General features: G+C 38.3%; 2 protein-coding genes and 1 long non-coding RNA gene across 6 annotated transcripts; 2 read left to right on the forward strand and 1 right to left on the reverse strand.

Annotated features, from left to right (window-relative positions):
- Positions 1–5,868: 5,868 nt before the first annotated feature.
- Positions 5,869–24,031, forward strand: LOC109416170 (uncharacterized). 2 transcript variants are annotated; one of them, XM_062852724.1, is made up of 5 exons: positions 5,869–6,210; positions 6,270–6,359; positions 22,456–22,662; positions 22,742–22,928; positions 22,987–24,031. In XM_062852724.1, the coding sequence occupies exons 1-5, from the start codon at positions 6,102–6,104 to the stop codon at positions 22,997–22,999; spliced, it is 606 nt and encodes a 201-aa protein (XP_062708708.1). In that variant the 5' UTR covers positions 5,869–6,101; the 3' UTR covers positions 23,000–24,031. The 2 variants fall into 2 exon arrangements, with proteins under 2 accessions (XP_062708708.1, XP_062708707.1); XM_062852723.1 differs by having other exon boundaries at positions 5,888–6,210; positions 22,456–22,674.
- Positions 22,210–54,083, reverse strand: LOC109416176 (uncharacterized). 3 transcript variants are annotated; one of them, XR_009997893.1, is made up of 5 exons: positions 53,601–54,083; positions 53,330–53,496; positions 41,070–41,222; positions 40,607–40,862; positions 22,210–22,547 (listed from the first exon to the last, which is right to left on the reverse strand). It is a non-coding gene; the product is annotated as an uncharacterized LOC109416176 (long non-coding RNA). The 3 variants fall into 3 exon arrangements; XR_009997891.1 differs by having other exon boundaries at positions 41,070–41,225; positions 53,601–54,082; XR_009997892.1 differs by lacking the exon at positions 22,210–22,547 and adding an exon at positions 40,502–40,530 and having other exon boundaries at positions 41,070–41,225; positions 53,601–54,082.
- LOC109407406 (uncharacterized) lies at positions 28,296–29,547 on the forward strand. Its single transcript, XM_019680424.3, has 5 exons — positions 28,296–28,715; positions 28,770–28,859; positions 28,955–29,170; positions 29,240–29,315; positions 29,379–29,547. Exons 1-5 carry the CDS (start codon positions 28,607–28,609, stop codon positions 29,386–29,388), a joined length of 501 nt encoding a protein of 166 aa, XP_019535969.3. The 5' UTR covers positions 28,296–28,606; the 3' UTR covers positions 29,389–29,547.
- Positions 54,084–60,948: the final 6,865 nt, after the last annotated feature.

Raw genomic sequence — 60,948 nt, forward strand, 5'->3', positions numbered from 1 at the left:
CTCCTCCAGATATTTCTTTAAAATTTCTTGCTGTGATTCCTTTAGGAATTTCCAGTAATGTTTCAAGCAAAATTCCTAAAGAGAGAAATCTGGAAAAATCATTGGAAATATCAATAGAAATCCTTGGAGAAATCACACAATGGATTTGTATATGATAACGTGGACATACTTCTGGAGCAATCTCATCAAGAATTTCAGCATTTTAGCAGGAATTCCTTGAGACGTTAGATTTCTTCATTTTCCCAAAAGCTCCTCTTGACATTTTCGGCGGATTTCTCCAAGAGTTCCTTCAGGAATTCCTCTAGAAAATCTTCTAGGATACCTACCGTGATTTCTGCATTGATCTATTGTGTGTTGTTCTCAAAGTTCTGTGTCAAAGTTATGCTGAATCGGATACAGGAGAAAATAGACGCGGCTCTCCGGCGGCAGCAAGAGGGTTCCGTTCCGGAAGATCTTGTGTTAACTATTTTGTCACGCTCCGTGTTATACTGGAGCAGGTTAACGAATTCCAAAAGTCCCTCTTTTTGGTGTTCATTGAGTACAAAAAAGCTTTCGATCGGAATTCTGTGCATACTAGACCAACGACGCTCTAACATGCAGAATAAGCTCGACGGCCAGACCGAACGCTCCTCTACGGCGGCTCCACCATCACCGTCAGCAAGACCAAATCGTTGGCTATCAACACGGATCAAGACACGGACTGCTTTTCCGAATCTACGAAATATATGGAGATCCAATCAGATCAGTCAACGCATCAAAACTCGAATTTTCAATTCCAACTAGAATCTATGTTGTTGTATGCCAGCGAAACGTGGTACGTGTCAGCAGAGACCATACAAAAGCTACAGATTTTCATCAACCGATGTCTGCAGTTTATAATTCGGGCCTGGTGGCCTCACAACTGGATTCCGAGTACCGAGCTCCATCGACGATGTCATTTGAAACCGATATCAACAGAAACTCGAGAACGTAAATGGAGGAAGTCGACAGACCCAGGGGCCCGTGGCGACGAAGCTTCAACAAAGAAATCAAACAAGGCGAACCTGACCTGGGTCCAGGTCAAGGCTGAAGCCAGCAGCAGCCCAGGATGGAGATCTTTTATGTTGGCCCTATGTACCCCCAGAGGTGCTCAGGATACATGAGTGAGTGAGTGATTCCTGCAGAAGTTCCTTCTGTGATTGCTACAGGGATGTTTAAAAGGCACCTCCAAAAATTCATCATGGAGATTACTCAAGAATGCGTGCTGAGTTCCGCCAAGATTACTTCATATGATTCCTACAGGAATTTCTTTCAAAATTATCAAATAATTTCTTCACAAACTCACCCAGGGTTTATTTGCCGAATTCCTCTAGTGATTTTTCTCTGAATTCCTCTTAGTATTCTGGAAATCCTCTTCAAATTTCTTTGAGAATTCCTGTTGGTCCTGAAATGGTACTGTGGTTTTTCCGAGCTTTCGTGGTGGGAATTCTACAAGAAGTGTTGCTGGAATTCTTCGAGCAATTCCTGATAAGGAGTGTATCGTAAAGTAGTTGAAAATGTTTAAAATAGCCTCAAAAATAGTTTAATACAACTTTTAAGTAATTTTATTTTTGGAGATACTGTATAAATCCTTGAAAAAAGAAATGACTTGTATGATTTTCTAAAAATGTTCTTTTAACTGGGTTTTTAACCTAGATTACTGAACGCATGTTTTTAAATTTTTGCACAGCTTCTAAAAAATTGAAATTGCGAAAAAAGTTCGATAATGTTCGAAAATTGTTAACTTTTTTGTGCAAATATAATAAGCTAAAGAATCCTCATGATATAGGCAAATTATTTTTTACAAGAAAAATCTCCACTGCATTTAAGCGCAATTCTTAAAAATGAAAAAAGGCCATTTTTGAGGAACCCCCTTTTTCTATGCTCCTCAAAATCATGTTTACGCAAATAAAAAATACATAAAACGAAATATTCGCATTTTTTTAAATAGGGTATGTTTTTTTAATTTATGGACGAGTAAGTTAGGGCAAAAAAAATAATTTCATAACCTTTTAAGATATTAAAAGCAGAACTTCAATGTTTGACCAAAAAATAGACGTTTTTTGGAGTGGACCATTTTGTAGATATAGGAGATTTTTCTTTCGAAAATATGAATTTTGAAAGTCGGTGTTGAATGATATGTTATGTGTACATAACTGTTAACAAGCATCAATATTTTCCAGATTTTTTATCGTACAAATTTTACTCGCTACAGATTTTTGAAATGTTGAAAAATCTTAACAAAATTGCATTTTGTGAAGATTTTTATTTTGTGAGGTGTATTCATTTAACCATATTTTCAACAATACTAAACATTTTCCAATTTTTTCCAAGGTATTCTAAACTTAACTATATTGTGAAGATTTCATAGAAGAACCGAAATGAAAAGACCAACCCAGCTTCGAGATAGAGCATTCTGAACATTTTCAACTACTTTCCGATACACTCCTTAGAAATAAGAGCAAAAAACTGCAGAAATACCATCTAGAAGTGCTTGAGAATTCTCAGCAAGAATACATGGAGAAATCCTGGTAGAAGAGCATGAATGAATCCGTGCAGGAAATTCTAAGGTTATTCCGAGATAAATTATTGGAGGAATCCTTGGGAAAACCCCTAAATGGATGACCGAAGCAATTTGCGGAGGAATCCTAGGAGAAATCTATGGAAAAATTCCAGAAATTTCCAGGAGAACCCATCAGACATTTCTAGAGGAATTCCAAGAGGATTTCTCAAAAGATTTGGGAAGCCTGCTGGGGTGTCTCTGAAAACTCTTCCTGGGATTACTCAAGGGAATCTTTAGTAATTCTTCCAGAAATTTCTGCTATGAATCCTTCAGAGAATTTATGAAAGATAACTCTAGGAATTTCTTATTGTATTCCAGTCATTACTGCTGAGTTTGCTTCAGGAACTCCTACTGATTTTTTTTTCGATTTCTTGAGAAATTTCATGCATTCTCAGCATCTCCAATTATTACTGTTGAGAATCTTCCAATAATTCCTGGATGATTTCCGGCAGGTGGGAAACTCAGAAAAAATCCTGAAAGATTCAAGTCTGAAATTTTTAGACGAATCCCAGCAGCAGTCCAGTAGCAATCCCAGCAGTAGCTCCAAAAATAATCTGAGGAGGATTCCTAGTAGGAGTACTTTGTTTCTAAAGAAATCCATACTGGTATCGCTGGAGGAATCCCAGCAAGAATTTTTAGTGAAAATGCCCGAAGTGTTTTTGGAAGTATCCTTGCAAAAATTGCAGGAGCAATCTAAAGAATACATTATAAAGGAATCATTGGAACTACAGTCGGAATTTATGAAGGAATTTCGAGAGCAATTTCTGAAAGTATAGATACTGATAGTATAAATATCACTGGAAGAACTATTGCAGGATTTATTAGAAAAATCCGTGGAGGATTTCATGAACAAATACTTGGAGAAACCACTTGATAAATCACAGGAAGAATTCCTGGAGGAACTTCAAGTGGACTCCCTGGAAGAATCCTTGATGGTATCAGCAATCCCAGTATCAATTCCTAGAGGAACCCAACAGGCATTCCGGAGACAATCCAAGAGAAATTTATGAAAACATTATCTTGAAGTTCTTCAACAAATGCCTGTTGGGATTATTTTAAATATTCTTGTTGAGATTGCTTCAAAGGTGTCTGCAATAGTTCCTTTACATATCCTTGCAAGGATTCCTCCAGAGATTTATCTAAGGGGTCTTATATAAAATCCTCTTGCTATGTATCCAGAGATTTCTTCAAGAATTCCTTCAGGACTATGTCTTAGAATAGCAACAGATATTACTACTAGGACTTCTCCAGAAATTACTGCTGGGGTTTCTCAAGCATTTTCAGCTGAAAGAACTCCAGGATTCTCTGCAGCGAGAGATACCTGCGTAATCCCAGCAAAAGTTCCTGATGATTTCTACCAGAAATTTATAAATAAATCCCAGCAATATTCCTGAAGTAATACCAGTAAGAATTTCTAAAATAATAACAAGGTGATTTCCAATAGGAATTACTGGGAACATTCTAAGAACATTTTTGTAGTAATCCTCGTAGAAACCCTTGAAGGAATCACATCAGTATGTTTCGAAGGAATCTCAGCTGTAAATACTAGCTTTGGCATGCTTCTCACTCTCCTAAATAAGCACAAGACAGAGACAGATGGAAGAGGGGGCTTAGCCCTCTCCTTCATCCCGCTTTTCTTAGTATTTATCAAAAAGAATTAATGAAAAAAAAGAAAAGGCTGCCTACACTAGTGGTTGTTATTGCAAGGGGAATTCCTTCAATTAATTCTGGAGGAGACCTATTATCATTCCAGGTATTTCTATAATATTCGTTCCATGATTCCACCAGGGATTTCTCCAAGGACTCATTAAAAAAATCTATTTACGTTTCTTGAGATGCAGGCTTTGTTCCACCTGGACCGTTATTCCAATGATAAAAAAGCCGAAGGAGGTGTATTTCATAACAAAGAACAATTTTGTAGAACACACGAAAATTACCAAAAATCCACAAAAAAAAAAATATAACGAAAAAGCTATTTTGAGGGGTCGTTCACAAAAAACGACACATATCTCTTATAGTTAAGCAAATATGGTAATAGTTTGTTCGGCAAACTTTCCAACAATACATTTTTCTACAACTTTGCAGAAGACACCAACACTCTATCTTCATTTTGGAAAAAAGTGAATTTCTGCCGCACTTTTAGGTGGATTAATCACAAAAGTGAAAATCCCAAAATAAAGAGTTCAGTATACATAACAAAATCTTCTAAGACACTATGCCGCTAAAGTCAATACATAGAGCTGCAAAAAATGGGTTATGGTTGTGTACCCCAGTATATAATATGTGGCAGGTTCCTCCGGAGATTATGTCCGGTGGCCACATCCGGTAGTTCCTAAACGGCCAAAAACTGTGTGGAAACAATGTTTGGTTGCAGAGATATAAGTTTTAGTGAAAATAGAGTCAGTTTTATAGCAAATCATAATGGAAAACATTCTGTGTACCGAAAAACAGCCCTTTTTATACGAATCTGACCCAGTGACCCACCGGAATAACTCCGGCCATAGGGACCATTCCGACGTTCTCTGTCCACTTTTACAAACTAGACATATGAACGAGTGTACTATCAAAAAATTATTCAAATCCGTTGTGTATTCGCTGATCGGCGACATTTTTAGTTCATATGCGCTGACTCAGGCCGATACGGGTTAAATCAAAATGGTAATTGGTGCTCGTTTTGGTATTTCATACTTCCAGTATCAGGGAATTATAAGAAAAAAAAAAAAAAGAACCAATTGGTCACGTTGCTTCTCTCACTCAGATATGCGATCAATTAGAAATCGATTTACAAAGTAATTTCAAATCAATGTGAGTGAAGCATCTAAGCACGTACCCCGGTGCAATGGACGCATACCTGGACTGGAAGTAAGAATTTGCATATTTCGCATTTGAAATCAGTTTGTCGGATTTTGGCGCCTTTTTAATGGGCCATGTGCGCCGAGATTGGGTAGGTGTGTCGCATAACGTGATGAGTTATCTATTTCTACCGCAGCGGAAATCGTTCTACAATTAGATAAAAATAGTTCATTCCGTGTTAACCAGTTCGTGTACAAAGCGTATGAATGAGTCGTTGTGCGTGCTATGCAGGGCAATTTGTTGGCGGGTAAAACATATTAGGAATTTATTTTGATTTTGATTTTTGTTCGTACTAGAGTACTTTGGCTGATTGGAGAGTTACTGTTTTTGTTGAATCATAATTTTAACTCTGGGTCTTCATAAAAAAAAAGAGCAAGTGAATGTAGCTTGAATATTTAAAAATAAAGACGTGTAAGATATGAAACTATTACGACGATTTATAACGGATACCGTGATATCGATGATACAAATATCACACTTCAGTGTCTTGTTTGGAACGGATGGAAAATAAACAAAATACATCACCGCAGTATCATCGCTTAGCTAAACATTCGGCGATCGATGCTAAAAAAATGAAATTTTTACAAACCTCAATCAGTACGCATCTTCATCTCATCGAGGGAGCTGCTTGTTTGTGCCGCTAGTTGGATCAGGAAGTGAAAACATAATGCTTCTAAACTGGTTTTGCCTTTTGGCGGTCGGTAATTTCCATTTTTCGAATGTTTTTGCTGTGCCTGCCCAAAAGTTTTCACCCGGTATTCCCATAACACCGACGCGTAAGTGCTTCGAAACTGTGAGGCAAGAGCATTTGAATTTATGTGTGTTTCTTTTTCAGAAAACCAAAATCCTGGTGAAGTCAATGGAGTCCTTGAAGCTGGTGGTCCTGGCCCTGTCAAAGTGTCGGCTCCAACATACACACAACCGGGTATGTTAGAATGGTATACTTCAAATGCTAAAACTTAAACTTCGGATACTATAGGGGTAGCCGGGGTAATTTTGCCAATGGAGCAATATGTATGAGCATCTCATGAAAAACACATAAAATCTAGTCATTTCTGCAAATTCCTCTTGCTGCTCTAATAATGGCATGGTATTGAATCTATTGAGTTGTTAGAACGAAGAAGTGCAAGTTCACATTAAATAAGAAAAATAGTTATCTAAAACATTGGCTAAATTACCCCGACGAGCGCAGACCAAAAACACACCACATAAGGCTCCTCTCGTTTACCTTAGATATCAAATGGGATGAATTCTTCGTTATAAATCGAGTGCTCAAATTACCCCGCCAGTTCAAGATGGACCCAAAAACACAGCCTTTCCAAAAATCTTTCTGTGACATGTAAACACAAGTAAACTAAATTATTCAGATGTCTTCTTCTTCTTCTTAATGGCTCTTCGTTCCCACTGGAACTTGGCCTGCCTCTCTTCAACTTAGTGTTCTTTGAGCATTTGTGAGGCAAGGACAATGATACACTATGCCCAGGGAGTCGACAAAATTTTCTTTACTGGATTGGCGATCCATAACCTTAACCACGAGGCTAACTGGAGACCCCTAAAATATTCATATGTATATAGTTTAATTTTATCAAAATCATTATGGTCATACGATGTGCGGAAGTTTCTACCTTGTTTTCTGCATCTTCTGTTGACTTTTCCGCAGAGTGGCCAAATTACCCCGATTTACCTTACGAGTTTAAGGGCCCAGATACAAAGGGGTGTAGGTGAGGGTATGGTTGAATTTGAGTAACACATCAATTTTTTTCCAGGCTTCAAAATTTTTAAAACTTCTTCAGGATTGTGTTTACGTTGGTTATAAAAAATACAGTTAAGCTTATTTAATTCTTTGCTTTTCTAACCTTTTTATTTGCGTCTCTGTTAGCGTTCTTTTTATATTCATATTGAAATGATGAAAAAGTTAGTAGCTAAATATGCTTTTCTGTTTAAATTTTCTAAATCAAAACCTATAGCTGAGACGGCCCACTATTTACACCTTGTCTTCAAAAACATTTAAGGTGGTGATTTTCTGAAAGTTCTCGCTAAAAAAGTAAGGAAAATGCATTTGGTTACTCAAATTAATGGACTCCCCGTTTGTTAGAGCCACAACAGTTTTTGCCGACCCCTAGATTTTGGTAAAATTATGGATCATTTAAACCGTTATATACTTGAAAATTTCTCCAAAAACCACCTCAAAACGAATTGTTGTTGAAACGAAAAAAGATAGAGCTACTATTTACAATAATAAAAAGTTGGGTCGGTTAATTGATTTGTATACCAAAACATTTTTTTCACCATGATGGCAACCACCAATTTTCAAATTTTTTGCATCAATTGAAAACTGAGACATTTATACATAATATATCAAAAAATGAGAGATGTATTTTACTTCTTTCAAAAGTTATATGCTATAAACCATGCCACTATTGCGCACAGGGCCCGGTGCTGGCCGTTTACATAAATGCAGTGTTATTTCGCAGTGTTTACGAACACGAATTTAAAATCTGAACTCACTAAAGGAAAGCTGAATGTTTAAGCATTTCAAAACACTAAAAAAGTTATAAAAGCAATGCCCGAATCATAGGGACAGTCAAAAACAGAAACGATCCTCCGATTTGCTCAAATTTTGCGGCAGGTGCCTTTGTGTATACATGCAGGCGTAATCTCGGATGCTGTTCCATGTCGTTGCCGGTGGGGCTCTCGCTGGGCTTCAAGTACTCGTCCGGGTCCTACCGATATTGTAACGGATCGGTCTTCAGTCTTTGCCGGAATTACTCATGGACTCACGGGCGTCGTAGGGCGCTTCACGAGGTTTTAAACTAAAAAACGGCGGGGTTCTGGGACGGGGGAATGAATTACTTTTCAGGCCTATACCGAAGAGTGATAGTGATATTACCTGATGTCCTCTTCGCCTCCTTTCCAATTCTTCAAACTCCTTTTATAACTTCTCACTGCTTTTATTGTCTCCACTTCACAAACTTTGGGTAATTGTCGACTGTCTTAATTGACGAACTCTATGCAAGTGAGTCTGTATGGAGTGAACAAGCTTGGAGGTTCACGACCTCGTACCTCGGTCATTGCCCCCACATCCCATGTTGTGATCTATTAATGGCCCCATTACGCCACCCCTCATGGCCGCCCAAGATTGGTAACCATCCATCTGGCGGTGGGTTTTGGAACTGAGGTGGGTGGATGATGGTTATCTTCTCGCAGGGTGGTGAAGCCTGAACTTGACTAAGCCTATCCAGGCCCGGATTAAGGATTGTGGGGGCCCGGGGCCCGAGCGGATGTGGAGGCCCCTCGGAGAGATGAACAAAAATGTTTTTCTTCATTTTCGAACAGTACATGAGTAATATGAAAAATAAAGCTAATGTTAGCAACCAAAAAAAGTTTTTGTGGGGGCCCCTAAAATGTGGGGGGCCCGGGGCCCGGGCCCCCCCTTAGACCCGGCCCTGCCTATTGCTGTCGGGAGTTTAGCTGGGAAAAACCTACATTCATAACGAATACTACCTGCTATATTTAAACATTCACGGTTCACACAAAATAACACAAGCTTCTCGGTAGTACTCACAACACTAATTATACAACATTTACAAACCTAAGCCTCCAATAAACAGCCACCATCTTGGATTTGAAGTCACCATCCGTGATTTTAGACCACCATCTTGGATATTCTGGTCGCCATTTTTAGACTCCGGAAATCTTCCTCATACCAATATTGCATAGTTTTAAAGTCTAAAACTCCATTAATAAGACGCTATCTTGGATTTTAAACCACCATCTTTGATGTTCTGCTCGTCTTTCTGAACTCCAGTCATCTTCTCCATACCAAACATACCCATATTGCATGATTTTGGAGCCTAAAACTCTATTAAACAGTCACTTCTTGAATCGTGAGCTGCCATCTTGACCACTATCTTTGATGTTTTGGTCGTCATCTTCCCATACCGAATATACCCACATCGCATGGTTAAATCCAAAATTCAATTAAACAGCCGCCACCTTGAATTTTCAGCTGCCATCTTGGATTTTAGACCACCATCTTGAAAATTCTGGCCGCCATTTTTGGACTCCAGATATCTTCCCCATACCACATATATCCTATTGAATTGTTTTGAAGCCTAAAACTCTATTAAACAGCCACCATAATGAATTTTAGACCGCCATCTTAAATATTCTGGTCGCCTTTTTTGGAGTCCGAACATCTTCCCCACATCAACTATAGCCATATTGCATGGTTTTAGAACCTAAAACTTTATTCAACAGCTGCCTTCTTGAATTTTGAGCCGCCATCTTTGAATATTGGACCGTCATCTTGAATGTTTAGTCGACATCGTGGAATTTCTTGTCTGCTGTATTGATTTCCGCACAATATTCGTCAACCATGCTAAAAAGGATGCAAAAATCGTCGAAGTTTTATGTGTCGCAGTCGCATGATAGGGCTTGGCTCAGTTTTATATACGGTCAGTTCTACCGGTGCTGGTCCGGAACACTTAAATTGTCATATGTATCTCCGGAACGCCTGAACTGATCCGAACCATTTTCAGTAGCACACAATGAGGCAAAACTCCGGTTCGATTCGTGCTAAAATCCGAAAAATCGGCCAATGGGAAGTGCCTGAACCTTACCGTACCAGATCCTCGAAAACTCGTAATCAAAATACTGGCATTTCGTCAATTTTCATCCGAGTTTTTTGAAGTCGCCCTCAATCGATCATAAATTGGTGCAAGTTTATTACACTCAAGTGGCCATGTAATATCCAGAGCCATTTCGGAGATATTCCGGATTGTACTGGGGTCAGGAGGTAGAGGAGGGATCTGTTTTGCCAAATTCCTAAAAGTGATTTTTTCGTGTGTTATTGTGTTTGAGAGGCCCCCGCGGAACTTGTTCCAGGTGTTCCGGAGCGGCCATATCAGTTGATACTTACTTCAGTCATATTTTTCTGCCCCATATTCTTTCGAAGTCATGAAGATTGATACGTCGCACGGCTTAACAGAAATGCTTCCGATGACACCCCCGTGGAAATTGTGCTAAATGTTTCGAGGTGGCCATATTAGTTGATACAGACTTCATTCTATCGTTTCTGACTCAGTCATTCGAAGTCATGAAGATTGATATGTTTACGTTGAAAACCAGAACTGTCCCCAATGAGGCCCCACGGAACCAGTCACGGAGATCCGGATGGGTCAACTTATTTAAGCACGATTATCGCACTTGTGTTTCACTGTTGCCTCAAAAAAATCGCAGAAAATCGAGCGCTTTTGAGTAGTTTTCAGGGGTTTGGGCCTTCTCAGGTGCGTTACACGGGGTCCAAAGGGCTTTCAGTGGAATCTTGGAGGTATTTCAGGAAGTTTCAGAGGATTTTTAAAGACTCCATCACAATTTTTTTTTTTTTGAAACACCTTTTAATTTTAAGGTGTTCTTTAAACCCCACGACCCTGACCTAAAATGCCTCGAAACGCCACTGATACCTTAGTAATCCCATGGTCCTCTGCACGAATTTAATCTTGCCTGTTTACTCTCACAGAAAATTTGACGTCTGAGAGGTGCCGGCACCGCTCAAGCGTCAAATTTTCGGTGAGAGTAAGCATGCCAACATGAATTCGTGCAGTGAACCATTGAAACGCCCTTGAAATTATCATATGATCCACTGCACGAATTTATTCTAGCCTGCTTACTCTCATGTGAAATTTGACGTTTGAGCAGTGTCGGCACCTCTCGACAAATTTTCTGTGAATAAGCAGGCCAGAATACATTCGTGCAGTGAACCATTCAACTTGAATTACCACTGAAACCACTTTAGACGTTTTTAATAGGGTCCAAAAACCCCCTGAAACGCACCTGAAATCCTCTTAAATAGCCCCTGAAATAAGAGCAAACGCTTCTTAAAACTCTTAGAACTAAAGGGGGTTGAATGTTCATGAAACACTCTGAAAATCTCATAAATTACTCTGGAATGACTCTAAAATACCTAAAAACGCCACCTCAAACCCCTTGCGATGCCCTTTAATGGCTCTTGAGATCCCTTGAAATGTCTTTAAAGCCCCTAGAAATCCATGAAATCCCCTTAATACTATTGAAATATCCGTGAAACACCCGTGAATCTCATTTAAACGCCAACAGATCTTGGCAGAACGCCCATAAAATGCTTCCCAAATCCCCTGTCACAACCCCTTAAAACGCCCCTGAAGCCACTTGGAACCCCCTTTTCTGGGCTCTCTGGGAACATTCTGGAAACCCCCTTAATCCCACCTCAAATATCTAGGAGGACCTGTTCTTCTTTATGCCTAGTTTAATTTATACACATTTTTAGTTTATGCACATTTTTAATTTATGCAGCTCCAGCCATGTGCTGCAATCAAAACTTCATCACAAAACCAAGTTTTTAAAAAATAATCAATTTCTTCAACCGGTCATGTTTTATGCTGTTCCTGTATGGATTAGTGGATAAGGTATTGCAATACAGGTCGGACTCGATTATGCGGAGTCGGGTGCTGAAGCTTGCCATACATATACGGTATGTGTACCAACAGTAATCTCACAACTCCAGAGGATTCAAAATACATTCTAAATAATTTTGAAAATTGAGATGTCCACGAATATTTTTGCAATCTTTCATCAAAAGTCGTTGATGTCTTCTAATCTTACGATAAGCTTATTATATATTATGGATTCATTCGGAAATCAAAAAACTTTTTTTGAGAAAAATATTTTTGCTACTTTCGGAGTTTCGGGTTGTTTACAACATGCCTCGGAAGTGACGTGCATTGAACACGCACAGCGCAGTACATCCGGTATTGAAAAAAAAACTGTCGCTAGTCGAAAAGTGTCGCTATTTAAGGGCGAACAGTCGAGGAAATATCCGCCATTTCTCTGTTGCTACTAAGATTACCATCAGATTCTACTTCATATTTTGCAACAAATACCTATCATTGTGTATGCTCACTTGCAGTGCATATGCTGGTTGGTTTTCTGCATCTTCAGTGATTACAGTGATTACACAAGTTTACAAAATAAAACGAAAGTCGTGAACTTCTGTCAACGACCAAAATTTTTGAAGCACAATTTAGTGCTGATTTCGAAACCGACCTTCAAAAAATTTTAAGTAGAACAGTTTTTGAGTTTTAGCTCAATATCGAGTTTTGCAGCTTTTCAAAATATGTAATTTACTAAAATTAAAATATATTGCGTTTCGTTCAACCAATTTGGAATCTTTTTCCATAAATTAAAAGCTGAATACAATACCATTCGATCATCTGAATACAGGTTTTGCATCAGATTGATGAAATTCAAGATATTGGCTTGTTTAAGGGACAATCTCCTTAAATTTTAGCAAAATTCCCAAAAAATTTAGAAGAAATGTATTTTTTTCAATAAGAAAAAAACAACTTAAAAATTCTTTCTCGACGTTTATTTGACATATCATATTTAGGCGAGTTACAGTAAAAATTTCAGCTCAATCGGAGCATTGATTACGGAGAATGAAATGTTTGAAGTGAGCGACTTTGCTTAAAAATAGAACAAAAATAGATTTCAAATCATCAACCTTGTATGGAAAGTCGAAAAAAATTCCGCTCTACTGTATTTTTTTTTCTTTTGCGTTTTCGAACTCAGGGCATGATTCTACACCAAAAATGATCATCAGCTTACCGAGTTCAAAAATGCTGTAAACTAGTGTTACCAGATTACCGAGATTACCATCTTCAAAATCGCGAGGCAAATATTAGAAAGAGAGGCAAGACAGGAAAAATAACACGGCATCCAGTTTCACCTTAAAACGTCGCTATTCGGTTCGGTGCTGGCGCCATAATCGCTAAGCTAGTATGACACACTTTGACCAATGTCATTTATTTGACCACTTTTGACAGTTAAATTTTGACCAAGGTATACCGGGCAAACTATAATATTTGCCACTCTCGAAAAACGAGTAGGGACAAACAGAGCCAAACAAGGGCGTAGCCAGCTTTTCGGTCGGAGTGCGATGGAGGGGTGGGGAGGGCAAACACCCTTAACAAGTTTATACCTGCTTGCTTTTATAACTAAACGCAACACGTTGAAATTGAATTTGATATTCTGATAAAAAAAATAAACTATTTGACTATTCAGCAGTCACGCTGGAAAAAATCCCAGAAGTAATTCCTGGAAGAATTTCTGGAGGAATTCCCGGAAAAATCCCTAGAGGATTCTCTGGAGAAATTCGCGGAGGAATCACTGGAGGAATGTCTGAATTAATGCCTGAAGGACAGTGAAGAGAATTGTCAGACAAAAGAGGCACAAAACAAGCAACAAAGAAGGCGCGCCGATTACTCTTTATCCCTACTGGTAACATATAATGACATAATGCCGAATTGTTTTGTTGCAGACAAAACGGAAGCTGAATTTGTTGCGTACTTTTCAACTCGTGAATAATCAATTATTACTAACCCCAAGTCAAAACTGTTTGATGATAGAGCTTCACCAGAGTTGCAGTGTTTACGGACTCGAAGTTACCGTTCGAAAATCGCAATGCAAGGCTTAAAAATCTCTAAACTCGTGGTGTACGATGTTAATCCTATTATTTTCAAGTTGGGACAAACTTATGTCGCATTGGGTGGATTGTCGCAACAAATACAGGTTGCGACATTGTCATCATTGTTGCGCGATTGTTGAATTTTGATTCACTGTCCAGGATTAATCCCTGGAGGGGGTGGAAGCTCAGGTAAAATATTATCTCCTGGGCGCTCATTAAAAACACCACCCCCGGCGAAGACTGGCGCTCGAGCCTAGCTATTTAGCACTGTAGTTGGAGGAAATGCCAATGCAGAACCCGTAGCTTCCGGGAAGGTAAGCCCAGCTCCCTGGGTTAGTGGGTTGGTGTCAGGCCCTGCGAGCCAGCCGTAAAAAAGACTAGCACCGGAAAATCAACAAGAGAAGAATGCGAACCGATACCAATGGCGACGACCACAGCGACGAAAAGGGACTTGCGATTGGAAGCTCGGTACGTGGAACTGCAGATCTCTCAACTTCATCGGGAGCACCCGCATACTCGCCGATATACTGAAGGACCGCGGGTTCGGAATCGTAGCGCTGCAGGAGGTGTGTTGGACAGGATCTGTGGTGCGAACGTTTAGAGGTAATCATACCATCTACCAGAGTTGCGGCAACACACGTGAGCTGGGAACAGCTTTTATAGTGATGGGCGACATGCAGAGGCGCGTGATCGGTTGGTGGCCGATCGACGAAAGAATGTGCAGGTTGAGGATCAAGGGCCGATTCTTCAACATTAGCATAATAAACGTGCACAGCCCTCACTCCGGAAGCACTGATGATGACAAAGACGCATTTTACGCGCAGCTCGAACGCGAGTACGACCGCTGCCCAAACCACGACGTCAAGATCATCATAGGGAATCTAAACGCTCAGGTAGGCCAGGAGGAGGAATTCAGACCGACGATTGGAAAGTTCAGCGCCCACCAGCTGACGAACGAAAATGGCCTACGCCTCATCGATTTCGCCGCCTCCAAGAACATGGCCATTCGTAGCACCTTCTTCCAGCACAGCCTCCCGTATCGTTACACCTGGAGATCACCACAACAAACGGAATCGCAAATCGACCACGTTCTGATTGATGGACGGCACTTCTCCGACATTATCGACGTCAGGACCTATCGTGGCGCTAATATCGACTCCGATCACTACCTGGTGATGGTTAAACTGCGCCCAAAACTCTCCGTTATTAGCAACGTACATTACCGGCGGCCGCCCCGGTACGATCTAGAGCGACTGAAGCAACCGGATGTCGCCACCGCATACGCGCAGAATCTCGAGGCAGCGTTGCCGGACGAGGGTGTGCTCGATGTGGCCCCTCTAGAGGACTGCTGGAGTACAGTGAGAGCAGCCATCAACAACGCAGCCGAGAGCACAATCGGGTACGTAGAACGGAGTCGACGAAACGATTGGTTCGACGAGGAGTGCAGAGCGGTTCTGGAGGAGAAGGATGCAGCGCGGGCGGTAATGCTGCAGCATGGAACCCGACAGAATGTGGAGCGATACAGACAGAAGCGGAAGCAGCAGACCCGTCTCTTCCGGGAGAAAAAGCGCCGCCTGGAAGAAGCGGAGTGCGAGGAAATGGAACTGCTGTGCCGTTCACAGGAAACACGCAAGTTCTACCAGAAGCTCAACGCATCCCGCAAAGGCTACGTGCCGCAAGCCGAAATATGCAGGGATAAGGAAGGGAGCCTCCTGACGGACAAACGTGAGGTGATCGAAAGGTGGAAGCAGCACTTCGACGAGCACCTGAATGGCGAAGAGAATGTAGGCACGGAGGACCAAGGCAGCGGAGGAAATGACTATGTTGGTGCAGCAGAGGACGGGAACGAACCAACTCCCACGCTGAAGGAAGTTAAGGATGCCATCCACCAGCTCAAAAACAACAAAGCGGCTGGTAAGGACGGTATCGCAGCAGAACTCATCAAGATGGGCCCGGAAAAGTTGGCCACCTGTCTGCACCAGTTAGTAGTCAAGATCTGGGAAACCGAACAGCTACCGGAGGAGTGGAAGGAAGGGATAATCTGTCCCATCCACAAGAAAGGCGACAAGTTAATGTGTGAGAACTTCCGAGCGATCACCGTTTTGAATGCCGCCTACAAAGTGCTATCCCAGATCATCTTCCGTCGTCTTTCACCTAAAGTAAATGAGTTCGTGGGAAGTTACCAAGCCGGTTTCATCAACGGCCGGTCGACAACGGACCAGATCTTCACCGTACGGCAAATCCTCCAGAAATGCCGTGAATACCAGGTCCCAACGCACCACCTGTTCATCGACTTCAAAGCGGCATACGACAGTATCGACCGCACAGAGCTATGGAAAATTATGGACGAGAACAGCTTTCCCGGGAAGCTGACTAGACTGATAAGAGCAACGATGGACGGTGTGCAGAACAGCGTAAGGATTTCGGGTGAGCTATCCAGTTCATTTGAATCTCGACGGGGACTACGACAAGGTGATGGACTTTCCTGCCTACTATTCAACATCGCCCTGGAAGGTGTTATGTGACGAGCCGGGCTCAACAGCCGGGGTACGATCTTCACGAAATCCAGCCAATTTGTCTGTTTTGCGGATGACATGGATATTATTGCCAGAACATTTGGAACGGTGGCAGAACTGTACACCCGCCTGAAACGTGAAGCAGCAAAGGTCGGACTGGTGGTGAATGCGGCTAAGACAAAGTACATGCTGGTAGGTGGGACTGAGCGAGACAGGACAAGCCTTGGCAGCAATGTTACGATAGACGGGGATACTTTCGAGGTGGTAGAAGAATTCGTCTACCTCGGTTCCTTGCTAACGGCTGACAATAACGTGAGCCGTGAAATACGAAGGCGCATCATCAGTGGAAGTCGTGCCTACTATGGGCTCCAGAAGAAACTGCGGTCAAAAAAGATTCACCCCCGCACCAAATGTACCATGTACAAGACGTTACCCAAGTAACAAAATTAATTTTATAATGCTTCTGAAGTATTCTTCAACACCTGTTCTTTAAAACCATGCATAAACCAAATTGCTCTGCAAAACGACATCAACTCAACCATAAACCCGCCATAAGACCAAAGAGGCCCATCCTAAGATGCACTTGGAGAGTTGTTTTTAAATTTCTCTTAAAACTTGTTGTACTTCCCAAGTTGTCCTCAAGGCGAATTGCTCTCTCCTTGTAGAATTCTTCAAGTGCAGCATAAAACGATAATAAATTTGTCAGTGTTGTTGCTGATGCAGCTTTTATGTCGACAGAAAAGTTTGATGAATTAAATTGAAATTAAAAACACAATGAAAATGACACATTATTGTAATAGGGATTAATTTATTATTGGAAATATTTCCGTGGTGTAACAAAAATGCCAAATGCCAAGCAAAATTCATCGTATATATGTTGGAAGATACTTCCAAAAATTGCAACGGGCTTCCATTATAACGCACTAATAAAAATTTAAAAAAAATATTATTCCTGGTCATGCGAACATTGCTCATGAGTTTTCTCAACATGGCTTCCATTGAAATCTAGGCCGGTGGTCGGACCATTATCGATGGTTTTAATCAACATCACCATAAGATCGTCTTAAATTTCTTTCAACTCATGCCAGAGCTAAAAGCATAACTCAAGAATACTAGTATTTATAACGTTCTCAATGCAGCCTGGTTGGCCTCCATCAAGAACGTCTTAAATTTATTTCATCTTATGCAAGGGTAAGAAGTGTTACTCAAGAGTACTCAGGTTTATAACGTTCTTGATGTAGGTTTATGCAAACTTCGCCGAGAACGTCATAAATTATGTACGCCAAATTGTAAACAAACAATAAATTATCGCACCGCGGTGGATTTTGTGAATCTCGTCCGATGAATTTAATTATCAGCCCGGTACTATTACCAACCAGGCAGACCTTTTTTGATAACCGGCCTTGATGCGGTGCAGTGCATCATTCCTCCGATCAGCATTTCCAACAGGTAAGTAGTTGTTGATTTTAAAGATCGATGATTGGAACCCCGATGACACGGGAATCGACGTCCTGGATGACCATACCCACCTCATTTCGGATGCTGCAACCGGAGGAACTTGACACTGCACCGCGTCGTGGTTGGGTTTCCGGGTAGGTGTTCTTGATTGGCAGCAATAATGGAACGATGAGAATCAAAATCTGATGCTTGAGTTTTTTCTTGTATTTTTCATGTACAAAACTGTTCTCATGCGAGAACAGTTGCTCTTGATCAAGAACGGATGATTGAAGATAACTACAAGAACCTTATAAAACTGAAAATAAGTTCAACAGGTCTTGTTGTGTTTATGGTTTTATGAACTGAACCTCAAGTATTCTTGGAGGTGTTTTTAAAACCACATATTGACCAAGAATAGTTGTGCTCAGCTGATACTCCGATAAGATCAACTAGAATATGCAATGTTCCGATAAAACTATCATAAAAACAAATAAAACCAAATAGAATTAAGATTGTTACTTGGGTAATAATACCGGTGGTTCTCTACGGACACGAGACATGGACGATGCTCGAGGAGGACCTGCAAGCACTCGGAGTTTTCGAGCGACGGGTGCTAAGGACGATCTTCGGCGGTGTGCAGGAGAACGGTGTGTGGCGGAGAAGAATGAACCACGAGCTCGCTGCACTTTACGGCGAACCCAGCATCCAGAAGGTGGCCAAAGCCGGAAGGATACGGTGGGCAGGGCATGTTGCAAGAATGCCGGACAACAACCCTGCAAAGCTGGTGTTTGCAACTGATCCGGTTGGCACAAGAAGGCGTGGAGCGCAGAGAGCACGATGGGCGGACCAGGTGGAGCGTGATCTGGCGAGTGTTGGGCGTGACCGAGGATGGAGAGCTGCAGCTGCAAATCGAGTATTATGGCGGCAAATTGTTGATTCAGTATTATCATGAATTTGATGTGAACTAAATAAATGAATGAATGAATGATTAATCCCTGGAGGAATCCAAGGAAGAATTCCTGGAGAATCCCCTGGCAGAATTACCGGAAAATTCCCTGGAAGAATTCCTTCTTGAATCCTTGGAGAAATTTCTGAAGGAAACCGCAGTGGAATTCCAGGAAGAATTCCTGGAGGAATTCCTAGAAGAATCACTGGATGAATTGCTAGAGAAATCCCTAGAAGCATTCTGGGAGGAAGCACTGGAAATAATTCTGAAGAAATCTCTTGGGGAGCTCCTGGAGGAAGCTCCTGGAGGAAACATCCTGGAACTTCTGGAAAAATTCCTGGAGAAATGCCTGTACGAGTTTGGAGCCTGTAGGGGATTTCCTGGAGGTATTCCTGGATAAAATCCTTAAGTAATTCTTGGAGAAATCCGTAAACGAATTATTGGATGATTCCCTGGAGAAATTCCTGGAAGAACTCCTGAGCAGTGTTGGTAAAAACTCAAATTCTCAAATCTCATTGTCGAGTTGTTTCACGCGCGATTCTTGACTCGCCAAACTCATAGCCGAAAAAATCATGCAAGAGTTGACTCGTTATTTCACTCATTGCTTTATTTCTTGGTGTTCTTATTATTTACATCGAAATTTTTAGATTATATGATAGAAAAACGGCAAATCTAGCGTTAAAAAACATTGAATGCCATTCAAATTGATTTGGATTCGTATTACAAGCAAACGAGATTTCGGCGCTTGACTCGTGAGAGCGAGATTTTGCATGAAATTCTCGCGCGTGAGAAAATGATTCAGAATCGCGCGCGAGTTTGCTCACGCAGGAGCGGTTCATGAGTGCGCATTGAGTGTGATTTTACCAACACTGCTCCTGAGAGAATCCCTGGATGGATTCGTAGAATAATCCCAAAAGAAATTTCGAGAGGTATCCCTGAAGATATTTCTGAAAAAATCCCTTGAGGAATTCCTTGGGGAATTCCTATAAAAAATTATGGAGCTATACTTGGAGGATTTCCTAGAAGAACTCCTGGAGAAATTTATGGAATATTTCTCTTACGAATTCCTGGAAGTATTCTTGGAAGAATTACTGGAGGATTTTCAAAAGGAATTCCTGGAGAAATTCCTGGAGGAATTCCTAGAACATTACCTGGAAGAATTCTTGGAGGAATGGCTGGATGAAAGGTTGGAGAAATCTCTAGAGGAATTCTGGGAGGAATTCCTAGAGAACTCCCTGGTCTCCAGGAGGAATTCCTGGGTAAATTCCTAAAGCAATCCCTGAAGAAGGATTTCCGTGAGGAATCTCTGGAGAATCCTGGATGCATTTCTGGAGGCATTCTCTAGGATTTCCTGGAGGAATTCTTGACGGAGCAATCAATCCTGGATAAATTCCTAGAGGCATGCCTGGAGGTATTGTGGAAGGAATGCCTTGAGGAATCCTAGGAGAAGTTTCTGAAGAAATTCGTGGATGTATTTTGACAGGCATCCCTGGATGTACTCCTGCAGAAATCCCTAGAAGAATTCTGGCAAGAATTCTTAGAGAAATTGTTAAAGAAAACCCTGGAGAAACCCCTGAAGGAATCTTTGGAAGAATTCATGGAGCAATTTCTGGAAGAATTCCTGGAGAAATGCCTGTAGGAGTTCCCGGAGAAATGCCTAGAGGCAAAAAATTTTAAGAGGAATCCATAGAGATATTTCTGAAGAAAATGGAAACTGGAGGAATCCTTGGAGGATCCCGAAGAGGAATCCCTTGAGCAATTTCTGGAGAAATCTCTGGAAGAGTTCCCACAGGCATTCCTGGAAGAACTCTTGGTAGATTTTTTGGAGCAATTCCTGGTGAAATTCCTGGAGAAATTGTTGAAAGAATTCCTCGAAGAATGCCTGGAGGAATTCCTGCGGAAATTCCCGGAGGAATTTTTGGAGGAATTCCTGGAGGATTCCTTGGAGCAATTCCTGGAGGAATCCTCAGAAGAAATTTCAGAAAGAAGTATCGAAGAGGTCGCAAAAGAAATTCTTGAAAAAATCCTGAATAAATCTTAAAAGAGTTCATGAAGGAACTTCTGGCAATTCCTGTAGCAATTCCTAAAGGAATCCCGGAAGCAATCCCAAGAGGAATTCGTAAGGAAATCTAAACAATTCCTGAAGAATTTCCCAGATCAATTCCTGAAGAAGTTCCTGAAAGAATTCCAGTAGGAATTCTTGAAGGAATCCCAAAAAGATTTACTGGAGGAATCCACTGAAGAAATTTGAAAAGATATCTAAGGTCTGTTGCTATTAGCATGACGCTTGTTCGCTAGCAGCATATGTTTCTAGAAAGTCCTTCTCTTTCTTTACCGGAACCGGTTCCGGCATGTCCAGAAAATTGGGCACGTTGCTTTTGAATATTATGAATAAAAATTACAACATTAAGCCATTCAACCACGCTTTTTGTTTGATAAAATCCTTTTATTAGATTCAAGTGTTTCTTAGAGATTTTTGGAGAGATTTCTTGTGGTTTTCGAGAAAAAGTTTTATAATTACAGATAAAATCCTAAATTATTTAAATAGTTTACTTCTTGAGAGATTTTTTTGGAACTTTGAATTATTGATAATCTCAAATTGACTTAAGGCGAAACTGGAAGCATTTCCTCACTTTTTGGTTTTTGATTTTTCATTAAATAACGAAGCAATATTTTCAAAATCGGTTTTCGTGCACATGTAGAGTATGGATCAGGGTATCTTCTGAATTTTTTACGCGGTACAAAATGTTTTTCGTTTTTGCAGAAACCATTTTTGAATAAAATTTCACTAAAAAATGGTTTCACCAAAAACGAAAAACATTTTTTACCACGTAAAAAAATCAGAAGATACCCTGATCCATACTCTACATGTGCACGAAAACCGATTTGAGAAATATTGCTTCGTTATTTAATAAAAAATCAAAAACCAAAAAAATGAAGAAATGCTTCCAGTTTCGCCTTAAGTTAAAAAAACGGGTGGCCACTGGATACGCCCATGGAGCCAAACAACTTGCCAAAATGTACACCTTGGTCAAAATTTAACTGTCAAAAGTGGTCAAATACTTAACATTGATAAAAAAGTGCCATGCAAGCTTTAGTTTAGCTTAGGCTAGAAGGAGGGTAAAATATTTTCGAAAAGGAAATTCAAAGCAGATGATGACAAGGAAAGCCAAAATTTCTATGCAATTCAGCATTATTATTATTATTTTTATTATTATTATATATATATATCTTTTTGGTTTATTCTCTTTGACATGACGTTTATCGAAACCGCGGATTGTTTAGGGTGTGTCATCATATTCTATAAGCAACTTAAAATCTGTCCATTTAAAAAAAAAGTAGAGAAAATTATAAAAAATATAAACTTCTTTACTAAGCTAGGGTATGTGTGCCATCAGTAATCTCATGCTCCCATTTTCATCCTATTCGAAAACAAGCGATTACGGCACCGATTGACTCCGTTCTTTTTGTTTTCATGGGTGCTCACTTCTAACAAAAAATACAAAAATAAGAAACAAAACAAATAGCGCTTCAATCCTTTGTTTTTCATCGGATGAAAATGGGAGCCACATGCTTAATAAGGGAACCAATACCCTATGTAATATTCAATTGTTCACAGCTGCTCCCTCAACGGTGGTGATCCGTACCCGGCCAACGCCTACTTCTGTGATAGTTCAGCCGTCTCATCAGCAGCAGCAATCACCCGTCTACCTGGAATCAAATAAGCCGTTTTATTCTTCTCCTCAGTACGCTGGTCAACAGCCTACGGCCTATGTGTACCCCGATGGAACATATGCACCAGTACCACCACAACCAATACAAACAGGTACACGTTTTGGTAAGTTTGAAGTAACACACAACACTTATGATGATTAACACAGCAACTACCTACTATCGTCCTCAAGGTAACGCGTATCTGGGTTCGGGTCCTCTGAGCGCTTTGCTTGGTGATGCTACAAGATGGGACAGTTCCCGTCCGTCGGCTTGGGGAAGTGCGATTCGTCCCAGTAATGCTGGGCAGGCTTTAGGAGCACTTGGAGCGCTGGGGACCGCTGGCCTCTTAGGAGCCGGGGCATTAGGGGCAGGGGCATTGTAAGACTTGATATGCTAGTAATTTATGGATGGTTTATTGCATTTTTGCTTATTTCAGGTTACTTGGCTAGTCGATAATCTATACCGTTTAATTCCTGAAAGAATAAGGTTCGCCATCTGCCACGCATTGATGTCTCGCAAAATTGGAGCGACCTGAGGTGCTTTGAAAACAAACTAATCCATACTTTATTGTTATGATGCGTGCTCAATTACATATAGTATTACAAAAATAATTCTAAATAGTATAATATAATCCAAGTAGCGCTTAAACTTAAGAAGTCATAATAGAAACAGTTTCCCTATACAGGTATGTTCCGTTTTTGTCACTATCCGATTTCGTCAACATATCATTCCGTTTTTGTCAACACTCAAACTTTGATCAATTTTTATCCTCGAATACTAGTTATTTCTAATTTAACATTAATTCTGAGGTAATGCATCTATAAATGAATTAGAATAAACTACCCACGATGGCATAAAATACGTATGAGCCCCTGTAGCGTATGCGTTTTTCGTTTCGCTCAGCTGTAAGTAGTGCATAACTCAACCGTTCTTGCAGGCATAATTCTACTTCGTTTTATCACCTTAGAAACACGTAACCAATGCTTTTATCCATATGTAAAACAAATTGCTAACCATGATAAATCAATGTAGGGATATTCAAGCAAAGAAACCCATCAAAGGTCGGACAATCCGGGACTTCAAAAAAAAATATCATCCTTGATAATCGAACCGTTTCTTTTATTTCATGGGTTTATTGAGTTAGGACACTAACATTGATATTGCTTCCGGGGATTTCTCCAGGAAGTCCATCTGAATATTCCTACAGGAGCTTCCTTCCGGAGATTCTTACGGGGTATTTATGCGAGATTCCATCTTTCGATTACTTCTAAAATGCAAACTTGGATTCCTCCAGTTACTCCTGCTAGGGATTCCACCTTGTATGTCATCTGTGGATTCCTCTTGATTTCTTAATGGATTCCTTCTGGAAGTTTCTCTAGGAAATATTCCAGAGGTTCCTTTAGAGAGTTTAGTCTGTTAAGAATTGGTTCCTTTAGGGAACAGAAGCTTAGTTTGAGATACAAGAATTCGATTCAGGGATTTTACCACACAGATCGAAAAAAGAGTGTAAAATTCTGTGACATATGATGCACATGATTGAAGCGTGAGATATCACAGAAGTTTACATGACATATCATGTAAAAGTCATAAAATATCATGTAAGCTTCCATTATATGTCATGTAATTCAGCATGACTCTGTGTGTTTACATGACATATAACACAAATATACATGATATATCATGTAAACCATCATAACATTAAGTGACTGAACTAAAGTTTACATGACGTGTAAATGTCATTATTTTTATCTGTGCAGGAACTTTTGAAGGATTTTTAGAAGAACTTCTGAAGCTACCCCATCAATCCTTAAGGTTTCCCACGAGAAATCCTTGGAGGATTTTTGCAAGAACTTCTGCAGAATTTCCACAAGGACCTCCCTGAAAATTTTCAGGAGGAATTTCTGGAGGATTTCCAGAAAGTTTCTGCAATGAACTTCTGGATAATTGGCAGAAAAAACTCCTGGAGGATGCCCAGAAGAAGAATCAGAAGCAGTAAGAATCACAGAAAGATTTCCTTCAGAAATACCAAAAGACTCTCTTTAAAGAATCCAAGAATAAACACCTAGTGAAAACCCCCGAAAAACTTTTGGTGGAATCTCAGAAGGAAGTTCTGGAGGAACTCCAGGGGAAAGTCCTGGAGAAGTATCAGAAAGAGTTTCTGGAAGGAGAGTCGGAACTCCTATAGAAGTTGCAGAAGAAAGTCTCAAAAGCAATTCTTGAATTTCAAGAAAATGTCTTGGTCAAAATCCTGAATGATTTAAATATCTCAATGAACTCCGATTCCTGGTGAAATTCCTAAAACAATCCTCGGAGAAACTTCAGGAAAATTGGAAAAAGGCATCTGATCCGAGAAGGTACTGCTGGAAAAATCCTAGGGCTCGGAAACTCTTTCTTAGATAAATCTCTTCGAATTCCAAAAGATAACCAAGCAGTGCGAGATAACATAGAGGAATTCCAGAAGGAACTTCTTGGGGAATCCTAAGTTCTGGGGAAGTTCCAAGTGATTGCATAGACAAATTCCTTAAAATTTCCTAAAAGTATCCCTGGGCCCCTATAGCCACAGCTGTAAGGGCGTGGGTATACAGCATAACCATACTGAAGGGGACGGGTTCAATTCCCAGTCGGCCCATGAACTTTTCGTAAAGGAAATTCCCTTGGCCATCTTGGGCATATAGTACCTTCATGCCTGCCACACGTTATATACAGGGGATAGGCAAAATGATCGGGACAGGCAAAATTTTCCTTTTTCAAAAAATGGTCAAACAGCTGTAACTTTTTGAAAAGTGCATCGAAAAATCTAAAATTTTAACAGTAAGTTGATTAACTAGTTGTGTATCACTGGTCCAATTTTGGAAAAAACGAGCTGTTCTACATGAAATTAGAAAGAATCTAGAAAAAGCCAAAATTATCCGATAGGCAACTTTGAACTGTTATATATCCAGATTCAATGAACCGAGCGCAATGAAATTTTGAGCGTTTATGACTCATATAATGAGCTTTAAAAAAGGCTCAACTAAACTTGAATTTATTAACAAGAAAAAAAGTTACAGCGATTTCATTTATTTTATGATTTTTTAGTAAATTGGTCTAACTTTGATATAATTTCCATTACTTTTCAAATTTATTTCCAGTTATTGTGTTTCTTCCTTTCAAAATATATTGATATTAAAGTCAATTCGACAGAATTCAAATAAACTATAATTACCAACTCGAATTTTGAAGCGATGTTGAGTTTTTTGATTATTTGGTGTTATATCAGAAAAATAATCTTAACGCTATAATTTTATTCCGTGTGAACAATTTTAGGTTATGTCAAAAGTTTTTTAAAGCTTATCATATAAGTCTTAAATGCTCAAAATTTCATTGCATTTGGTTCATTGAATCCGGAGATATAACAGTTCAAAGTTAGCTATCGGATAATTTTGACTTTTCAACGAATATTTCTTATTTTATGTAGAATAGCCTGATCTTCACCAAAATTGGACCATTGATATACAACTAGTTGATCAACTTACAGTAAAATTTTTAGATTTTTTGATGCACTTTTCAAAAAGTTACAGCTGTTTGACCATTTTTTGAAAAGTGACAATTTTGCCTGTCCCGATCATTTTGTCTATCTCCTGTACATACCAAATAATGCAGGGTTCTCCAGTTAGCCTAGTGGTTAAGGCGGACTAGACGGTAAGGTTGGATCGCCAATCCGGAGACGTCGGGTTCGATTCTGTTCCGGTCAGGAGATTTTTTTCGACTGGGCATAGTGTATCGTTGTGCTTGCCTCACAATTCATGTAATGACAGACAAAGAAAGCCCTTCAATTAATAACTTTGGAAATGTTCAAAGAACACTCAGTTGAAGAGAGGCAGGCTAAGTGCCAGTGGAGACGTAGAAACATAAAGAAAAAGAACTACAAAATCATTGGCAGAGGAAGCTCTCAGTTAATAACTGTGAATGTGCTCATAGAACACTAAGCTTAAGGGCAGGCTTTGTCTCAGTTGGGAAGTTACGCCAAGAAGAAGAATAAACACAGTAGAAGTTTCCATACGAATCACTGAACGAATACTTAGAGAAATCTTAAACGATACCCGTAGAGGAATGCCATCCGGAAGGAATAGAGCATATCTTTTTTGTTAGAATATTGAAATCAATTTTCGGGTGATCGATCATTTAAAGAACTGTGTCATTCTTAAAAGCGTCAATCCGGGTACTGGAACCTTAATAGGCGTCATTCTTGCGCTCAAAAAATACACAGATATATGAATTTTAGTTTCTAAAATTCCCAAAAATGTGATAACAATTGCGGAGTCACATCAACGTCAGTCAAAATACTGTATGATGCAAAATTGTGCAAAGAAGATGTGCTATTAGGCGTCAAAGAACTGTTAAATTTTATAATAAATTGCATTATTTAACTTTATGGATGTTTTCAATTTAAAAACTTGCATTTCATATTAAAATGTTGCAAAATATTTTGTCGAAGAAAATTATTCCGTTTTTATCAACTGAAAATCGCAGACCGTGTTGACAAAAACGGAACATACCTGTACACTGAATCCCATTTTTACGTGAACGATTGGTCCCCGTAAAAATATCATCCCAACTTTTTTTATTGGATCATCTTTAAATTTTAGCTAGATGTCAGAATACTATGGAAGATCTCTGATTGAATAAAATGCGGTCATGAGAGAAGAAATTTTATATACATTGTAAAGACATACTAGGCAAATTTGTCTGAAGAAATGCAATTCGATGTTTTTTTTGTATTAACGAGATTTTTAGCCCTAGGCTAGTTTCATCTCGGGACCCACGCTATACTTCCCCTTCCGAAGGAAGAACACACCAGGTCCGCTCCACACGCAATTCGATGTTAATTGCGAGCAAGTAAGCAACTAGTACAAATGACACGATTTTGCACATCTAGACTCGTTTTATTACAAAAATTGTTCGCTCTCAAACAACTAAACACAAGACTAAACATATTTTTGTACATAACTTTGTTTGTTTATAGTCGTGTGTAAATTTCAGAAATTTAGGGTGGGTCTGTATGAGTGAAAATATGAAACCAAAAACTCCCTAAATATGATGGTCCAATCAAGTATTTGCAGAGCAGAGAATTGTCGGATTAAATACACAAAAGAAACGACAAAGAAGGTGCGGATTTTATCATTTAACTCAACTTGCTAAGACAATGACATGATCTCGAAAATTTGTGTATGTGGCAAAACAGAAACTAAACTCGTTTCGATGTAATGTTTACCGACTCGGATTTACCCCTCGAAAATCGCAGTTTGATCATTTAAAAGTCAACGATCTCACCAATGTCGAGTTTTCAAGATAAGCAGAACCATCTGTCGTTCTAGCATGATTTCATCGCATCGATGAATATCCTCTCCTCTTCTTGGCGTAACGTCCTCACTGGGACAAAGCCTGCTTCTCAGCTTAGTGTTCAATGAGCACTTCCACAGTTTTTAACTGAGAGCTTCCTCTGCCAATGACCATTTTGCATGTGTATATCGTGTGGCAGGCACGAAGATACTTTATGCCCAAGGAAGTCAAGGAAATTTCCTTTACGAAAAGATCCTGGACCGACCGGGAATCGAACCCGTCACCCTCAGCATGGTCATGCTGAATACCCGTGCGTTTACCGCCTCGGCTATATGGGCCCTTTCGATGAATATCTATCCACAGACAAACAGAAGTAACACTTGCATAAGTTATCGACTTAAATAATACATAGTTGTGATAATATTTACGCCCAAAGCCAAAAAAATAGTTCAGCCAACGTCAAAGTATGTGGTGATAGTTATAATGTGTGTATAAATAATAATATATGTATGCAAGCCCATTACTGCGGTGTCCGTTATTATACTTTTGAATATTATAAACGACCGCTGAAAACAAGAAAGATGGAAAAAAATCATACATTTATCAGATCATTTTGTGTGTGATTTGGCACTCAAGCCTAGAAAATTCATATCAGCTCAAATCAGTACGCATCTTCACCTCATCGAGGGAGCTTCTTTTCTGTTCTAGTCTCCTGACCAGGAAGTGTTTCCAAAATGCTTCTAAACTGGTTTTGTCTTTTGGTGCTCGTCAATTTCCATAATTCCGATGGTTTAGCATTGCCCGCGCAAAAATTTTCACCGGGTATTCCGATAACACCCACAGGTAAATATTTGAAATGTAATTCGAAGAACTTGATTAACATGTGCATTTTTCCAGTAAATCAAACTCCTGGCGGTGTCAGAGGAGTTTTAGAAGATAGTTCAACTGGTTCCATCAAAGAATCAGCACCGACTAACATACATTCCGGTATGTATCTCTAGGATATCACATTTTAATGTTCTACTATTGAAACGCACTGGTAAAAAAAATAATAATAACGTTAACTAACATTTTGTTAACAGCTGCTCCCTCGACGACAGTGATCCATACCCAACCGAATATCAATTCTGTGATAGTTCATCATTCTCATCAAGGGCATCCACTATTTCCTGAGTCGAATAATCCATTTTATTCGTCTCATCAGTACGGAGGTCTTTACCCTCACAGGGTGCATGTGCATCCCGATGGGGTAATCGTACCAGGACCACCTCATCCATTGCACCCAGCTGTACGTCATGGTATGTTCAAATTAGATACGGAATTTACATTTGTTAATTGTGTGTTTTTTTTTTACTTTCACGATGCAGCTGCAGTGTGTGCTTGTCTACGTTCAAATATATACGGAAATAGATTTCGCCCCAATAATGTTGGGCCAGGACCATTGTAAGACTTAATTTCTTTCACAGTAATGTAAGTTGATTTGTATTAAAAATTGATAAATTTCAGGTTCTTCTAGAAATTGAAAACATTGGCGACCCAAAACAATAAGGCTCGTTGTTTGCGCATTGAAGTCTATTTACCAAAATTGAAGAACTACAAACGATAATTATTGATTTTTATGATGTGCCCATAATAAGTTATAGTTCCAAGAATGTACATAGTTTTGACAGAAATAAAAAAAAAAAACTAGGAAAAGCATGTTGAATACTGTTCCATTTAATTATTATTTCGAATCCTATTACAGACACGTATTTCAACTTCAAATGTTAGGTCGTTTTAAGACGTAACAAAATTAATTTTATAATGCTTATGAAGTATTCTTCAACACCTGTTCTTTAAAACCATGCATAAACCAAATTGCTCTGCAAAATTACATATATTCTTTATGGTTGAATACGCCATATAATCAAAGTGGTCCATCCTAAGATTCTCTTGAAGAGTTGATTTTAAGATTCTCTTAAAACTTGTTCTTCTTCCCCAGATGTCCTCTAGGCGAATCACTCTGTCCTTGTAGAACTCTTCAAGTGCACGACAAAACGATAATAAATTTGTCAATTGTTGTTGCTGCTGTAGCTTTCATGTTGACAGAAAAGTATCGCGAATAAACACAATGAAAATTATACATTATTATAATCGGAATAAATTCATAACATAAATAGGGTAGAAGCTTCAGTTTTGGCCAGCCCGGAGTTTTGGCCAAAGTGCGGTACCGTAAACTGGGGTGTAGTTGATCAGTGGGGTGAACCTGATCACTCAATTACCCGCGGATATTGACTTTCAAGGAAGCAACAATTACCCAGTTAACATTTTGGGCTACATAAATTGAGCTATGCATCATCATATAAGAACATATTCAATCGTATAAAGTGCACGAAACTGCTATTTACGTACCAAAGTGGAGGCCATATAGATACTTCCGACGACTATTTTTGATTTTTCATGACTAATAATACGATGTCAAAAACTGTCGACAAAAAACGATTAGAACGACTTTCACTGATAAGTATTACGATGCTACAAACCCATGAAATAAAAAAGGCAGACATCCAGCCTCGAACATAGAACCTCAAGCTCAACAGTCAGAGACCATACCACTGTGTCAGCTTACCATTCTTAAAGGGAGTGTAAATTGTGTCTAACATAAACCCAAGCATCTGAGCTTGTTGCTCACATTAATGTTTTCTTTAAATTCTGTTAGGGAATCGCGCTACTTGGGCGGTGGCTTCTATATTCGTCTGTTTTCCACTATAACTCAGTCAATCTTGAACCAATTGACACAATTCTTGGAATGCGGTGAGATAGGTATAGTATCTACCCGTGTACAAAATTTCAAGTCAATCGGTTCGAAATTGACCGAGTTACAGTGGAAAACAGACGAAAATAACAGACGAAGAAAACCACCGCCCAAGTAGCGCGATACCCTATGAAGACTGGGTGACAATTCTCTCTAAGTCGATGCGATTCTATACGATGTTTCTCTGATTTGATGCATCATACCGTGACTTGTCAGTTTATACAATTTGAAACGATTTTGAATTGCACCAAATAAAGCTAGTCTTGTTTACATTGTTCGTAACGCTGGCACGTCGTCGTCGCGAAAAAACAGTAAATTCAATTTACGGTCTCGCGGATTAACCAGGTATTTTCCCAGTGAAAAACAGATGTTTGCCAAGTGATTCTCTCGACAGACCTTTATCTGTGAAAAACCGGTGCACCGCGGTGGATACGGTAGGATAAGTGAAAAAAAACATACCGCGTTCACCGAGGAGTGTGTTGTTTCAAGCAAACGTCCGGAATATGCATGATGCATACAGAAGTAGGAGAAATCTGGACACTTAAAGGTCCAACTTGAAGATCAGGACATCAGGAGCTAGAGAGAGTGTAGCCTTAGCATAGATACGGAAGCAACTGACCGAACATGGCAAGTTTGAGATCATACATTGCCGGGTGAGATTTGGGTTGCCAGTGGGTGTGTAAAATGAACGCGGTGGGGGCGACCATTTCAGTGCACTATGAACGGTTTCGTACTTTGCAGGTGAAGAAACCGAGCGAGACTATTAGTAAAATAAATGTAGCAGATAGTTGGTGGACTTCAGTATTTCAGCGAAGATTACAAAATGTAAGTACGTCCAATGCATTGAAATATACACTCTTGATGGTGCGATGGTGACAGGCAAGTTCCGGATGGCAGGGGTGTGTAATGTGTATCTGTTGTGTGTGTAAATATCTTGTACCAGAATGTGCCGAAAATTAAGCAATTAGTGTTTGAGTTTGTAGAATAATTGTGCATTCATGAAAGTAGGAAGAATTTCGGACAAAATGCACTTCATAAGCAGTGGCACTTGCTTTGTGCTTATTGCAATAGTGCTGATCGCCACAATACGACGTTTGGTCGAAAATTTTCACCAAGTCATTGCGATTTCGATTGATACTCTTTTACCCAATACAGTGGTACAAATTCGTTTAAACGCACATACTTCTCAAACCACTCTCTTTATGTTGCTGCATGTTAAAATTTATGATAATAACGCCCTAAGAATCATTAGTAATAGTATTTGTAGAAATGCATATTGATATCTAAAATTGTGAAATAATTGACCAATAACAATTTTTGAAAAAACGTAGAAAGTGCGTTTAAACGAATTTTCCTCCAGAAATTTTATGATTATTACCTGATAAAGGTAAAACAAATACAAAAGAATTCTTGGTTACCCATGCAGATAGTACATTAGGTGAGTGTCTACCAAAACATTTACCAATAAAACACAGATCACCTTCAAGTAGAGTTTACCGTACAAAAATCAAGTGCGTTTAAACGAATTTGTACCACTGTATATGATGTGTCATTTCATAACACTCATAGTGAGTTTAAATCACGTTTTTATAGCTTTTTCCATTTTCAACGAAGATTGTCGTAAACTAATCGCAATTATGATTGATATATCTTTATAAAGAAAGTGGACATCTGTTTACCAATAGTTTAGAGTTAAAACTAAACAAAAAAATGTGAATTTTTGCTCAGTGTGTAAAAACATTGTTCACTTTTGCAGCACACTCAAAGAAAACGGAAAAGTAAGAAATTTCGAGCGATAGGTCGTATTAGCTTTGCGACTAGCAGATTAATTCTGCACAAATGGTGTTCCAAAAAGTTGTCGTTTCGAGAATTGGCTTACTAATACACTTCCGGGACCGCAATTTTTTAACGCTAAGCAGGGGACAGATGTGCCGGATGATGTAGGGTACATCAGAACTGAAAAATTTGGGAAAAAGTTTTTAGTGTGGCAAGCCAATTGTTCATGTGGCTAAAGAATTCTTCCTATTTCACAACAGGAACAGTCAACGGTGAAAATAACAGAAAGGAATGCATCAAAAAACGACTTCTACTTATCTACCGAAAACATACGGATCCTCTTTTGTTTTAGGCGTATCTGGCATCCGCTTATTACGCTTCTTCTACACTAGAGATGCTCAAGACGGAAAAAGTCGATTTTGTCGAAAAATGGCAAAATCCACAAAACTTCTCTAAACAGCGTCCTGTGGAAAGATACTGGACAATAATTAAGCGGCATCTTAAGAAAGATGGAAGAGAAGCAAGCTCTGTTGATTGGTTCAAAAAAATTTGGCTTGCGGCACAACGAAAAGTTACGGAGAAAGTTGTGCAGAATCTAATGGGAGATATCAAGAGGAAAGTCCGAGCGTTCTTCCGAAAAGCGAAGTAAATGTTCAAACTCACGTGAATTTGGCCACATGTATGTTGATTGTCATTTATAAAAAATAAACTTATGAATTTGTTCGAAAATACATATTTTCTATTGAAAAACAGGTGTCCACTATCTTTAATGAATAGTCCTTAGTGTCTTGTCGTAAGAAATCAGGATTATAACGCAGAGTACGCAGAACTGAATATATTTTTCCATATTGTTTTGAAATAAAACTATCCCATGATAGATTGCTTTCTAGGGTTACTACTAAACTTACTACAGTATTAAAATACATAATCGGAACGTTATTCAAAACTATCCCGGGTCTGTCATGATTAAAATTCTGGAGAGTAATATAACACGCTTGGGTTTTACGTGCATTGAGCATCAACGAGTTTTCGGTGGCCCATGAAGAAATCAAAGATAAACAATCATTTATTAAAGTTGCAGCATTTTTCATTAGACAAATTAGAAACATCCACATATATTTGTACGTCGTTTGCAAATAAATGAATCTGGCATCCATTGAGTCTTAAAGGCAAATCATTTATATAAATAGAAAACAGTAGTGGTCCAAGTACAGATCCTTGAAGAACTCCTGATACTATTGGAAGAAAGTCAGAGAAACTACCATTTATGAAAACAGTTTGCGTCCTTTCTGAAAGATATGAGCGAATGAGGTGAACAGCATCTTAACTAAAGCCAAAATAATGATCTAATTTTTTGCATAATTTATTGTTAGAGATAGCATCAAACTGAACGAAACAAAAAAAATATAATCAAAAAATACTACACAAATAAGCAAAATGTTATACATCATTTAACCTGTAACAAAAGGACCTCGTCGTATCACACACATTTTTCCATAAGTTTATTAATTCACAGCTTGCTCTCAGTATGAAGCTTGCATTAAACATTCCATACAAGAAATTATTTGATGTAAAATTCAGATGAATGCGATAGAAATTTGCATGTCATTTTTTTCCGTTGGGTATAATTTTCAGAAATTTTGCTGTGCACGGTTAAAAAAATGTTACATATATAACCTGTAACAAAAGGACCCCGTCATTTCGCAAACATTTTCTCATCTGTTTTTAAATTTACAGGTTGCTCTTAGTATGAAGCTTGCGTTCAACATTCCGAACAAGAAATAGTATAATGTAAAATTCAGTGAGATGGGATAGAATTTTAAATAACAAATTTGTTTACGTCGGCTGTACTTATCTCACTATTTTTTGCTGTGTCTAGTAACCGTTCCCCGTAAATAGTTCGTCTTTTGTTTCTTAAAACTAAATGGAAAACATATAGGGTTTGAGTGTCATAAGTAATCTCAAGCTTATCGGTGGTATTCGCTTGTTGTTAACCCGTTATTTGAAACACATTTGAGTTACAAACCCGATCATTACAAAATTGAACTATTTAATGCATTTAAAAGGCACTCAAGTGCCATAGATGTGCTGTCAGTGCACTCCGATGCACGTTAGTGTTAAAGTTACGTTGCAATTAGCAAATGCTATTTGGCTAAATCTCTAAAACGGTAAGAGATCCCATTTTGGCGTCAAAGAACGAAAGGCAGAACATTAGTTTTTGCGCTAAAAAAAAAAAACATTTGTTGAAAATAATCTATGATACAGATGGTACTTCAGCAGCATGTTATGGACAAAGTAATGTACCTCTGTTCAGATAGCCAGGCTGCTATTAAAGCATTTGCTTCGGCCAACTCCAGGTCGAAGATAGTTATCGCTTGTCGAACTCCAAATCGAGGAGCTGAATTCAGCAAACGCTGTTCACCTTGTATGGGTACCTGGCCATCCTTCCATCGCCGGAAATGAGTCGGCTGATGAGTTTGCTCGCACTGGAGCATCACATGACTTAATTGACCCTGACCCAGCTATACTGGTATCCAAGTGTTGGGTAAAGCTTCAGATTGACACCTGGGCTGCCACTCAGCACAAACAATACTGGAATAGCTTGGAGTCATGTCGTCAAACAAAATTGTATTGTACTGAGCCATCGCTAGGGGTGACGAAGTATCTAAAAAAATCTGTCAAAGCAGAATTGCAGTATGCTGATCAAAGCGTTGACTGGCCACTGCCGACTCTATCACATGGCGAATATTCAGCAAACTAATTCATTTGTATGTGATAGCTGTGAATCCGATTATGGAATTTCGTATAATGTGATATGTATCTGTGGTAAAGAGCTATAGGCTCTCTTTACGCTTTATGCGTTATCACAGTATCCTTTTCAGGGCGCTGTTTGAACCTATTGTGATGCGCTTATGCGTGTATGACGATCCTATTCCCTTACCTGTCCTTTCCCTATCCCAACCTTTTTTTCCTTCCCTTCTCCCTCAGGTAAATGATGAATAGGCTCGTGTTCATGGCGAGGGCACGGAGGCCTCTGGAGCCGACCTACTGATACCTGAGAGTTTCCACTGCCAATGACCATTACGAAAAGTTCCTTGGCCGACCGGGAATCGAACCCTTCTACCTCAACATGGTTTTGTTGAATACCTAAGCCTTCGTAGCTGTGGTTATAGGGTCCCTATCTGAAATATGGTGTCTTCCATAAAGTTGTTTAGTAGATCAAGGGTTTACAGTTGAATTGCTGTTTGGTTCAAATTTTGGGCACAACACTGCCGAATAAACCATGTTTCTAAGTACTTTCATTTTCCATATCCAACAGTTCGAGTTGAAGATCCGAAGCAATCGGTTACTCAACTATTTTGTATCTTTGTATATCTGTGTATATCACAAAACCGCTACGGCATCCGGATCTTGCGCTGTGTCCTTCAACTGTGGGGTGATAAAATCACGTGTGTTATGCGTAGTTAATTTTCTCTACAACTCACTCGAGTAACTCGCAATACAATATTTCAATATACAATGATTCTGCGTGTCACTAGGCGCTGTCCATAAACTACGTAGACTCAATTTTGGCAATCTCAGAACCCCCCCCTCTTCCCCCCTCGTAGACATTCATCAATACCAACTTTTCGAAATTTGTATGGACTGTAGGCTTTAGCTAGACCCCCCGTCCCCCCATCTGAGTCTAGGTAGTTTATGGACAGGCCCCTACTGCGTAAATAGACTTCAAGTAATTGATGTGACGAACCCGATAATTTGAAAATATTGTTAACCGTGCGTCCCCACTGAACTTTGAGAAATAGGGTATCGCGCCACTTGGGCGGAGGCTTCAATTTTGAACCAATTGACTTGAAATGTTGTACACGGGTAGATACTATACCTATTTCACCGCATTCCAAAAATTGTGTCAATTGGTTCAAATTTGACTGAGTTATAGCGGAAAACAGACGAAAATAGAAGCCACCGGCTAAGTGGCGCGATTCCCTATTAACGAAGTTGTTTTTTTCGGTTGCATGCTTTCAAATAGCTTTTATCTTCTTATCTCTCCTTGACCGGCAGTGGCGTAAGGAAGATAATAGGGGATGGTTAGGTAATATGAACCCCCTAAGCAAAAGTGGACCCATAGCCAAAGGCACCAGCTTTTGGCTCACATGATATAAAATCTACCTAATCATTGATTGATTGGGGCGCACAACAGAACTGGCCAATGGCCCTCCGTCGAGACAGGAGTGTTGACGACGAAAAAAGTACTACGATTGGACACTTGGGACATGGAATTGCAAGTCACTTGGTTTCGCAGGATGTGACAGCATAATCTACGACGAATTACTTCCCCGCAATTTCGACATCGTGGCATTGCAGGAACTTAGTTGGACTGGACAGAAAATGTGAAAAAGCGGGCATCGAGCGGCTAACTTCTACCAAAGCTGTGGCACCACCAATGAACTGGGAACAGGATTTATAGTGTTGGGCAAGATGCGAGGTCAAGAGGCAATATCAGGCTGGATTCATGGGTGAACGCGCTACAACGAACCAGATGTTCGCCATCCGCCAGGTGTTGCAGAAATGCCGCGAACACAACGTGCCCCCCCACATCACTTGTTAATCGATTTGGAATCGGCGTACGATACGAGCTATGGTAGATTATGCACGAATACGGATTTCTGGATAAACTGATACGATTGATCAAGGCGACGATGGATCGAATGATGTGTGTGGTTCGAGTCCCTTCGAATCTCGCAGATATTGATATTGATATTATAGAAAATTTGAGACGATGGCGGAAACGTATATCCGACTGAAAAATGTGGCCAGGCGAATCGGATTAGTCATTAATGTGTCGAAGACAAAGTACATGATGGCAAAGGCCTCCAGAGAAGAATCACCGCGCCCGCCACAATTTTTTTTGTCAATTTGAATTGCCCAAAATGCTCTCAAATAATGTTTTATTAATTTTTGCTACCTGAGTGGGTACCGACCTTTGCCAAATCCCATTTACACTCAATCTGGTATGGTCAGGGCGTTAACAGTGTACAACCAAAATGGTCAAAAATAACGTTTTATTAAATTTTGCTTCCTGAGGGGGTGGTCGTAAAGTGAAGTGAAGTGATTTTTTTTTGAAAAATGTGCACCACGTGGGTGATGGTAATAATCACATTAACCATTTTACATGGTTAAAGCCTGTATCCGCAATAATCGGGACATAGAAGGACGGCAGTAGCTTTGTACTGAATCAATAAAAATTGGCCAAAAAATAACTGAGAACTCATTGATGTATGTTTATTATTTGTGCAAAATTTCATAAAAATCGATGCATTACTTCTAACTGTGGATGAGAAACAAACAGACGTGGTTTTTAAGATTTTGTACAATCATCACCCATTTTCATTCGCATACTAGATGGTTCTTTTCCGCTACAATTCAAAGTTCTGTGAGGAGGATAATTATGAAATTTCGTGAGCAATTATGATACTTATAGAGACACTTATTTGCAAAATTTCATCAACTTTTATCATTTGGATTGAAAGATACTGGTGTTGATAGGGGATAGTGTTAGTGAAAATGTTTCATGTTTTTCATGTGCGATGTTTGCCCATTCATAACTTTTGAATGTCTCTGCCTATTTTCATGAAATTTTCACAGAAGGTAGTTGATTATGTGTATATTATGCCTGCAAAATTTGATGATTATTGGTGTAGTACTTTCAACAATACAATCGATACAATAAGGGGTACTCACTAATTGTTGTCTGAGGGGCTAAAATCACGGTCAGCCCCAATATATGTTTCGTCTATAAAATTGTGGGTAGTGCATCGATTTTTTTGAAATTTTGCCTATGTAAGTAAAGTAGATTGGGAGGATTGTGTTCAAAATTTCAGCCATTTCCCTTATCAAATTCAAAAGTTATAGCGCTGACAAGCTAAACCAGGGGCTGTACAAAATTCAATTGCTCGCGTTCTACTGTTTCATTGCTACAACAAAAGGTACTTAACCGATTCACATGAAATTTTGCAGGTGAAATGAACACATCTTAAGATATTATCAGGCAAAATTTGAGCAATTTTTATGTATCTATTGCAGATTTACAGCCATATTTCTGTGTCCCGATTATTGCGGGCACTGGCTTTATTTTGAAAAAAAATCTTTTTTGACTTAAAAATAAAGCTCCTTAGTCGTCGACTAACCGTGACTAAGGAGGACGACAGGGCTGCCGCCACCCCTAATTTATATTGACGGTGATGAAATCGAGCGGTTGAAGAACTCGTGTACTTGGGCTCACTGGTGAAGCCGACAACGACAGCAGCAGAGACATTAAGAGACGCATTGTGGCAGGAAATCGAGCATACATTAGATTCCGCATAACTCTACGATCGCCGTCACACAAAGTTACTCATCTACAAAACGCTGATTAGACTAGTAGTCCTCTATGGGCACGAAACATGGGCCCCATGTGCAGAGGACCGACGCGCCCTTGGAGTTTCCGATCGGAAGGTGTTGCGTACCATCAACGGCGGAGTGCAGATGGAAGACGGAACTTGGAAAAGGTGAATGAACACCGAACTGCATCAGCTGCTGAGAAAACCAACCATCGTCCACACCGCGAAAATCGAGGCGCTACGGGTCATCAGCATGTCGGATAGCAATCCGACTCTAATGGTTTTTGAGAGACATCCGACCGGTACAAGAAGACGTGGTGCGCAGCGAGCTAGGTGGGTCGATCAAGTGAAGGACGATCTGCGGACCCTTCGCAGAGTGCGGAACTGGAGACAAACAGCCATGGACCGAGTAGAATGCAGACGACTCCTGTGTACAGCAGAGGTCGCTTAGGCCTTAGTCTGACCGGTAAGGTAAGCCTTTCGAGCTCTACATTTTTAGATGATAATGACATCAATTTTTAAGTTCATCAATCCTTGTTCTGCCAAATGGCATTCGCCCAAATGATGTTCAAGCAAATGAACCGGAACCCACAATCAGAATGTGATGCTCGACGAGGATGGTGTATTTCTCTGCATAATTAAAACATTAAGAGTACGTTTATGAATAAATTTACTACACATTCATTACCACTCTGTTATTACGATACACACATTAATTAATAAACCACAAACACACACGGTTGTCACACCCAAGTAACCAAAAGTTCAGATAAGAGGGTACTTTATAAGCTAAGCAGCTTGTTCGAGGTCGCTCTTTAGCCTTCTAAGCAGCTTCATTTTTAAGTAATTTTGGAACTTGAAAGTTCACATAAGCACGCTGGATAGCCTTCTAAGCAGCTTCTGACAGAACTTTGTCAAAATTCATGCAGAAACAAAAATGTGTTTTTCAGATTCACACCCTCCTGTCGGTGGGGGTTTGTGATTCACGTCTGGAAATTGCTCCCTGATAATTATATTTTCACATATGTCGCTGCTATGTAGATTTGAACTGGATCCTCCTGCGTGTTGGCCTGCCGACTTACCGCTGCGCTGCTGAAGACACTTGACAAAGTCAAGCTAACTTCACTACTGTACAAATGTGCAAAACTAGCTGCCGACAGAAAATCGATTCAAGTCAGACTCAACTTGCTGTCCACTCAATAAGAACCGTAGTACTGTGGTAGAGCGTAGGGCTCTCACGCAGCGACTATCGGTTCGAATCCGATGGGCGGCAATTTTTTTTTTTGCTCAAGCCTAGTTTTCATTGATTTGATATATTCATATTTGTCTTTTATTCGTGTACGCTCAAACAGTTGTTTTCTGTAAAAGAAATAAATTTAATCTTCATTGAAACACAATGCTACTGAACTAAACTTCTATGAACTTGAAAGTTCCGACAAAGTTCCGACATAGCATCTTAAGCAGCTTCAAAGTTCCGCGAAGTTCAGATAAAGTTCCGAATGGGACTTTCTGGCTGCTTAAGAGGCTAACAATTAGCCTTGACGGAACTTGTGACCGAAGTTCCAGCAAGGCTCATCGTTAGCCTCTTAAGCAGCCAGAAAGTTCCGTTTGGAACTTTATCTGAACTTCGCGGAACTTGAAAGTGCATTTTGTCATGGGAAGCGGAACTTTTGGTTACTTGGGCAGTCTTAATATTATTCATCCGTAAAATCTGCAATAAATTATAAGCACAATAAGGTTACGCTGATTAGCCAATATGTGTTAATCCACGATAAACAGAAACTCACGGTAACAGGCCACCCCCTCCGTACGAATTCGCCGACGCGTGTGCGCTAGACGATGCGCCTCCAAATCCACCATAGCCTCCACCGTACGATTCAGATTCTGCCACGGCACTTGCGGAAGCACCCGCTCCTCCGTATCCACCATAGCCAAAAGCATCCGAATTAGCTGCCGATTTGCTGAACGAACCGCTGATGCCTCCGGGTCCAATGCTGAACGAGGCCGTCTGTGCATGGGCGTTACTGCCACCACCGCCGAATCCTAAAACACGAATTGGAAAGTTCATCGAAATAACAATCAGTTTGGACGGGTTGCAGCAGTCAGTCAGTGGTTACATAACGTTTCGCTACGGTTCACCGGGCAAGTGGGTAGACGACATCTGAGGTCGATTAATTATGGGTTTTCTGATACATATGTGGTCAAGGTGATGAGTTCACCTTGAATGAAAATAAAGTGAACTGAACTTACCTGCTGCTTTTCCTAAGCCAAATGGACCCACCGGGACGACTGGAGCAATTGGTGCAACGGGGGCAAGTCCTACGGGTACCACGGGTGCTACTGGCACATGTACCACCGGCGCGATTGGAGCAACTGCCACTGGGACCACCAACGGGAAGAGTCCTGCTGAAAATTGGTGGGCTTTATTAATCAATGTAATGCTTTGCAATCGATATTCCAAGCTTCTTAAGGATTTTCATGCAATTGCACTGATAAACTTTCAATAAAATGTTTTTATTTTTTATTTTTTAATAATTATGTGATAACTGGATTGGCAATAAATGGGATTTTTTTTTTTTCAATTTGTTCCTTCCCCGTACTGCTCAAGAATTTCCTTCATGATTATCACCAGAGAAACCACCGAAAATTTGTTTAGGGATTCTATCAAAAGTTATCATACTTTTTCGAATTTTTATAGAAAGAAGATTCTCGCTTGATTTCCTAGAATGCTTCAAGCGAGAATTCCCCCAAAGTTTGAAAATTCCTCCACGGTTTCCTTCAGAAATTATTTCCGGTACTCATCCAGGAATCTGCAGAAATTTCTTAAGAAATTTCTCAAAAAAATCATTTTAAAATTAGTTCACGAGTTTCTTCGGAAATTCTTTCAGAAATTCTTCCTCGGATTCCTTTAGCGATTATTTAGGAAATTTCTTCAAAGATTGCTACGTATGCAGCAGGGTTGCTGCACACGTATTGTTACTGCTTCATTGTTCTGATTTAAGCATTGCTAGTTCGTACATGTATTCTTTTATGTGTTTCTTCAAATATTTCTCTAGGAATTTCCCCAAGGAATATTTCTACAGGAGTTTCTCCAAATATTTCTTCAAAACATGAAATTCCAGGAGAAATTCTTTGACAGATTATTCCAAAGATTCATTCGAAAATTCCTCTTGGGGTTTCCTTTAGAAATGCAATTTTTTTCCACCAACTCTTTGAGGAATTTCTCCATAGTATATTTTCATATCTTATTCCATATATTCAGAAATTCACCCAGGAATTTATTTAAAATTTTCTCTCCAAAATTCCCAACAGATTCTGAATGTTCCTCTAGAGGTTTCTTCTGAAGGAAGGGGTTTATTTAGGCTGTTGGAAATAGTACAACGATTTCCTCCAGTGCTTTGTGAGTCCCGAGTTCTGCATGCCGTACATATCAACGTTTGCCATTCTCTCACTCTCTGGCAGCTAAACCTAGATGTGATCAGTTGAGAATGTTTACTGGCAGGATCGCTTACAAATATGTGCACAGAAGTGAATTAGTTAGCTGTTTCAATTAGTCTTATAAGTGCCGGTATACTTCTATGATACCTTAATGAATTGAGAATTAAGATTAGGAGAAACGCATCTTGGGAGATTTGTAATCCTAAGTAACAATCAGCATGCCTTGAAGGTTTATTCATGTTTTATCCTGGTTTTATACAAGCATGTAAAAAAGCTAGCTGTTCTAAATTAGTTTTATGTGGTAGTTTTTTACTTTGAACCTTTGGCGTTCCATAAAACTATCATATAACTTCTGCTTAAAACATCTTCAGTTAAAGACTTGCAAGTAGAGATGAATTGGTTTTATCACTTATTATATACCATTTCAATAAAACTTGCATTTGCGGTTGTTGTCGGAGAGATTTTTTTTTGTAAACAAATACACAAAACTGTGAGGCAATGCATAAAACCAACAAAAGATTTCGAGTTCCATACAAAATTTTATGCAATGATTGTTTTCATAATGCAACCCATTTGAGTTGCATAATGTTCATAATGCAACTCAAATGAGTTGCATTATGAACATTATGCAACTATTTTTCATTATGCAACTAATTTCAGTTGCATAATGAGCCAGTTCGGAAAAAATGGCCATTATGGTACCAAAATGAGTTATATAAAATGTAAATAATAATACTGAATTGCATAAAAACCTTTTTTGCACCCAATTCCACCGAGTAAATTAAATGCATTTAACTTCCAAATAATTATGCATAGTTTGTGTGGCGCACTTATTTTTTGTCACTATCACAGTCACATTCACCACAAATTTCCCGTGGCATGTCTCCTGACACGTATTAAATAGGAAAACAAATCTGAATTCCATATCTGCATCTTTCCAAGGCTGGATAAACAACCAAGCATAATTTATTCTGACGATCGAACATTGAGAGTGAAAAATAATCAAAACAATTATTTGACAAGTCGGAAGATGGTTTTATTTAGAAGATTGATAAAACTATGATACAACCCGAAATCCTAAGCCGGTTTGCATACGAAGTCCTGTAGACCCTAATAAGACTGGGCCAACTAGCCAGAACGTGGGCTTATTGAAGCATACAAGAACTCGAGAGCATTTTCATGTCGGGATCAATGGTTTTATGTTTAGGATTTTTGAATCGCTAAAAAACTTTGATAAAATTCAAATTGTTACTTGGGATGTTACTGAAATGTAAGATTGTACTGATTTCGTTGTAATTTATGTAAATAAATCTTGAACTGCTTGCAGTTTTGAAGCTGCCGAAACAGTAAGAGCTGCTGTCAAAAGGTTTCATTCTCACCAAGAAGTTGCGTCCCTAACATAGGCCTTACTCAGTGCTTCTATCGATTTTTTTTTTCTGGTGGTGCTTCAGAAACTTCTCCAAAGATTTTCTCAGCAGTTCCTGCAGAAATTACTCCAGAATCTATTCCTTGGTCTTTTCCAAAGAAGCTATCAAGAAATTCTTTCATGAATACCTGCAGAGGGATCTCCTATTCTTCGAGGCATGCTATCAGAGATTCTTTAATATTTTTTTTCGGAAATTCATTTAGAAGTTCTCTAAAAAAATTTTCCAGGATGTTTTTTGTTTCTGCAGGATTTATCTTCAGGTATTTTTGATTCCTTCAGAAATTCCTTCAGGGATCCCTCAGAAATTTATTGACGGATTTAAACAAGAATCTCACCAGTACCTTTGTCAGCAATTTTTGCAGCCATTTTTAAAAGATTTCTTCTGAAATTTCCCTATAGATTTGTGAAGTGATCTTTTCAGAAATATCTAAGTAAATTTTCCCTTAATTATTTTCACAGTTCCTCAAGAAGTTTTTCATGATTTTTTTTCTAGAAATTGAGGAGGTATCTTAAGGAGATTCTTCAGGTACTTTCCCAGGAGTTTTTGACCAGTATCCAGAAAATTTTCGGAAATTTCTTCCAACAATCAAAATTATAAAATGGACTTTTTGTTTAAAGAGACAATCATTCATTTCTTTAGAATTTCCTCCAGAGATTCTTTCAAAAATTCTTCCAAGAATTTTTGTACAATTTCTGGAAGCACTTTTGATAAAAAAAAAATCTCTGGAGGAATATCTGAAACAATTCCTACATGAATCCATAAAGAAACCCCAGGAGATATTTTTGACGTAGAAACAGGAGCAATTTAAAAAAATATATCATGTAGGAATTTCTGGAAACCCAGAATGTATTTCTCCTGGAACGCTTGGAAATTTCCACCAGAAGCACTGTAGGTTTTTTAAAGATTTTTTTTCGATATACATAGTATTCCATGAAAGAACTGTTAAAGGAATCTCGAACTGACATGAATGACAAAATTCCTTAAACTCTGAAGAAGTCTCTGAAAATATTTTTAAAAGAATTCCTGATGGAATATCAGAAGAAATCCGAGCGGAAAGAATCTTTAAAAGAATTCTTGAAGAAATCTCCAGTATTTTTTTAAAGACATCTCAGGAAGTACTTTTGAATGAATCTCTACAGGAATAAAATACTTCCTGAAAAAATACTTCCTGAAAAAAATCCATTGGAAAAACCTTGGGCGAAGCTCCTAGAAAATTTATTGAGTAAGCTTGACGAAAATCTATTAATAAATTCTTTAATAAAATTCCTAGGAGTCTGTGAAAGATGTTCTGAAGAAATTTCTGTAGAAATTCTAAACTTTTGATTTTCTGAAGGAATCGCTGAAAGCATTTCGTAAAGAAATCTGAAGCAATTTGTGGACATATTTGTGAATTAATTCCTGAAGAAACGCCCAGATAAGCTTTTGTAAGGATCTATAGAAAATAAAACTCTTTAGATATTTCCAAAGGAATTCCTATAGAAATTCCAAGGAAATATTGTCGAATAAAAACTTCAAAGAATATGCGGAGAAAATCTTAGTGTTATCTGCAAAGGAAATGCCTGAGAAATTTCTGGGGAAATACATGGAGAACCATCTGGAGGAAATTCTGAAGCAATCTCAGTATGAACTCCTGGAGGAATCTCTGGAGGAATTCCTTCAAGATTATCTGTATGAATGCCTGTAGAAGTTCCTGGCGAAATATTTCAATGGAATTCTTGCAGCAATTCCAGAACAAACCTTTGGTGAACTTCCTGATGCAATGCCTGTACGAATTTCTGAATCTCTGAGAGATTTTTCGAATAAACTACCATGGGAGAAACTACGGACATTTGAAAGGGGATGCTCTGCACACTACACATTAGCTCATCCATTCATCATTCATCCTTCCAAATCTAACAGTAATTCATTCAAATTCTTGGGGTGCTGGACGAAACCACTGAAGAATTTAAGGTCTTTGATAAAATTTGTGAAAGAATCCCTGGCGGAGTGCCAGAACGAACTCATGCAAATCTACATAAAATAATTACTGGATAAATTTCTAGAGAATTTCGCAAAGGAATTTCTGAAGGAAACTTCTAAAAAAATCCATGGAGCAATTTCAAAAGCAACCCATGGAAGATTTGTTGATGGAATCCTTGGACAATTTATGGAGGTGTCTCATAAAGATTTTCTGAAGAAATCTACAGTGACATTTCTTAAGGAATCCTTGGAATAATTTCTGAACAAAACTTTGGAAGAATTCCTAAAGGAGTGGAAGCTTTTGTAGAGATATTTCTGGAGGAATTCAGAACTTTTGAGTTGCTGAAAAAAAAATCTGTAGAAATTCATCATCCTGAAAAAAAAAATCTCGTTCGGAATTTTGAAACTGGATGAATTTCTGGGAAAACTCATAGTTCATAGATGCTTTTCTAGAGGAGTCTTTCGAGAAATTGTTGAAGGATCCTGTAGAGGTAATTTTAAAGGAAATTCCAGAGCAAGAAATCCTTGGCAGATGTTTAAAGAACAATTTCCGGAAGGAATCCGTAGAAGACTCTTGAAAAGGACTTTTTTAAGATTTTCTAAAGGAATCTCTGGAGCGATTCCGACAGGAATCCATGAATTGATTTTAGAAGGAGTTTTTCAATTTCTGGGGTAATCTTTAAAAAAATTTGGAGAGTGTAAAGCCTGTATTCGCAATAATCGGGACACAGAAAAACAGCTGTAACTCTGTAATAGATACATTAAATGCTCGAATTTGGCCTAATAACATCTTAAGATGTGTGCATTTCACCTACAAAATTTCATGTGAATCGGTGCAGTACTTTTTGTTGCAGCAATGAAGGAGTGGAATGTGCGCCATTGAATTTTGTACAGCCCCTTGTTTTGCTTGTCAGCGCTGCAACTTTTGAATTTGGCAAAGGAAATGGCTGGAATTTAGAACACAAACCTCTCAATCTAGGTACATTTGTTGCATAGGCAAAATTTCAAAAAAAAAATCAATACACTATTAACAATTTTATAGTCGAAACATGTATTGGGACTGAACGTGATTTTAGCCCCTCCGACAGCAATTAGTCTGCACACTTTATTGTTTTAATTGTAGTATTGAAAGTACTATATCAATAATTATCAAAATACACATAATCGACTACCTTCTGAGGAAATTTCATGAAAATTGGCAGAGAAACTCAAAAGTTATGACTAGAAAAACATCGCACATGAAAAACACGAAATAAAATTACAGACACTCATCCCTTTCAACACCAGTAGCTTTCAAGTCAATTGATCACAGTTGATGAAATTTTGCAAGAAAGTGTCTCTATATAAGTATCATAACTGCTAACGAAATTTCATAATTATCATCACACAACTTACATACAAATTAAAATTGGTCATAATTGTACAAAATGCTTAAAACCACATCTGTTTGTTTTTCATTCAAAGTAAAGACTGAACTCGAAAAAATTATAGCTGATTTTTTTATCAGGAATAGTACATTATGTGTAGCTAATACCATAAAAATTTCATCAAAATCGGTTAAGTGTTGGCGGAGATATCGTCGAAACAAGAGACTTACCATTTGAGAAATTTTCACTGAGAACAGATTAACACAACGATTTTACACTGTCAAAGTTTCAAAAAAAATCGGGACAGTGTTGCCAATACTACAGTCAAAATAATGCACACTGATTTTAAAATGTTAAAAAGTGCCCAAAATTTGAAAACCCCGTTTTTTTGTTTGAATTGCTTAAAAACTTACAATCAAATTTTCAGACGTTTTGATGAGCTAACAACCAAGTTATAGCCTAAACAATTTTTAAAATGGAAGCCCAAAATTTCCTAAATCACATTTTATTGTATCGACAATGTTTGCGCCAATACTGAACCGATTTTGATGAAATTTTTAGGGCATTATCTACACATAACATGCTATTCCTGGTTAAAAAATCAGCTACTTTTGTGAACGCAATTAAAAGTTATACATTATTTTGAGTGTCTCATTTTTTTCGAGTCCAGTTTTTAAAAGTAATGCATCGATTTTTATGAAATTTGGCACATATAATAAAAATATTCATTACAGAGCTACAGCCGTACTTCTATGTCCCGATTATTCCGGAGACAGGCTTTATTGTGCTGTGGCTTGTTGTACATGAATCGTACATGAAACGAGATTTTTTTACGGTTTGCGGAATTTTTTTTCTGGTAAAAACTTTGTTTTTCGTAGATTTTCAACCTGTACTCGTCGTGATACTTTTATTAGAATCTTTTGAAAGACTTCCGATGAAAATTACTACAATAAATCTCAATTTGGAAACATTTTCAATATTTTAACATAGGGTATGTGTTCAGTAATCTCACGCTCCTATATTCATCCTATTCGAAAACAAGCGATTACGGCACCGATTGATTCCGTTCTTTTTGTTTTCATGCGTGCTCACTCCTAACAAAAAATACAAAAATAAGAAACAAAACAAACAACGCTTCAATCCTTTCTTTTTCGTATGATGAACATGGGAGCCAAAATGCTCAATAAGGGAACCAACACTCTATTTATATGAGATGCATGTAAAAATTAATATGGCAACACTTCCAAAAACGATCAAATTCATGATTTACAAGTTGCACAGCAAATAATTTTGTAATATCCAGTCGCGTAGTTTCTGGCGATGCAATCAATTTCCAACGTAATTTTACTTGGTTACATTGTTTTCCAGCAATGATCACACTGACCATGTACACCCTCGTTTGCACCGGAAAGTGTCAACAAACCCATTCCAGCCGATACCTAGAAGCAGTACCATATTTACCATCCACCTTCTAACTCGGTGAAATAGCCGAGAGGTATGGAGTATGCCTCACATTCAACGGATCCGTGTACGAATCCATGCCAATATTTTACTTTTATATGATTCATCTGTCGTTCCGGTTCTAGCGATTGCTAGACCCAATTTCAAACTGCGGCGGCTGATTTGCTGCGTGAAAAGGATGTAATTTCTACATCACTTTTACGACGCGACTGATGTGCAGCGAAAATAATGTGATATCACAAGAATTTTTTTTGCTGTGTGATCTATAATGAAGGTCACCATACAAAATGAGTGTGTTGGATATTTTTTTAAATTTAAGAGTTTTAAATGTGGAATTCTTAAAATTGTACAATTCGGCTAAGTACAATCATATTGTAAGCACAGTTGTCTGTGTTGTAAGCGGATTAGTAATTTTGCAAAATAATCAATTGCTTTATAACGAAGCTAGAGGACGATTTTTCCAACGTTATCCTCAGCCTGTCCAAAATACATGAATTACCCTAGTTGCCGGAAAACTGTAGGAGGTAAAACGCCTTTTTGGATGAGGCTAAACGCCCGCGGGCATTACCCTCTTTAACTTGTTGTGAAATACCAAGGGGCTCCATCGAACTCATCCCAGCAGCAAATGAAGAAGTAGGCGACGCGTGGTAGTTTGATGGGTTTAATTGTTTAATGGGATTTAAAGTAAAACTTTTAGAGAAAATTGTAAAAACTGGTTAGAGCATCTTAAAGAATTTGTCTCATGTATTTTTAAGGAGTTTTTTCATAGATTCTGCCATTATATTCCACAGGTAGGATTTCAAGCTTCTAATAGCTTCCTCTTTCTTAGAATGAACTCAAGAATAAATATATTTCAATACTAAATTTAATAAAATTTATGAGGTGAACAAGGGTCTGGCTGAAAGCTTCAATAAGAAAGAAAGAAATTGTATAAACAAACTAAAATATTCAAAAATAAGTCCAACCATTCTATCATAGTTAAAGAGTTTAATGGAGTTGAATACACTCTTAATATATTTTCCTTAAAATTACATGGAAAATAATATTTTCAACAATAACCATAATATATTTAAATGTTTTCATCTTGAAAAATCGCTATCGGTGAAAATCTAAGTTCAGAGCCAAACTAATCAGGTTTGTAGCTCCCTTAATCCCCACCAATTTTGATTATGCTGTAATTTAAAATTATTATCATTTCAAAGTAATTAAAAATAATCTGACAATCTCTAAATGGAAACTTCTGTGCTTTTTCTTATCAAAATTCGATTAAAGAAAAAAAAATAGAGAATTCTTCACTTTTTTTTGGAAATTTTAAGGTTTTACCGCTTTACTTCACCAATCTGCAGTAAAATGCAGCAATTACATTTTTAATAAAATATATTGTTGATGGGTTTGGAATAGTAAAAGGTAAACATTACATTTAGAACAAAAACTTGCTTCAATCTGCATTAACGCAAGGGTGAATCATGCGTTTAAAATAGATATTTCCTTGTTCCAACAGATGTTAGATATCATCTATGCTAAATAAGAGTAACCAACGATGGTCTATGATCTGAAGGCCACATCTTTTTCCATAAAACCGGATTCGACAACGGTTGAAATATGCGGAAACAGTTGATGCCATAAATGCACGATAACTGTTTGATGACACTCCTTTGTCGGATTTCTTGTTAGGTATGTGATTTGATTGACTGGATATTTAAGTTGCTGGTTTATATTGAGTTCAGATGCTTTTATGGAATGAATTAGATGCTCATAGGATTCAATTTTCTCATGAATTTCATGCTCAAATCTTCTTCTAGTGGTGTACTTCTACTCGGGTACAATGGCTCGTACTTCTGGATAAGTGCCATGCGGTGGAATTACGCAGAAAAGCGTTAAATAATATGATAATTTGCACAAATTTGAAATGTAAACACGTCTAGGGGACCGTTACTGGTTTAATCTAAGGTGGTTCACAATTGCTACTGATTCAACATGCTAAGAGAATCACTATTTCTTTCTTAGATGTACAATCTAAGTATCATCGAAGGATCTTGAATTTAAATCATCTTGAGCATGGCTTTAGCTGCAAGACCGTGATGATTATCGCATTTGAGCAGTGGTGATGCATTTTAGCAATACTAACCCGATCACAATAAATGCTTGAACACCGAAAGCTGTTAAAACATGGTCATTTCATGGGATGAAATACTAATATCGCTTGTTATTTTATATATTATAATATTATATATTACCAAGATCATAACATTTTTGAGTAATAATACGCTAATTTTGTATGGATGTGGAAGGTTGTAGTGTTGTCTTGTGATCGGGAAGGATAGACCCATATCGTTAATCACCTTCATATATTTACAATTTTATTATAAGGAGATTTACCAAACAGCTTAAAACCACAGACAAACAGACGTAACACCTTGAACGATTTTCATGGAAATCCATCGCCCAGTTCACACTACCATCACCTGGTGGAAAAGTTGCACGAATCACTATGTTGTGCCATATCATCAACAGAAGGCGTTAGTGTGAAACGTCAAACACATAGAAAAACGATGCGCGCGCCTCAGGTTGTGAAAGCCACAACTATGAAAATTTAAAATGATCGTTAAAAGCGTTGTCGATGGAAATTTCGCAAGTGTTACGTCTGTTTGTCTGTGTTAAAACGCTGATTAGATATTGACCTGATTAAACGTTGCAATCGCCAAGGCAATCTTTGATTTTCATTCGCAAGTTCATGAAATGTTTCAAATACCTAATCAGATAATCATGACACAGAGAACAGACATCCAAGTCCAATCTGAATTTTGTGTAAGGAATATTTCATCGGCAACACAAGTGGCATCATCGTGGCGCTGAAATCGGTTAATTTCTCATACTAATGTAATTCATCACTTCAAATGTTCCAATTCACCACTGACTGTGGCAATATGCGTTGGGCGGCGCTAGCGTTTTCATCTTGTATTGGTTTGCATCTTTATTCAAGTAAGTATTCAAATCCTTACACAACTTTCTGAATGAAATTTGTTCTAGCCTGGATGTCTGTTCTCTGTGATCTAGACCTGTTCACTTTGAAACTTTTTTTCTCCGATTCTCCGTAATACATCAAATTATCAATCCACATGCAAAAGCAAGTCTTCAATCCAAAAATGAGCCAAATTGATAAAGATTTAAAGGTGTATCAAATCAATTTTGTTAAAAAAAACCGTTTTCACAGAAATTTACTCATAAATCCAGAAAATTGCTCCGAAAGGGTGCCGAAAATACCGTTAGGATATAGTAAGTACAATACTCTACAACTTTGCCGAAGACACTACGGTGTTTAAATTGCTTATTTCAAATTTATTCAAAAGTTTTCGTTTAAAAATCGCGAAAAAATACAATGTTTTTACGATTTTACATTTAAAAGTCATGTAATTTCACATTATTTTACGTGACTAAATTAATTAGCTATTGCTCCTATGTGTAACGAACATATCGTCCATACATAGTTTTTGTGTAGGAATTCGTTTTCATTGACTAATTATCAAAAGTATGTCACGTTGATACTAAAAATCGCGAAGAGTTGCCAGCACGAATTAAAACAAAGTTGCCCATGATTAAGACGTCATGCCATCGTATTCTAATGTCTTTTGATTTAAGTATCAGAAATGGTGCAGATGATAAGGCTCGAGCCTGCGGATCAGAAGGTCCCAAGATCAAACTCAAATACATAATAAACTTTTTTTTTCTTTCTTTGTAGCAATTAGGATGATGAATCTGCCATGACATACAAGCAATCTCCCAAATAATGATGATCGGGACCCGCCAATTCAGCCCATTCCAGGACTAGCTATATAGGTATTTAGTTTACTTTTTGACAAGAAATCGTGTCGACGAGATCAGCTGGACGAAATATTGAACATCTGTTTGATACCGATTAATTTAGCTGAAACAATTCAATACGATGATGGAACTGCCTCTGGATGCGAAATTTTTCATACAACTGTGGAGCTTTCTTGTATCTATCTACCCAGAAATCAACACAACTACACGATGAAGGGAAACTTCATTGTTACTATGCACTCTACGGTTTCGAAACAAGGCTATGATGCCAAATTGCAATGAGATGCAGAGCTTAGTCTCATTAACTTATAGCTGAATCGAGACACAAAAAATGCTATTCCAGGGCTCGAACCTTGAATCTTCGAATCGACAGTCTCATGCTCAACCATCTACAACAAATTGAAACTGATGCATATGCGACAAAGAAATGTATTGGCGTTTGAATCATGGGTAACTTTGTTTAACTTTGTGCTGGCAACTCTATGCGATTTTTAGTATCAACGTGACATACTTTTGATAATTAGTCAATGAAAACGAATTCCTACACAAAAACTATGTATGGACGATATGTTCGTAACACATAGGAGCAATAGCTAATTAAGTTAGTCACGTAAAACAATGTAAATTTACATGACTTTTACATGAAAAACCGTAAAAACATTGTATTTTTTCGCGATTTTTTAACGAAAACTTTTGAATAAATTTGAAATAAGCAATTTAAACACCGTAGTGTCTTCGGCAAAATTGTAGAGTATTGTTCCAACTATATTTTAACGGTGTTTTTGGTACCTTTTCGGTGCAATTGGATATTGGAGTACATTTTCGTGATAATGCTCGAAAAAACACAAAATCGATTTGTTACACCTCCAAACCTTTATCAATTTGGCTCATTTTTGGACTGAAGACTTGTTTTTGCATGTGGATTGATAATTTGATGTGACACGGGTAGGTAAAAAAGTGAGCAGGTCTGATCATGGCTTACGCAGTCAATATTTTTAATCATAATTATAGTATTAGTTCAATTGATAATGCATACCTTTCCTTAAAGCTGTTAATTGCAGTAACCGAAATCCAGGGTTGAGTATATCCAGTCAGTAGCGTTAAACCATTTCATGAAGCGTTAAAGGAGTGAGATTTGAAATAAATATTATTTTGCATTTTTTCACACTTAATAAATGTACAAATTATCACCTTTACGGAAAGCTTTTTATCCGTCAGCATTTTTGTTGGACGCGCATGAAAAAAAATATCAAGATTAAATCACTTGTTCGTTATTCCTTCGTTGAACTCAATACTCCTCAATATACCTTTCGGCCGTAGACCAATTGCCGGATAGAACACCTGGGGGTCGGCCAAAGCACCCACCATCAAGGTCGTCAAAATCACTAGTATCTTCATGATCACCAACCACCACGTGAACCTCTCGGAAATATTCGCAATGCCACTTAGCACTCTTCACGTTCACCCAGGTCAAGTATCCCACAGTGCAAACAATACAGCTTTAGAGAAACTATTCCGGCAAGCTACAACTCCACACAGCTTGAACGAACAACACTACAGCACACGGCGGACTATTTCAAAACGCTAATCAAATGATGGTTTTATCGCGCGGAGGACCACGCAGCATCCACAGCTGAAGCCACGAGCACAAATGCCGGACCGGACCACGCCGAACGCCGACGAAGCAAGGTTCGTCGTCTAGGAGAACCATCGTCGAACGAGATCTTTGTCAATAAGAAATTATGATCACGGCTGACTGCCGCGGGTGTGATGCAGTGACAGGTTTCTCAAACAGTTTGGAGAATTTTTCGTATTGAAATATGATAGTTTATAATGATGAACAGATGAACAATATTTGAGCTACAAATTGGATTACCAAATATCATGCATCTTATGTTATGCTACATAATTTTGATGAAAGCATTTGAGAACCCCTGACCCTGCGTGTCGAAAAGTGAATGAACGACATCCTATTGGTGCTGGTTCGACGACTATGATTTTTGGCTTTTTTTTTCGGTGAAACCATGTGTACGACAGTTTTCACACGTTCGTTGATCGAAGTGAGACCTTGAAATTTACTAATCGGGGGTACATATAGCGTGGTTCAAAAAATCGTTTTTGCTCCACACCGCTTATTCGATTCGTTACCAGATTCTATGCCTTCTCCCAAAATTTGAGCTCATTTGGTTGAAAATTGAGGCTGCACAAGCTCTTCAAAGTTTGTATGGGAATTACTATGGGAAAACGATGTTTTTCATTCAATCGACGGGAGTATTTCCCCAAGTGCCCTAGAGCGTTAGTTGACCCTTGGTACTTCTAGGTTACTCTATCAGCTACAACTTTGCCGAAGACCGCATTCAAATCGCATGCCTCATTAATTAGTTACCGATTTTTATCCAGAATCGTAATCTTGACTCATGATGGTTAAACTAATCGGTGGGCATCACTGCATTTTGCAGTGAAACATAGTAGCCATGATTTCAGTGTGCTATCTTTGGCGCCATATGCAGCAATGTTGCCTGCTGGGAAGCTGGAGGATCATTGCTAAAGTTTGTCAAGTTGGATACAAACGGATAATTAATTAATGAGGCGTCGGATTTGAATGCGGTCTTCGGTAAAGTTGTAGCTGATAGAGAAATCTAGGAGTACCAAGGGTCAACTAATCCTCTAGGGCACTTGAGGAAATGTAATGGTCGATTGAATGAAAAACATCGTTTTCCCATAGTAATTCCCATACAAACTGTGAAGGGCTTGTGCAGTCTCAATTTTCAACCAAGTGAGCTCAAATTTTGGGAGAGGGCATAGAATCTGGTTACGAATCCAATAAGCGGTGTGGAGCAAAAACGATTTTTTGAACCACGCTAAATATATGTAGGGCCGGCCGGTCGATGCCGAGGAGAGTTGGTGCGTTCTTTGGTGCTTTATATGCTGCGATGGTGGTGGCGCGTGAGTCAACTCTTTCAGCTGCCCCGCACGCAAGTGGAAGGTGACATTGATTGGCAAATATTGCCTCAATGTGGGAAATTCCGGTGATCTTGATGAAGAATGTAGAATCTAAACAATTTGTTATGTAGTAAAGATAATGAAATCGATATTTGTGGCATAACAATAAGAATGCTAAGAATCAAATCAATCGTTGAGGCTATCCAGAGGTGGGATACATTTTCCGCTGAAAGCCCAGACATAACACTCTATAAATGCTCATCGTTCACGTACTGCCGTGTGCAGCATAGTTGTCCCATGTGAATAGGGATTCCCATAGAACATGGGACAACTATGCTGCACACGGCAGCGTATTGATGACAAATTTTAATATAGCCTAGTTGGCCTGCTCACCATTCGAATAGTTCGACAATGATTTTTCATAAGGGCCTAACTGACTTGATTGATTTCTCTTCGTCGACTCTCTCTTTCGCTAATAACTTGATCAAAACAAATAAAATCATTTTTTTTTGTTTCTATAGAAACATGTAGTCGTTTTCTTCGCATTTCAACCAAAAAAATTTTTGGAAAACTCAATATACATTCCGTGATAACACAAAGAGAGGATCGATGAAGAGAACTCGAAAATTACAGTTAAGCCCAAATGAAAAATCAGTGTCGAGTTGAAAGTATGCTTGTGATCTTTGGTGAGTTTGCTTGTTTTGGATCCAGGATCATTCATTTAATTTATTTAGTATTACATCAAATTCAAGATAAAACTGATTCAACATTATTTCTCTATAATACACACGGAGAGACGAAACTACCCAAAAGTGAGTACTTTCCACCCAACTTCGGGGTTGCGTGCGTCAAGCCAATTTTGAGTTGATGGAATCGATGTTTTTGTTGGGTTGTTCCCGCTTGCTTCCATGTGAAAAAATACCTAATTTTAAGTTTTTTTCCACCCAACCGAAATTTTGCCTAGGTTGTATTCACTCAAATTTGAGTACTGTGCTAGAAACTCAGTGTTGGCTTGACGCACGGAACTGCAAAAGTTGGGTTGTTTCTCTCTTCACTCTCTGACAACAATAGAAAGAGCGCATGAAAAGGGAGATGAAAAATAACTCAAAATTGAGTTTAAAAGTACCTAATTTTGAGTTTTTCAGTTTCTCCGTGCACGGTTCGTGGCTCCCGATCTCCATCCCTGGACACGCCTAATGCTCGCCAAGTCACGCTCCACCTGGTCCGGCCATCGTGCTCTCTTCGCTCCATGCCTTCTTGTACCAACCGGATCAGTCGCGAACATCAACTTTGCAGGATTGTTGTCCGGCATTCTTGCAACATACCCTCGCTCTCCTGCACACCACCAAAGATCATCCTTAACACGCGTCGCTAGAAAGTTCCGAGCAGTGGCGTAGCAAGGGGGGGTGCGGAGGTGCGGTCCGCACCGGGCCCCCGAATTCAAGGGGCCTCCAAATCAGTGAAGGTTTCTTACATTAGTTTGAATGAAGTTCTTTAAATAGCGAAAGTTTGCTACAAGTATAAGTTCAATACTTGTAGATCTGCTGATAGGTATGTACAGGGGATAGACAAAATGATCGGGACAGGCATAATTTTCACTTTCCAGAAAATGTTCAACTAGCTGTAACTTTTCGAAAAGTGCATCAAATATTCTCAAATGTTTACTGTAAGTTCTTCAACTAGTTGTGTATCAGTGGACAAAATTTGGAAAAAATCGGACAATTCTTCACGAAGTTATAAAGATTTTTGAAAAAGAGAACATTATCCGATAGCAAACTTTGAGCTGTTATATCTCCGGATTCAATGAACCGATTGCAATGAAATTTTGACCATTCATGACTTATATAATGAACTCTGGAAAACATCTGACTTAACTTGACATTTTTAACAAGCGAAAAATTTATAGCGATTTTATTTTTTTCACGATTTTTTAGTAAATTGGTCTATTTTTAATATGCTTCCCATTACTTTTTCAATTTATTGGCGGCTATGTTGTTAATTTCCTTTAAAACGCATTTATATATAAGTCAATCAAAGGGAAACTAAATGAATTATAATTTGCATCTTGAATTTTGAAACGATGTTGATGTTTTGGATAATTTGGTGTTTTATAAGAAAAATAATCTAATCGTTATAATTTTCTTCCGTGTTAAGAATATTAAGTAAAGTCAATGACTTTTCATAGCTCATTATATAAGTCATAAATGGTCAAAATTTCATTTCATTTGGTTCATTGAATCCGGAGATATAACAGCTCAAAGTTGGCTATCGGATATTTTTACCTTTCCCAAGAATATTTATAACTTCGTGGAAAATGGCCCGATTTTTCCCAAATTTTGTCCACTGATACACAACTAGTTGAAGAACTTACAGTAAAAATTTGAGAATATTTGATGCACTTTTCGAAAAGTTACAGCTAATTGAACAGTTTTTGAAAAGTGAAAATTTTGCCTGTCCCGATCATTTTGTCTATTCCCTGTATGTAGGGGCCCCTTCGTGAGATTTTGGAATGGGCACACAGATGACTTATTTGAAGTCCTATCATTAACAATTCGATGATTGCTCTTTGAACCTATAGGGGTCCCAAAATACAAGAAAAAATGTGCTAGAAATCAAAATATAATTTTACGAAATTCAGTACCGATATGGAAGTAAAATTCATGAGCATAATGAAAATGTCCCTGATACTTATCCCAACTTTAGGACCAAACATAGCTGTTTACTTAGCTTAAGGTAGCAGTTGAAATTCAGGGGTCTCATTTATTAAAGTTAAGATCTGAACACATGTCACGTCAAAACTGTAATAACAACAGTTTGTTGATAAGTTTTACTCTCGTATACAATCAACGTATTCCATCTATTTCATCGAGTATTTCTTTTTACATATTCCTTGAAGGATTTCTGCGGGAATGCCTTCAGATACGGTCTTTGTCTCTGGGGATATCTTTTACGATTCACAGATAAAAATAATGAGATTTACACGTCATGTAAACTTCATTTTACTCATGTAAACTTAATGTTATGATGGTTTACATGATATATCATGTAAATTTGTGTTATATGTCATGTAAACTCTCAGAGTCATGCTGAATTACATGACATATAATGGAAGTTTACATGATATTTCATGAACTTTACATGATATGTCATGTAAACTTCTATGATATCCCACGCTCCAATTATGTGCATCATATGTCACAGAATTTTACACTCTTTTTTCGATCTGTGTTTATCTAACTCCTGGAGTTCTACAAAAAATCCTCTAAGATTAACTTCAGAACTTTTTTCAGGGTTTTACTTCAGAAATTCCTCTAAGCATTGATTTTGGAAAGCTTACAATGATGCATTCTTTCAGGAACTGCTCCAAGCATTCCTACAGAAACTTCTCAAGAAATCCTTCAGGAATTCCTTCAAGGATTGTTTCCGGAATTTCTTCAATCATTCGTTCAGGACTACCTCTTCGAATTTCTTCATAAAATCCTACAAGGATTATGTCATGAAGTCCTTCAAGGAATCCATCAGATGAACCTTAAGGAATTTCTAATAGGATTCCTTTAGATATTTATCCAAATCTTGTAGAAGTTCCTCATGGGAATTATTTTTCATGAATTTCGGAGATCACGCTTGGAGCCATACCTGAATGGTCTTTGGAAGATTTTCTAAAGAAATTGTGGAGGTATTCCCGAAGGAATTCTTGTAGAAATGTTTGCAAGAATTTTTGGAGGAATTTTTAATGGAATCTTTGTCTTGATGAAATCCAAGATGTATTCGGAAAGATTCATTGGGTTGAGTTTGCAGGTATCTTTGATGACATTCTTGAAGGATTAGGGGAGACTGGGGAAACTTGATCCCTTTTTCTTAATTTGCCTGTAACTTTAAGAAAAAACACAAAACTAGATTCATTTTTCGTACAGAATAGCAGGTAAACATCTATTGCAAGTTTATACAAAACAGAAAGACTTTAAATTATTGTTAAAGTTTTCAAAACTGTGTTTTTATGGAGGCATGTCTTATGATGTATTTTTCAAAAATGGGTCAAAATTGATCCCCTTTTGAGCACATGGTTAATTTAAAGGGAAAATAACTCCAGTTGCTTCCTATTCATTTTCTTTTCAAGTTTTCTTGCATTTTTGATGCATACGGTGTATTTGAAATTATAAGATTTCCTTAAATTGTTAAGGATATGCCGAATCTTGAAAATGGGGAGACTTGATCCCCCTTTTCATGGTTTGTACTAAAATAAAAATTATCTGACACGTTTTATCATTGAATATACTAGAATTCCGAGTAAATAGAGGCTTCCAAATTGAATTTTATTTTTCACATGTATAATGTGTGTGTAATCCTCGAGGGATCAAGTCTCCCCATGCCACTGTTGTATACACTAAGCTACATTAATTGAAATATTTATATAACAGCCTTATTTGAATAAATACGCTTGATAGTACTTTATATATACTATGTGCAGTGAAATTTTGACACGATTTGGTTCAATTTTTACAAAGTTATTGAGATTTTTCGGAATCGCCTAAAAGATTTCTGAAAGACTGAAAACAAACCATCAGCTATTAAAAAATAATTCAATACACAATTAAAATCAATTGTAGCCAAAACATTGTCGTCTGTCCAGATGTCGTTTTGGAAAAAATATGCTAGAAGAAAACTGTTTTTGATTCCGAGAAAATATGGGGGGAACAAGTCTCCCCAGGGATCAAGTCTCCTCAGTCTCCCCTACTACAGTACTATGTAGTAGTACTAGAAGTACAATGAGTACATTGAGGATTTAGGTAAAGAGTTCCTGAAGAAATTTTGAAAGCAAAGAGATTTTTGGAAGAACTAATGATGACATGCCTATTATTTCTCAAAGAAATCAATGGCGGAAACCTCAATGAATTCCTCTCAAATTCTTTGGAGCAAATCGAAAAATAAAAAAGATCCTGTACATTTGGAGGAATTTATGCAGGATGTGTTCATACTTGTAGGATTATCTGAAGGAAAACTTTAAAAAATCCTTGAACGAATCTTTGTATTGAAGTTTGAAAAAAAAAATCCTAGTAGAAAAGATTAAATCTTCACTGAACTTCCATAAAGGATTATTAAATCAATTGTCAAAAAGAACTTGAAAAAATCGCATAAGGAATTTTGGTATAACTAAAGAAATGCTTGAGCAAATTATTAAGAAATCCTTTGAAGAACTTCAAGAAAAACCGTTTGAGGCATTGCAAAAAGAACTTCTTGGAGATTTTTTTTAAAAAGAATTCCTAAAGGATTCTTCTCCAAAATTGCTGAAGTGATTATGTGAGGTAGCCCCAAAAGAATCATTTGTGGAAATCTTAAAAAAAAACTTTTTATAGAATTCATGGGCATATGTACATGTAGGGTGTTAGGTTCGTGAGTGCAAACTTTTTAAGGGGCGATAGAGGATCAAAAATGGTGAAAAAAATTGTTCCACGCATATGGCAAATCTCAACCGTTACGTAGTTATTGAACTTTACATTTTTTTACTTTTATTGCCTTAAACTGGCTATAATTTGAAAATGGTCATTGGTCAAAATGTCACCCCCCCCCCCTGTCGGAATTCGAAATTTTGAGGGGGGACACAAATAAATTATTTAGGAATTTTAAAAATTTTAAGTGAAATTAGAGTTGTCGAGAAAATTTCTTAACATATCCGATGAGTTTGACGATTTTGGCTAATTGTTTGGGTAATTT

The sequence above is a fragment of the Aedes albopictus genome, chromosome 2 (genome assembly GCF_035046485.1).
Source record: "Aedes albopictus strain Foshan chromosome 2, AalbF5, whole genome shotgun sequence".
NCBI classification, from domain to species: domain Eukaryota; kingdom Metazoa; phylum Arthropoda; class Insecta; order Diptera; family Culicidae; genus Aedes; species Aedes albopictus.

Bases quoted from the DNA above. Each gene is read 5' to 3' on its own strand.
- LOC109416170 (XM_062852723.1), top strand. From the start codon at position 6,102: ATGCTTCTAAACTGGTTTTGCCTTTTGGCGGTCGGTAATTTCCATTTT. The intron at 6,211-6,269 runs GTAAGTGCTTCG...TTTCTTTTTCAG, and splicing joins TATTCCCATAACACCGACGC to AAAACCAAAATCCTGGTGAA. The intron at 6,360-22,455 runs GTATGTTAGAAT...AATTGTTCACAG, and splicing joins TCCAACATACACACAACCGG to CTGCTCCCTCAACGGTGGTG.
- LOC109407406 (XM_019680424.3), top strand. From the start codon at position 28,607: ATGCTTCTAAACTGGTTTTGTCTTTTGGTGCTCGTCAATTTCCATAAT. The intron at 28,716-28,769 runs GTAAATATTTGA...GCATTTTTCCAG, and splicing joins TATTCCGATAACACCCACAG to TAAATCAAACTCCTGGCGGT. The intron at 28,860-28,954 runs GTATGTATCTCT...TTTTGTTAACAG, and splicing joins ACCGACTAACATACATTCCG to CTGCTCCCTCGACGACAGTG.